Source organism: Phyllobates terribilis, unplaced genomic scaffold (genome assembly GCF_046119375.1).
Source record: "Phyllobates terribilis strain yellow unplaced genomic scaffold, ASM4611937v1 Scaffold_2__4_contigs__length_985480577, whole genome shotgun sequence".
In the NCBI taxonomy this organism is placed as follows: domain Eukaryota; kingdom Metazoa; phylum Chordata; class Amphibia; order Anura; family Dendrobatidae; genus Phyllobates; species Phyllobates terribilis.
The window spans coordinates 950,725,531-950,789,921 of NW_027362762.1; the positions used below are offsets into that span (position 1 = coordinate 950,725,531).

A 64,391-nucleotide genomic window follows, 5' to 3' on the forward strand; every position below is an offset into this window, starting at 1 on the left:
TGCTGGCCAAAGTGACCGGAGCAACAACTGTGAGTAAAGCTTTTGAAACTGCACTACCAGACTCTGTGTTTCGTCGTCGCACCTGCACCACCAGTACTGGGACATCCGCACCATCACCCCCATCATCAAACTCTACAATAGCTGCCCTGAGGCAATACTCCTCCCGTGGGGAGTCATCCCATCTTCAGCTGCACAAACAACACCAGCCTCAGCGGTCTGCCCGGCAGCGGCGGTTTCATAACCGCAATCCACGGGTGGCGTAGTCGAACATTCTAACATCTACTGCTAAATACTGCCACTCAGTTTGACTCCCTGGGCACGGACCGGGTCACCGCCACGAGACTACTACCCCTATCTGATCCGGCTCCGGGTAAGCCCCCGTGCGCGCGATGCCGCACGACTCAGGCCCAGGGGCGCGTCAGAGGCGTCTCTGAAGAGTTAGTTGAAGATAAATGACAGTGGTTTGGTCTCAGATGAGACATTGTGGTCGGCTCACAAAGCCATTGTGTTATTACAGGTATATTTCTTAAAATGTGAACTTCTGCCAAGAGAAAGCGAGATGGAGAAATAAAGCAGACTCTTCTTCCGAATCTCCTCTCTTGAAAGCGTTCATAAAACCTCGCTTTCAGAAGAGCAATCCTCTAAATTACTTAATCTAAAAATTTTCTTTATTGTGTGGTCATTTTTTCGAGACCTGTAACATTTTCCTTTTTCGGTTGATAGAGCTGGGTAACGGCTAATTATCATTTTTATTTATACCATTTTGGGACATATATAACATTTTGATCTCCTCTTATAGCATTTTTTTTGTAGTGTTGCAGTGACCAAAAAAATAAAAAAAAGGCACCTTTGGCATTTTTTATTTTTTCTCTTTACGGTGTTTAACAATCGGGTTTACTATTTTTTAGATTTTGAGAGATTGGACTTTTCTGGATGCGGCAATACCAGATATGTGAATTTTTAATTATCTATATTTTTAATGGGGGAAAAGAGGTGATTCAATCATTTTGATGGAGGGGTGGGGGCGTATTTTTAAAAGCTTTTTTTTTTTAACTGTATTCATTAGTCCCCTTAGGGGACTTGAATCTATGATTGTTTTATAGCTTGTGATACACACAGGTGCCGGAATGCAACGCACAGAGACACAAGGCGAGAACAGTAAGAGTTGAATATAAACAGTTTATATATATATATTTAACAGGTATTCTGAACAAGGGATTGCAACAAGGGTAATAAACAGTAATTTGAAGTATTATCAAAATGCGAAGTCTCTTAAGGTAATGTGGTGCCCTAGATCATGGGAGACACCATGTGGGTTTCTTAACTGTGCATATGGCTCTAGCGGGGGTCACCGGTTATTCCCGCTAGGCCGTGAGTCTTTTTCTGGATAAATTCAATTAGGTCACGTTGAGCTTCTTTAGCCCCAACCGTTCCCCTCCCAACCTGAGTACCTAAACCCAATTGTCCCCGGTACCGTGAGTGAACAGTAGAAGTGACGGCCCTGTTCACGTATGCAGCTCCTCTGCTTCCGCTGGCGTGACTTTCCTGGAGCAGCCGTCTCTCAAGTCCTCTCTGCTTGGCCGTTGGAGGCAGTCTCTCAAGCCTTGGGTAGGGGGGTCCAGACCTCGTCTGTCGGCGGGCAGCGTAGGGTTCCGCGAACTCACTCAGCACCGCAAGCAGGTTCCGAGTCTCCTCAGCAGGCACAGCTCTCGGGTCACATCTGTCAGGGATCCGGAGCTCATCCACCAGCGCCCGGCTGTGGCACCTCACAGGCCTCTGGCTTAGGCCTGTCACGCAGGGAACACGTCTGCTCCTTTCTGCTGCTTGGCGCCAAAGACCGCTCAGGTTTGGCGCGCTGGCCTCTTATCTCCCGGAACTCCTTCCTGGAAGTCACCTGATCGGGTCCAGCCTCTAAATTTGCTGTCCCTTCAACTTCCCTTGCATATCTCAGTTCCGCTTGACTGTGTCTGGCCAGCAGATGGCAGCCTCTCTCCATCTTTGAAACATCATGTAGGAATTCCTTTACAAGCTCTCTCGCCTTTGGTACACTGCAATACCACAATATCGCTGCATACAGTAAAAATCATGGTCTCCTATGAAACCCAGCCGCAGGTCCCCGACACTCATAGCAACACATTGGTGCTCCATGATTGCGTCATGGGGACACCAATGGGTACATACAATGACGCGCCCCCATGCCATCGTGCTATTAATGCTAATGACAAGCCCAGGGGATGGGGGATGACTCGGTTACCCGGGCCTTTAGCCTTAAGGAAGTCGCGGTGGTCGGCTCCCGGGCCCGTACTCTGGGGTCTCTCTTTAAAAGGGCGTTAATCGATGTTAAGTTTATAAAAGAAAGAGTTCGTGATGCCACCTGTGGTTTCTGGTGAGGATCACCAGCGCTGCGCAGTCCACTGAGGCTGATGATAGGGCAGCTTGATGGTATTGCTCTCCACAGGTAGAGCTGGGCCTCAGGGCAGTATAGGAACGGGGATGCAGGACAAAGAGACTACGCCGGGCCAGAGCAAAAACAGGGACGGACACAAAAGTCACTTCAGTACCTTTTACTGATGGAAATTCAGGCACTCCCCGGAGCACTGTAGGGTGAAGGGTGTATGTCCGGATCCTCCCCAATGAGCAGGTTTTGGGCCTCCTGTTTCTTGCTGCTGCGTAAGTTTCTGACCTGCCTGGAGCTAGGCCTAACTTTGTCTCTGTCCTGCGCTGGCTGACCTTGTGGTAGGGCCTTCTCTTGGAGTGCACGCTCCCGACCTACGGGGCCTATGTGTCTCCTGGCTCTGGTACGTATCAGCACTTTAGCGATCCTGGGACTTGTAGTTCTCCAGGGATTCCGGTTTATCTTACTGGGTCGTGGAGATCCCGGAAAGCTTCGGACCTGGTGTCCGGTAACTACTTCTTCGGGGTGAGCTAATTAAGCTCCTCTGCCCCCTATGAGCTAACTCTCTACTCCTTCGCCTTCAGCCTACTCGGACCCTCAATAGGCTACTCACACTAACGGTAGCGGGCCGCGTTTCACCGATCTTATGGCGTCGCTACACCTAAAGCTCACCTCACTGAGCTGCACCGAGTCTCGATCTGGATAAGCTCCACTGCAGGATAGCAATTGCAGGAGCTGAACAGGCTTTTGTCCTCTGAGGTAACTCCTCTCAGGCTGTACTGGACTCACTGCTATACCAGAATAGACTAACTGCTCACACAGACTGTAGTCTCAAGACTGACTGCTGCCTGGCTCCACCTTCCCTTTTATATCTCCCTAAGGAGCTCCCTCTGGTGGTCTGAGGTGGAAGGTAGAGATGTGTGAATGGTTATGGGGGCCTCTTGTGGAGGAATCCATCAATACACCCTTCTAGGATCTGTGATACCAAGCACAGCTGGGCTTCACATTCCCCCCTAGTTAAACTCAGCACTCCCGGGCTGAAGTACATTTTATAAAAACAGTAACAATAGTAAACGTAAGCAATACAAGAACAATCTTCCCTTTATGGGAGGCACGAATCTTAAAACGTTGCATAACCATAACAATTACAAAGCGTCCTCAGAATCCAAGTCTCTTATGGTGAGGTTCCCAGCAAGGATGTCCATCTTACAAGGTAGAGTACTTTGTGGTTTTGAGGGACCTGTCCTAAACCCTCTACATAGGCCCTGGGGTGGCTGCAGGGCATGAAGATCCCGTGTTGGACCTCCACACGTGCCACTCCAGACAGGTTTTGCTTCTGAGGTCACCTATAAAGGGCACTCCAGGGAGCGCAATTATATACAATAAAAGTTTTTGGGCTGCACACAGTCCTCAGCCACGCAGTTCTTTGGTAAATAAAGAAGTAAATAGGCAAAGTGTCCATATCACTTAAACTGTTCAAAAATAAGCAAAAACACAAAATAATGTACATTTGCATGGAAAATACACAATTATGCAGTACATTACCATTTAATATACAATACCCCAGGGGTAACTATATATATTTTTCTGAAACTTTGACTATCTACTGCATGTACCTAGCAGGGGGTTTACCTCTCGTGCTACGTACTGATCTGCGTAGTGCTGTGGTTGGTGGAGTGTCAGTGTCTGTATCCTCAGTTACTCTATCAGTTCTACGTGTGACCATGTTGTAAAACTGCCTTAACCTCTCTCTTGGGCTGGCAAGTCTACCATTGGCTGGGCCCTCTTGCTCTGCTCCTGCCAGGGATCCTTCATCCGGGGATACTTCTTGAGCTGGCTCTTCTGCAGCACTTACAGGTACAACTTGCTGTGGAGGGTTGTCTGGTTGTTCATAGAATTGGAGTACTGGAATGATTACTGCACCTCCTATTTGAGGCCAATCAGCTGGGAAGTCTCCAAGGTCAGTGTGTATCACCGCTTCTTCAGGTTCTTCCTGGGTTGTGAGAGGCACTTTTTCTTGGGGTTTCAGTAATTCTGGACACAACTTTAAGTGGTCCCTTGACACTGTTGTAGATGTTTTTCCTCCATCTCGACTGATTATACAAGTCTTTTTGTTGTCAAATCTTGATGGTAACACAGTGTAGGGGTCTTTTTCCCACTGGTCGTCGAGTTTGTGGTTGCGTCTTTTCCTTTTTAGTACTGTTTCACCAGGTGTGAAAGGTTCTGCTGGTGTGTTTTTGTTGTATTGAATTTCCTGTTTTTCTCTCACCCGAGTAAGACTGTCCTTGACACAAGCTTGTACCCTTCTGTACTGCTCTTGTCTGGTGGTGTCCCAGTCCTCAGTGGTCATATCAGCTTCAGGTTCAACAACACCAAATCCATGGGCAGCTTTCCTGGCCTTGCCCGCATGAGATATGCTGGAGTGCAATTGGTGGAACTGACTGGTACATGATTGTACAGATCCACTAGGTCTGGTAGTAGGTCTGGCCACTGGTTTCTCTCCTCAAGCGGTATGGTCTTTAGCAGGTCGATGATGATGTTGTTCATCTTTTCGCAGAGACCGTTTGTTTGTGGGTGGTAAGGTGTAGTTCTTATCTTTTTACACCCGTAGAGATGGCAGAACTCCTTGAACAATTCAGCCTCAAAGGCCGGGCCTTGGTCCGTCAGCACCTGCTCAGGGTAGCCATGGGGTCTGCAGAAGTACGCTTGGAACGTCTTTGCTGCTGTCTCTGCTGTCAGGTCTTTGACAGGGGCGACCACCAGGAAACGTGAGTAATGATCCACCATAGTCAGAGCATAGGAGTACCCTGACCTGCTGGGGGACAGCTTGACATGGTCCAGGGCCACAATCTCCAGGGGTCGAGTCATCTTGATGGGTTGCAGGGGTGCCTTCTGGCTGCTGAAGTCTTTCCTTCTTAGGCCGCAGGGTCCACAGTCCCGGCACCACCTTTCAATGGAGCTGCGCATTCCTACCCAGTAGAATCGACACTTCAGCAGGGTCTCTAGCTTTTTCCAGCCAAAATGCCCCGCCTGATCGTGGTAAGCTTCTAATACCATCTGGATGTCTGTCTTCGGGACTACTATCTGCCATACCATCTCATGGGTTCTTGGATTAACGTACCTCCGGCACAGCTTCTCACGGTAGATAAACAGCCGGCTTTTCTCGTTCCACAGCTGCTTTGCTTGCAGAGACGCATCTTTCTCCAGGGAGGCACCCTCTTGGGTTATCAGCTGTTTGATGCGGCTGACAACCGGGTCGCTGTCCTGGGTCTCTTTCCAGCTATGGTGAGGAAGGGGGTTTAACGTCTTTTCACGCGGCTTCCTGGAGGCTCGTTGCTCATGGATCATCCCACTCCGGTGAAAGGCAGGTAGCTCTATCTCTTCCAGGACATCCACTTCTTCTTCTGTGTCTGACTGGTGAGGCATCCTAGACAGGGCATCGGCGTTGGCGTTCTTGCGGCCCGCCCGGTATTTAATTGTAAATTGGTAGTTTGACAGCCGAGCCATCCATCGTTGTTCCAGAGCCCCCAACTTAGCTGTTTCAAGATGGGTCAAGGGGTTGTTATCAGTAAAGGCAGGGAACTTGTTGGAAGCCAGATAGTGCTTGAATCTTTCAGTGATGGCCCAGACCAAGGCCAGGAACTCCAACTTGAAGCTGCTATAGTTCTCGGGGTTCCTCTCAGTCGGACGGAGCTTCCTGCTTGCATATGCGATGACTTTCTCTTGCCCATTTTGCTTCTGACTCAAGACAGCTCCCAGTCCTTCGTTGCTGGCATCTGTATACAGCAGGAACGGTTGACTGTAGTCAGGGTAGGCTAGGATTTCATCACCTGTCAGGATCTCCTTCATCTCCTGAAACGACTCTGCTTGCTCCCTACCCCAGTGGAATGGAGGGTTTTTGCCTTTGGGGGAGTGCCCTACCAGGAGGATTTGCAGAGGAGCTGCTTTCTTTGTGTAGTCCTTTACGAACCTCCGGTAGTATCCTACTAGTCCCAAGAACTGACGCACCTCCTTGAGGTTCTACGGCTCGGGCCACTTCTGGATGACTGTGACTTTCTCCGGGTCTGGTGCTACGCCTTCCGGACTGACAATGTGCCCCAGGTACTGTACCTTCCTCTTGAGCAGGTGGCACTTTGAGGGCTTCAACTTCATCCCGTACCGGGACAGTGACTCAAATACCTCTGCCAGGTGTTTCAGGTGGTCCTCGTATGTTCTGGAGTACACAATTACATCGTCCAGGTAAAGTAACACAGTCTCGAAGTTTCGGTGTCCCAGGCAGCACTCCATCAATCTCTGGAACGTTCCGGGGGCATTGCAGAGTCCAAACGGCATACTGTTGAACTCGCAGAGTCCCATCGGGGTGGTGAAGGCCGTCTTCTCTCGATCCTCCTCAGCCACAGCTACTTGCCAGTATCCACTAGTGAGGTCAAGGGTGGAAAAGTAATTTGCAGACTTTAAGGCAGCTAGGGACTTATCTATGCGTGGCAAAGGGTATGCATCTTTATGTGTAATGCGATTTACTTGACGGTAATCTACACACATTCTCATGCTCCCGTCCTTTTTCCTAACCAGCACTAGGGGAGCCGCCCAGGGACTACAACTATCCCTTATCACTCCCGCCTTCCTCATGTCATGCAGCATTTCTTTTGCCTTCTGGTAGTGAGCTGGGGGTATAGGCCTATAGCGTTCTTTGATTGGGGAATGGCTGCCTGTGGGGATATGATGTTGAACCCCCTTAATCCTCCCGAAGTCTAGTGGATGTTTTCTGAACACGTGCGAGTATTCTTGAACCACCCGGTGTACACCCTGTTTTTGATGGGCAGGAGTGGTGTCTGTCCCAACATGGAGCTGCTGACACCAATCCTCCACCTGGGTTGCAGGGTCTTTATCCTCCACCTCTTCTGGTGAAGTTAAGGACTCCGCCTCATGGATACAGTTGTTGTTGACAGCATGTAATTTAGCAACAGTGGCATAACGTGGCAGTTTGACCTCATCTTCCCCTAAGTTAAGAAGGCGGACAGGCACCCTCCCATTACGTACATCTACCACTCCCCTGGCGGTTAAGAGCGTGGGTCTATGCTCGGAGCAAAGGGGTTCTACTACCGCCTGATAGCTCTGTCCTCTAAGACCTATGGCAGCTCTACACCAGATGAGCATTTCACTCATTGGGGGGATGACAATGGGTATGGGGTCTGTTACCCTCACTTTACCGATTTCACCATCTGTCAACCTTACTTGCTGTTGATACATCAGGACGCGGATCTCCTTCTGTAGCGCCCTCCTTTGTCTCGGTCTGGCAGTGTCAGCGATCTGTTGGAGTAAGAACACAACCTCTCCCAAACAGTTACCAACAATGTTAGTGCCAAGTACCATATATGGGTTGCTGTCATCAGGGTTGGTCTCCACTACAATTAGTCCCTGGTCCTTCAGCTCCACTCTCCCCACCTTTACAGTCACATTCTTAACTCCGAGTAGGTTAAGGGGGAGTCCATTTGAAGCATAGACAGACAAATTTGGAGCTGGCGGACGTAGATCGTCCATGGACCAGAACCTCTTGTAGAGGACTTCAGGCATGATGGTTACCTGAGATCCTGTGTCCAGCAGGGCATGCGTCGGGATCCCGTCCAATACAATGGACAGGAAAGGTCTTCCTCCGACGAACCTGTTGTACCAGTCTGATGGGCCTGGTGAGTCTACTCCTGGGTGGCGGCCCTCGGACCCAGGGTTTTCTCGTTTAAAGGACAATTCTGAGCGATGTGTCCGGTCTTACGGCATCGGTAGCAGATTGGTTCCCTTGGTGGACGGCGTTGGTCACTGGTTCTCGGCGAGGGTGGTGTTGGCCTCCTCCTCCGCATCCAGGGGACATCCTCAGGGCTATCGGCTAGCAGGATCTTCCCTCCTTCCTCGGGCTCCGTCCGCATCTGCAGAGCACTCAGCACAGTGGTCAGGGTTTTGCTCAACTGACGCACCTCAGAGCGCAGACTGTCCAGTTCTTTAGGGGACGTTGCTGGAACTTTAGCTTCAGCTGCCACTGGAGAAAAGGTGGGTGTTGCAGGCTCTGGGGTAGCCCCACCCTGGTAACGCTGGATGGCATTTGCTTCCAGGGGCTGCAATCCTTTTATAGCCATGTCCTTAAGGTTGTCAAAGGTGGCATCTGGATGATCCAGGGACTACCAACGCATAGTCCTGCTCTCCTCTGGAGACCTCAGTCCCCGGACAAACTGTTCCTTCAGCATTCGGTTCTCATTCTCAAAGCTGGTCGGACTAACCTGGTTCAGAGCCCACAGGGCCCCTTGGAGACGCCAGGCGTAGTCCCGAACATTGTCCTCTGGTTGTTGGGAGCAGCTGTAGAACCTCATCCGGAGGTCCGCCTCAGTAAGGTCCTCAAATACAGTCTGTAATTTTTGGAATATTGCGGACACTGACTCCTGGTCTGCGGCTGACCATGTTTCCACTTCCCGTTCCGCAGCACCGGTCAGTTGTCCTAATACAACGGCAGCTCTTTGTTTGCCGGTCATAGAGTACATGTCTAAGATACCACATATCTTCCGCTTAAATCCAGACAGGGTATCTGGTTTGCCGTTGTACTGGGGGAGCCACTTTGCTCCAGGAATGTACGGTAAAGTCATAGGAATTACAGGTGTTACAGGCGCTGCTGGTGGAGCGGCGGCTTCGGCCTGCTCATTATCAGGAGCGGGCTGGGCTTCAGGGACGTTGACCGGTAGGTCGGCGCTCTGCTGTTCGACGGACATCTTAGCGCCCCCCTAGTTAACCGTGGCCTACCTTCTGGTTTTTCTTCCGGTAGGCCGCATCTCCGCAGGTGACGGTTGTCTTCAGGACCTTGCGTCGCTTGCGTCCTACGTCAGAGCGTTCAGCGATGCTCCGTACAGGACCTGGCGCTTCCTGATTTGACGTCGAGGCGTGGGGCGTGTCCGGGACTTCGCGCTCTTTTGCAGGTACGCCCCTTATTTTCCCGCGGTTACGCCCTTCTTCTCGCTCAACGGCCCAACAATGGCGGCTATCTTCACCACAACTTTACGTACACAGTTCAAAATAAAGGCACACAGTACCCGGTGGCAACGGGCAAAACACTTCGTCGTTGCAGCGGGCACGCAATCCTGTTCGTGACGCCAGAAAGAGAATGACAAGCCCAGGGGATGGGGGATGACTCGGTTACCCGGGCCTTTAGCCTTAAGGAGGTCGCGGTGGTCGGCTCCCGGGCAAGTACTCTGGGGTCTCTCTTTAAAAGGGCGTTAATCGATGTTAAGTTTATAAAAGAAAGAGTTTGTGACGCCACCTGTGGTTTCTGGTGAGGATCACCAGCGCTGCGCAGTCCACTGAGGCTGATGATAGGGCAGCTTGATGGTATTGCTCTCCACAGGTAGAGCTGGGCCTCAGGGCAGTATAGGAACGGGGATGCAGGACAAAGAGACTACGCCGGGCCAGAGCAAGAACAGGGATGGACACAAAAGTCACTTCAGTACCTTTTACTGATGGAAATTCAGGCACTCCCAGGAGCACTGTAGGGTGAAGGGTGTATGTCCGGATCCTCCCCAATGAGCAGGTTTTGGGCCTCCTGGTTCTTGCTGCTGCGTAAGTTTCTGACCTGCCTGGCGCTAGGCCTAACTTTGTCTCTGTCCTGCGCTGGCTGACCTTGTGGTAGGGCCTTCTCTTGGAGTGCACGCTCCCGACCTACGGGGCCTATGTGTCTCCTGGCTCTGGTACGTATCAGCACTTTAGCGATCCTGGGACTTGTAGTTCTCCAGGGATTCCGGTTTATCTTACTTGGTCGTGGAGATCCCGGCAAGCTTCGGACCTGGTGTCCGGTAACTACTTCTTCGGGGTGAGCTAATTAAGCTCCTCTGCCCCCTATGAGCTAACTCTCTACTCCTTCGCCTTCGGCCTACTCGGACCCTCAATAGGCTACTCACACTAACGGCAGCGGGCCGCGTTTCACCGATCTTATGGCGTCGGTACACCTAAAGCTCACCTCACTGAGCTGCACCGAGTCTCGATCTGGATAAGCTCCACTGCAGGATAGCAATTGCAGGAGCTGAACAGGCTTTTGTCCTCTGAGGTAACTCCTCTCAGGCTGTACTGGACTCACTGCTATACCAGAATAGACTAGACTCACACAGACTGTAGTCTCAAGACTGACTGCTGCCTGGCTCCACCTTCCCTTTTATATCTCCCTAAGGAGCTCCCTCTGGTGGTCTGAGGTGGAAGGTAGAGATGTGTGAATGGTTATGGGGGCCTCTTGTGGAGGAATCCATCAATACACCCTTCTAAGATCTGTGATACCAAGCACAGCTGGGCTTCACACTAATGTCAGAAATTGACAATGACAATTAACAGGCTAACAGTCATGTGCGGCTCCTAGAGGCTGGATTGGGCTGTGTGTTTTACATACGTTTTCTGTCAGGAATGAGACGAGTCCATGAACCTACCCCATACACCCACTCCTGAAGAAATTATGCAAGCTGTGATGGCCTTATAGACCAATCTGAGTGCTAGAATTTTGGCATCTGGTTTTATGTCTTCAATTTTTCTAACTAGCTATTGAACCCGTTCTACGCCCGGGTGGCGAGCATTTTTATTAGTATGTGGTCTCCCATGCTGCTATGTGCTGCCCCCATCCTGGAATTTGTGCTCCCCAGTCCTGTTCCCCCATCCTGTTATGTGCTGCCCCCATCCTATCCTGGTATGCATGGCACCCCTCATCCCTATCCTGGTATGCATGGCACCCCTCATCCCCAATCCTGGTATGTATGGCACCCCTCATTCCAAATCTGGTATACATTGCACCCCTCATCCCAATCCTGGTAGGCATGGCACCCCTCATCCCAATTCTGGTATGTATGGCACCCCTCATCCCCCAATCCTGGTATTCATGGCCTCCTCATCCCCTAATCCTGGTATGCATGGCCCCCCATCCTGGTACGTATGGTACCCCTCATCCCTATCCTGGTATGTATGGTACACCTCATCCTGGTATGCATGGTACCCCACATCTCTATTCTGGTATGTATGGTACCACTCATCCTGGTATACATGGCACCCCTCATCCCAATTCTGGTATGTATGGCACCCCTCATCCCCCAATCCTGGTATGCATGGCACCCCATCCCTCATCCCTATTCTGGTATGTATGGTACCCCCTCATCATTGTATGCGTGGCACCCCATCCCTCATCCCAATTCTGGTATGTATGCCCTCATCCCCCAATCCTGGTATGTATGCCCTCCTCATCCCCTTATCCTGGTATGCATGGCACCACTCATCCATATTCTGGTATGCATGGTACCCCTCATCCCTAATCCTGGTATGCATGGTACGCCTCATCCCTAATCCTAGTATGCATGGCACCCCTCACCCCCAAATCCTGGTATGCATGGTACCCCCTCATCCCTATCCTGGTATGCATGGTCCCCTCACCAGCCCCCCAATCCTGATATGTGCGGGACTCCTCATCCTGGTATGCATGGCACCCCATTCCTCATTCTGGTAGGCATGGTCCCCTCACCCCCCAATCCTGGTAGGCATGGTAACCCTCACCACCCAATCCTGGTAGGCATGGTCCCCTCATCCCCCAATCCTGGTATGCATGGCACCCCTCATTCCCCAATCCTGGTATGTTTAGCCCCTCACCCCCAATCCTGGTATGTGTGGCCCCCTCATCCCTTTCACGCTGCACACATACAAAAAAATAAACACTTATACTCCCCTTTCTTCCCCGTGCTCCAGTGCTGTTGCGTCCCGTTCTGCGGGAGGCCGGGGGAGGAGTGTGGCGCCAGAGTACGCGCGTGCCCATACTGCGCTGTCCGGTACCATTTTGCTGAAGATATGCTGCAAATGTGTCTTCGGTAAAATGGCGCCGGATAGCGCTAAAGGCTTCGGCCAGATGTACGCATCTCCGGTTATATTATAGATGGCACTCGTCAGTGGTGCCCTTTATTCCCTGTGCTTTTTGCACTGGTGATGGAACCTCTAGTGGGGTCTATATGCTCTAATAAGGATATAAAAGGTATTCAAGTGGGAAAGTCACTCCACTCCAGTGGTTTATATGCGGATGATGCAATTATATCAGGTACTGATTGTGGGTGGAGATGAGCAAACCCGAACTGTAAAGTTCAGGGTTCGTACTGGCCACCTAGATCAAGTGTTCGGTGATGAACATCGAACACTTACTTTTTCTGGAAGTCCGTTTTACAATTCGGGAGTCCAGAAGGGGAGGAGGAGAAGAAGAAGAAGACAAAAAGAAAGACTTTCCAGATCCAAAGTTCGGGTCCCCATTGAATTCTATGGGGTTCGGGTTCAGGTTCAAGTCATGGTACCCGAACCGAACTTTGGACTAAAGTTCAGTCGAACACTGCAAAACCGAACTTTCACAGGTTTGCTCATCCCTAATCACGAGGGATCCTTTCCTGCTCTTATGTCAGTCCCATCTACCATCTCTAGGGTGTCTTATTAGAAAGGAAATGCCTCCAAACCCATTGTGCTGCCATTAGGCATCCCTAGTTCTTTGTGTAGTTTAAACTCCTTTCATATGGTCCGATACGGGTATGAAATATCTAGACATTTCCCCTTTTAATGTGTTCGTTAAAGGAAAATATTAATGAACTTATTTCACTACTATGTTTTTTAAGAAAAAGAAGGAATAAACTTTGGTGGACAAATCATCAACAATCTTAAATACGCAGACAATACAACATTGATCGCAACAAGCAAAGATGAAATGAGGGACTTATTACAGAGGGTCAAGATGGAAAGCTCGAACATGGGACTCCAACTCAATACAAGGAAGATAAAGATATTGATTACTGCCAGGTACAACTGGGACCCATTTGAGATGTATAGCGATGAACTAGAATTTGTAAAGGACTTCAACCTACTCGGATCAAGGATCCGACACCGACGCGACGACACCAGAAGTCAATATGAGAATAGCTATGGGCAAATCAACAATGAAGTCACTGGACAAGGTCTTCAAATCGAGAAACAGTTCACGGACGATGAAGATACGGCTCGGACATAGTCTGGTCTTCTAGTCTTCTGTGGTAACAGACAGATGCGAAACAAGACAGAAGCAGAATTGACGCCTTTCGAAATGTGGTGCTGGAGAAGGATGTTATCAATACCACGGATGGCAAGAAGAACAAACAAATCAATTCTGGAACAAATGAAGCCAGACATGTCATCTGAAGCAAGGATCGCCAAGCTATGACTTGCCTACTTTGGACACATCGTACGAAGAGAGTAATCACTGGAGAAGGACATCATGGTCAGAAGAATAGAAGGAACAAGGTGAAGAGGAAGACCAGCAACCCGATGGCTTCATACAATCAAGATAAAAATAGAGAAGACCCTGGTGGACCGATCTAGCCTCGCACAAGATTGATCTTCCTACAGTAAGTTCATCCATTAAGTTGCAAGAGCTCGAGATCGAGCCAAAGGCCTTTAAAAGGAAAAAAAAAAAAAAAAAGTTTCCGGTGTTATGAAAAGTGCCTATACAAGTCTACGGGTCCGTGAAAAACAAGTACAGCACATGGAAGGCGCCAGTGTACAGTTCATATACAACATTGTAAAAGTATAGAAGAGGCTTTATAATTTGATTTATCTATCCATCCATGATCCAAAACACTGATGACACCAGTACCATTTTTATATTTTTTTGCACTTGTGAATGAGGCCTTAGATGGTACTCCAAGGAGGTTATCTCCTATCATTTCCGGTTACTCCCGTCAATTCTGATAGGGATGTGGTGTGATACGCTCTGTGATCAAGTTGTAAAATAAACACTTTTTGTCACTTTTTTTGTGTGTATTACGCACCTGTCTCGGATCCGTGCCTTACTTCCCTCTCCACGGTCTGCTGGACTCTGCTGTGCTCCACGTCGGGCTTTGCAGATGACCCAGTGTGATCTCATGTGAGCATCAGCCTGGACCTATATAAGGCTCACTGATGCAATACCAAGACACAAGGCTGTGTGTATTAAGACTTCTGTGTTGCTGGAGCTTTGCTTGCCATTCAGCTTCTCCTGCACTCCACCTGTCTGGTTTCTTGACATCCTCCGCCAGCCTGCGGTTTCCTGCACTCCATCTGCTTGTGGTTTCCTGATGTCCTCCGCCTGCCTGCAGTCTCCTGTACCTTGGCTGTCCAAGTCCCATTTGCTTCTCCTATCTGCTGTGCCGATGCCCGTGGACCACCCAGACCTCGGGCTTGGAGGATCCAGCTCACCAGATGAGTCTAACATTTTGTCTTGTAATCAACCCTTGTTGAGTTTAGTCTTCTAGCTAACCCAGCTGTAACAGACTTACTGTATTCTTCCAGATGGACCACTTCATGTGTTTTAACCGCGGATAGACAGCAAAACTTAAGACGACTGTTACATTTTTTTAATTTATTACATAAATCAATAGTGCACATGAAAATAAGCAACTTTGTAATCTATCTATATCTGCTCATCGCCTGTATGCAGTAGAAGCAATCAGACAAGTGCTGCTTCTAGTTTCCTATGGAGACTATTGAAGCAAGCAGTAAGTGGGGGGGGGGGGGGAAGATTTTAAAAATATAAAAAAATATAAAAGTTTAAATCACCCCCCCTTTTGTCACATTCAAAATAAAATAAAAATAAAAAAACACATACGTATTGGATATCGCTGCGTTCAGAATCGCCCGATCAATATAAAAAAAGAATTAATCCGATCGGTAAACGGCGTAACGAGAAAAAAATTCTAAACGGCAGAATTATGTTTTTTTGGGTCGCCGCAACATTGCAATAACAGGCGATCAAAACATCGGATCTACCCCAAAATAGTATCAATAAAAACATCAGCCCGGCACGCAAAAAATAAGCCCTCACCCGGCCCCAGATTCCAAAAAATGGAAACGCTACAGGTCTCGGAAAATGGCGCTATTTTTTTTTTTTTAACCAAACTTTGGATTTTTTTTTCACCTCTTAAATAAAAAAGAACCTATACATGTTTGGTGTCTACGAACTCGTAATGACCCGGAGAATAATATTGGCAGGTCAGTTTTAGCATTCAGTGAATGTGGTAAAAAAAAGGACCCAAAAAACAACTGTGGAATTGCATTTTTTTTTTTTTTTTGCAATTTCACCGCACTTGGATTTTTTTTTCCCATTTTCCAGTACACAATACGGTAAAACCAGTGAGGTCGTTCAAAAGTACAACTCGTCCTGCAAAAAAATAAGCCCTCACACGGCCATATTGACCAAAAAATAAAAAACACTATGGCTCTGGGAAGAAGGGGAGCAAAAAAATAAAAAAGCAAAAAAAAAAAACAGAAAAACTCAAGGTCGTTAAGGGGTTAATAAAAGGTATTACTGGTTAAAACCAAAACAGAGAGGCTCTAAGTAAAATAAAGAGGCAGGTCATGAAGGAGCCGAGTAATCCCGAGACTGCGGGAGTCAGTAAGACAAGCAGCATTTTTTGGAGAAACCACTTCTTACATTCGTTGTTGCAATAAACTATTGAAACAGGAACAAAACAGCAGAAAGTTAAAGTTAGCAAACAAACCAAACTTGTAATGGGGGAGGGGTGAATAATTTTAATTGCAGTTGTATAAAATTTTGTGGCACCACATATTATGCACTCAGCTCCGCTACATGTAGTACTAAAAAAAGAGGGAAACCAGGAGCAGCAATAACTGTATAAAGGCTTTAATTTACACTACGTTATCTTCACACAGGCCTCAGTATCACAGGAGGTAAGAAACCTTTCAGTAAAAGGCAAAAATCGCTCAATATCTACATTTATCATCATTAGGTCCTAAAAATATCAAATAATAAAAATTCACCCCCGACAACCCAGAGCTGCATTTACAATTCAGTCGAGTTTCCTACAACCTCTGAGAATGACCGGCTGCAAGACATTACAGATGACTGGGGATTTCTGCTCTGCTGCATGGCATCACGGGCGATGTAGTATACTGAACAAGCACGAACGGACGGATGTTTTATAGGGGAGAACTGCATCAGAATAGTGAGTGAAGCTCTGGATATCATAGGAACATGTGGTATCTGTCAGAATAGTGAGTGCAGCTCTGAAGTATAATACAGGATGTAACTCAGGATCAGTACAAGATCAGTAATGTAATGTATGTACACAGTGACTGCACCAGCAGAATAGTGAGTGCAGCTCTGGAGTAGAATACAGGATGTAACTCAGGATCAGTAATGTAATGTATGTACACAGTGACTGCACCAGCAGAATAGTGAGTGCAGCTCTGGAGTATAATACAGGATGTAACTCAGGATCAGTAATGTAATGTATGTACACAGTGACTGCACAAGCAGAATAGTGAGTGCAGCTCTGGAGTATAATACAGGATGTAACTGTATACATACATTACACTTCTTGCCTAGCACTCATCCCGAGTTCGGGCCTGAATTATTCTGCACCTCATTTGTACAGTGCGGGTAACAGCTGGCATCTACATTGGTATATAAGGCTTAGACCCCAAGTGCAGCCCCCAGTCATCACCCAAGCAATCGATTTTTATAATTGGGATGGGGGGGGGGGGTGACCACATAAAGGCTCAGAAAAAACACAGCACAACAGCACCCATTCAAGTGAATGAACTAGTATGTATTATATTATGGCTCATGAATCCTCCACAGCAGCGCTCCACTTAACAAAAAAGGCAGAGGACCCTCCTCCATATGGTCTATCGGCGTCTATGGGAGAAGGGTCAGACAAGGCACAGTGTAAAATGACTATCAGGTCTCATGTTCCCTAAATTGCAAACTAGCGACCAAACCAGGAGACGTATAGTCTGTGTCCCCTGAAAAATGTGACATCCAGCATCGGCCATATCTAACAAGCCGCCATGTTGTCTTGGTCCTCACAAAAGCAGGTGACAAATACCCATAGCTGTATATACTCTGGCGCCGGCAGGAGGAACGTCTCTGTCAAGAGAAGGAACCCTAGAAAGAAATGTCCGGTCCCGATCACTGCTGGGCAGATGCGGCACCGCAAATCAGCAATGTCCTTTGTAATGACAGGTCCGGTGTCCAGGCTGCGGGCCGCCATGGATGTGATGAGGACGATGCTGCCTCCATCTACGCAGTGACCCCTCTGTTAAATGACCATGCTCCTTCCACTCCTGGAGCTGCGATCCTAAAATACAAAGAGAGTTATGAACATTGATTGAAGTACAAAACTCGTCTTAAAAGGGCGCCAATAACTACACAAATTAATTACATATCGCTCCTTAGGCAGCAGTAGCCGTATTACATGCAGTGTCAGAGTAAGATGTGGGCGTGTGATCTGCAGAATTGGGGCCTTTTCCTTTGCTCTGGTGGCATCAGTAAGGGGCCATCTTCCCCTTCATGTTTAGTGAGTGGGCGGGATTTACCTGTGATGTCACAGCTGAGCTTTATGCTCTGAGCCAATCAGATGTCTCCTGCTGATCACACTTCATGCTGTCTGACCTAGCTCCCAGAGGAAGAAGCCTGCAGCTGCATCTCCCTCCTTTCCCCATTAAATGCACTACTCCAATTTTTTGAAGGCAGGATCAAATATGTTACTTGTACATTATTTTGACAGTGTAATCATACTGTAAATACTCTGTGCTGCTGAGGTCCAAGCACTTCCCATTATATACCTTTGCTAGTCTCCATCTCTCTCCTCACATTATGGCGCTGCCCTACCTTTACTACAGAGCTCCAAAAGAACAGCTCCCTTATCTTCTGAAATACTCTGCGCTGCTGGGGCTTCAGCTTCTCCTGTTAATGAATCGCTCAGTCAGTGATCTCATATTATCTCTATCCTTTCCTCACATTGAATCACTGCCCCTTTCACACAGTCTGTCCTCATTAGATCTTAAAGATCAGCTCCTTTATTTCCTGAAATACTCTGCGCTGCTCTTCCCAATCTTTAATGCTCATTCTGTACGCGGTCACTCGCCTCAATCCCCTTCATCTCATCAGGACACTGTCAGTCCTGTCCTCGATAAGGACATCTGGTGAATGGAAAGGTTACTGCCCACCACAAGATCAACACACTCCTATTCTGCTGCTGCCATCTGGTGTCAAACGCTTTCTTGGAATGAAGGGGGGGTCTCAAAGGGATTTTTCTATCAGCGCCATAGTTTCTCATCAGTGTTTGTTGACTAGAGTTGGGGGTTAGGATTTATCTCTGAATGTCTTACCGACTGTCTGGCCGCGGCAACTCTCTGGTTCTTGCTCTTCCCCGTGGTGATGTCCAGTGATTTGTAGCTGGGCGGTTTGTCCTCGGGCCACTCGTAGGACCGGGTCCGTCTCTCCCTTCTGTCTCTGTAGTGACTCTCGTCATCAGAACTCCACGAGTTGCGATCACTTGGTGGAGAATGACTCCTCCGTCTACGGGTGTAACGTTCGGGGCTTCCTCTCCTCCTTGATCTCGGCTCCCTCTCCGGTGACCTCTGCCTGTCGGAGCTGTAGTTGGAGCGACCGCGGCGGTCTTCATAGCCGCAGTCAACGCTGGGGCTGGTTCGGTCACGTCTACGAGGAGGCGAGAGATCTCTCCTTGGACGCCCTTCAATCGGGGGATCCCGCCTGTACCCCTGAGACCGGTCGCTTCTCTGCCGCTCTCGCCAGTCGTTGTCGGCAGAGTTCGAGTCGTCCTGTGACCGGTTCCTCCTCCGATCGGCCTCTAGTAGGTCCCATGAATGGTGCCGCCGATGCTGGGAGGAGTTGCTGCTCCTGTGGGAGTTAACGACATGCTCCACGATGGGAGGGAGCTGAATAATTCTACGTTCTACGTCTCGTACCCCAACCCCCATCTCGCTGAGGGAAGACAACATGCTGGGGTGATGGCTGGCCCCACTGTGATGGACGCCCGCCGCTAGAGGTTGGGCTGTGTTTAAGTTTTTAATTTCATGCTCTAGAAAATCCAGTACTTGAATGTTGTGGGTGGGGTGGCTTGGCTGCCTGGCCAAGGGAAGACTGTTCTGCTGGGAGAAGTCTGCAAAATATAATGGAAAGAGACAAAGTAAATACATAAAAGGGCCCAACAGACATAGGAGAGTGCAGGCTCTGTCCGGAGTGTTCCTTTAAATGCTCAAGTCTGTACCCACCTCTCTGGAGCAAAGGGTTGAGCTGATAGGACGAATGCTGAGAGTTGCGGTCGGCTCCGGCGTAGAAAGGTTTCTCCATCATCCACGGGACGAGGGCCTGAGCTTGCTTCATATATCGGTGGCGAGCAATAGCTGAGAGACAAAGCACAAAGTGATGACACAAGAAGAGGAGCAGGGAGCGTAGCAAAAAATAAGGCAAGAGTAGAACTTCTTAAAAGGAGACGTCAGGCTTTATACTGGATAAGAGTTCTCACATGGCTTCATCAAAATCAATAAAAGTGGTTAAAAAAAAAAAAAAGAGCATCGATCAAACTGGAAGGGGTTTGGCCCTGTGTGCAGATAACAAACTCTTTGGCCATGTGTAAGGAGAGATTCAAGCTGCTCTAGAATGTTGGCTTAATTCTGCACTGCCTTTATTCCCCAAGCCTGCTTGTTTGTGAAGCTACAGATTTAGAGTTTAGTGGGTGTTCCCCGCTTCTAGACTTGCATGTCCAGACCTCAGTGGATGCTGCCGGCTTCAAAAGCTGAAAACTCAATGGTTATTCCAAACTTGTCAAGCTACAAGTTAATTGTTAAATGGCTGTTCCCTGCTTGTGGAGGTGCAGGTTTATTGCTCAAGTGATGTTCCCCCGCTTGGGGAGCTGCACATTTAGAGCTAAGTGGATGTTGCCCCCGCTTCTGTAGGTGCAAGTTTAGAGCTCAGTGGATGTTTCTCCTGATTGTGGAGCTGCAGGTTTAAAGCCCAGGGGATGTTCCCTGCTTGTGGCGCTCGGGGTTTAGAGTCTAGTGGATGTTCCCCGATTGTGAAGCTGCAGGATTAGAGCCCAGGGGATGTTCCCTCCTTGTGGAGCTACAGGTTTAGAGTCTAGTGGATGTTCCCTGCTTGTGAAGCTGCAGGATTAGAGCCCAGGGGATGTTCCCTGCTTTTGGAGCTGCAGGTTTAGAGTCTAGTGGATGTTCCCTGCTTCTGAAGCTGCAGGATTAGAGCCCAGGGGATGTTCCCTGCTTTTGGAGCTGCAGGTTTAGAGTCTAGTGGATGTTCCCTGCTTGTGAAGCTGCAGGATTAGAGCCCAGGGGATGTTCCCTCCTTGTGGAGCTACAGGTTTAGAGCTCAGTGGATGTTCCCTGAGAAAATGGTCCCTCCTTTCTCTTAATTTTCTATCTTGTGAATTATCCCCCAACTTCTTAATCAGATCTCCCCAAACACTGAATTAGGTGTAAATGCAGCTCTGAAGTCTCATCAACCACTTGCAAACTACATTGTGGCAGCATACTGGTGTGCATTGTAGAGGGGTCTACAAGGCTGATGCGGACATTACAATAGAGAGGAGTAACTTGTGACTGTCTACATGGGCACAGAGTCATGCGCTTTGGGAGAAGTAACGTTAATAAAGACAATGGCAGCAGCATGGTACGATACCTTCTTCGGGACAGCAGCATTTAGTTGGACAACATGGGCAGCGGACATAGCAGCAGCAACAGTGAGGACAACACTGGCACCAGCATATAGCTAAGAGGAGGATTAGTAACAATCCCCCCAGGACGATGAACAGCACAGTCAGCCAATCTGAGGAAAAAAAACGGACATCATGGAAATCCTAAAGGTGTTCACATATGTACACAGGGAATATCAAGTAATCACTACAACCCCCATCATATCTTATACTGCACAGCCGTATTTAGAATTCTGAATACATAGATGACGATTCAAGCCGCCCTGACGGTTCAGCGCCTGCACATTGTTGCTCCTCCATTACAGGTGCGATTTGTGAAGTATCATTACGAAGAAAACTGAGTGCAGCTCTGGAGGCAACTAAAATAATTAAAATCAGTGCAGGAAAAGCAAAAGGCTGTTCCCATCCAAAGAATAGGTGATCTCCAGGGGTCTAACTGCTGAGACCCCCACAGATTCTGAGAATGATGCTCCGAAATGAGCCATTAACATGGAGGAGGATGGCCACCCATCATCTATGGAACTGCCGGAGATAGAGAAATACAGCACTCGGCCGTCTCCGACAGCTTCATAGAATAGAAGGTTTCACTATTCACCAAGTGTAAAACTCACGCAAGACGATCAGCTTCACTTCCTTATCTGGATCTCCGGAAGAGTCTCCTGTAGCCTCCACAGTGCAGTAATAGACGCCATGATCCCACCACATGATTTCATTCATGATCAGGTCGGCTTCTAAAAAGAGAACAGAGAATCAGGGTAGTATTACAGTTACTGGTGACCAAAAGCAAGCAGAATTAGGAGTGCAGCTCTGGAGTATAATACAGGTTACTTATGTGTGTTCTTCCCATGAAGGGGCCTAGTTTTGCTGTGGTAGGATTCCTGTAAGGTGTGCAAATATCTGCGCTGTATCAGTGAGAAAATGATGACGTTTCTTCACCCCAAAAGCTAAAAGTATAAACCTAGAGGGACGATCAGCTGCTAGATTCTCGTTCCTTTCTGTATATATATTGCAAGTTAGTGCTCTAGGGTGAAGAAAACCCTGAACAACAACCTTCTGCAAATTCACAAGATGCCTTGTAAAATACACGTGAAGCAACTGAAAATTGCACATAAGCGGAATATAACAGACTGTAGATGGATATGCAAAAAAAAAAAGTTAACTAACTTTTGTACGTCTTTTTTTGCAATGACTAATTTCACGCTTGTCCACCAGGTGGAGCCAGAGAGCTGTCATTAACCCGACACATTCATCTGCTTGCGAGGCATAAAGCGCCATCTGACTGTTAGCAGCGCCGCTTCCTGCCGCCGAGGAGATGTCATTAAAGCTGGTAATTTAATTACTAAATCAGTCCTGTTGCCATGGCTCCAGAAGCGGGAAAGATTTATAGATTTTAATTTATTAATTGCTTATTGACCCAGATTATCCCGAAGGTATTAAACAAGTGTAATTGAGCAGCCATCCCCAGACAGGGTTAAATAACTGCTGGGCTAATGGAATCGGCTCAGCGGCTAATGAACCAAAAACCAGACATCGTTAGGAAGGATATAAATGAGGTGTTAACGAAAAAGGGGAGAATGAACAATCCTGAGTGTCGGCTGTTATTAAAGCGTCAGTGGATGGAATGAAAGTGAAGATTAAATAAGAAAACGTATCGCACGCATAAGAAGTCGTAACAGGCGATGTACCGCTATTAAAACTTTTTGCACGATTTCCAACCCCCCAAAAAATATTTGATTGACACCCCCACACAAGCCCAGGTTTCGGACAACTTCTCCCCAAATTCCTTTGATGCACTTTATATGTTCTTTCACACCCTCCTGCTAAAACATTGAAAGAACATTTCTCTCTGCCCGGTGGAAAATTCTTGCCGCCAAGGATTGCAACCATTTTCGCTATTGGGACATCTACTTTAGGGATTTCCTCCCAAAGTTTGATGTCCTCCGGATTGAAAGGAAGACGGGATTTAAAGTCTCTTGGCACAATGAGTCTTTTCTCCACTTCTTCCCATTCCTCTATAATCATTGATTTTAAATGCTCATTTACAGGGAACACTATTTCTCTGAGTTCTGAGACCTGCGAACATTTCATCTTGTCTGGAATGGGAGACCTGAGTGTCCTCCAAGTTCATAGTACGCCTAACGGACTTCAATAGTTCATCCGTATGTTCTGTAGAGAAGACATATTTCTCTCTCTCTTGTGAGGGTAACAGGGAGAAGCAATCCTCATCCTCTTCTAGACTGTGCTCTGATGCGGAGTCTAAATATTCTCCTTCCTCAGACACCTCTTCCATCTCCCACCTGGGTCTTTTCTGGCGAGGAGAGGGTTGAACTATTTGGGGTGACGGCTGAGTACGGGAAGGCATGAGGCTTGAGACTGTACTCTGGACCTCCTCAAGGATCATAGATCTTAGAGCCGTCAAAAAGGAAGCTTTTTCTTCCTTTAAGACCTCGGCTATACATTTTTTACACAGCCGCTTTTTATACGAGTCCTGAAGCTTCGTGTTACAGTCTACACATCGTCTTGATTTTTTGGAAGAAGATCCAGACCTCTGGGTTCCCCTCTCCTAATCCATAAATAAATAAAGGACACAGGAGATTTACTATAAAAGACCTGTCATAGATTATTCTAATTTTACCAAGTCAAAGGCCTAAGGCTGTACTCACACTGCCCAGGGACTCTGAAGGGGCTTCTGACCGTGTAGGATTGGATTCCATGGAGTCAGACTGTGTGTGGCCGAGTTGTACCCTTTTATAGGGTCTTACCTGATCCAGGTTGGTAGCCACGCCCGCAACGATAACCGCCATTCTTAATGTGACCTGGAGGCTCACCACCGCCTCAGGGCACCTGTGCATTCTGGGAGCCGAAAGCCCAGCCTCCCGGCGCCGGAAGGAGAAGCCCATGTGGCGTGCGCTCCACCCTGGAACGCACGCCGGCCAAAGCGGATGTCCCCTTTCCTGACTCCGCCTCCCGGCCGGAAGTCTCGCACAGCGCTCGGCGTGCGCTCCACCCTGGAACGCACGCCGGCCCAAAGGGGATGTCCACATTCCTGACTCCGCCTCCCCGCCGGAAGTCTCGCACAGCGCTCGGCGTGCGCTCCACCCTGGAACGCACGCCGGCCCAAAGGGGATGTCCACATTCCTGACTCCGCCTCCCCGCCGGAAGTCTCGCACAGCGCTCGGCGTGCGCTCCACCCTGGAACGCACGCCGGCCCAAAGGGGATGTCCACATTCCTGACTCCGCCTCCCGGCCGGAAGTCTCGGCTCCCATACACAGCGCTCCTCCGTGGAGCGCACGCCGGCCCTTCAGAACAACGCCGGCGGGTCAGTGCAAAGCGCAGTGCCCCCTGTCCGGGGGATACAGCGGCAAGCGGCGGTTTTCTGGCTGAGGGACCCCCGCAGTGGGGTATCAGCATGCAGCTTCTGGACCGAAGGAAGGGGAGAGTTCTCAGACCCCCTCCGATCCCCCTGGCTCTCAGGTAACTTCTGTCTTCAGAGAACCTCTCCATAGCGTCCTGTCCTGCTAGGAAAAACACTGAGGGTGTGATGGGGGTGGGGGGGGGGCTTTTAACCTCATGTGTTTCCTGTCCCTAGAGGGACAGAGGACTTAACTCCTGTCGTGCCGTTATGATGGACGTACTGGTAAAATATAAACTCCAGCAAGCTCCCAGTCAGTGCCCTTCGCCTCAGGCAGTTTTAAATGTAACTTCCTCAGTTTTCTTCCCCTTCTGGCAGCTGTAAATACAGTACCCAGTAACTTTTCCAGTCTCATTTCCCATCTGGTAGTGGAAACTATAGCCCCTAGTATAGTTCCTGGTCTCCTTCCCCCTCTGGCAGCTGTGAGCATGAACCTCAAGAAGTTTTATAGTCTGTCTCCTTCCCCCTTAAAATATGTTCACATTACTTTTTTTTTTTTTTTCTCTCTCCAGATGTTTTCCACTAGGAAGATACTCAATGGGAGAGCTAAAAACGCATGGAAGAAACCCGAGTGGGTTGTTTTTAGCATCTTGTCTTAAAAAAAAATTAGCGATATATTAATTCTTTCAGGCTATGTGCACACGGTGTGTTTTCACTGCGCTTTTTCTGTAAGGAAATGGGCCAGACGCTAGGTAATCCGTGTGCCAGCTAATGCAATGCCAATCCTGAAGTGCTGCGCACATGATCGGGGATTTTCCTGACAGGATTGTTATTGCGTTTAAATCTGCAGCGTGTCAATTCTTTGTGCTTTTCTGCAGCGTTTTTCACCCATTGACTTCAATTGAGTCAGTCAAATCCGCAGCAAAAGCGCAGGTATAAATATATTTGTGGATTTTTGCTGCGTATTTGACTCAATTCAAGTCTAGGAGTCAAAAACACGGCAAAAAAAGCACAAAGAATTGCCCATGGGAGACTACTCCTCCCATCAGCCTACGGCCGCTCCCGCAGTTGATAGCGAGAGCAGGCGAGGTTGAGGGGAGAAGTGGTGTCCTCATCTGGTGTCTGTGCTCAGTGTAAAAAAAAAAAAAAAGTTAAAATAAATTGCTATTAAAGTAAAAAAACAGTTAATACGCACCTACCACCATCATCACGAGTGTCCCACGGCAATCCGATCACCCGGCAGCACTGTATACACTGACAGGAGTGTGACCGCTCCTGGCAGTGTACAGCGCTGAGCTGCCGGGACAGAGGTCACTGGAGTTCAATCAGCTGAGAGCTCCGGTGACCTCACTTATGGCACCGGTGTTGCATGAGAATTTAATTTCCCAGCCACCTTCCCCGGGTGGCAGCTGTAAGTATAGACCTCAGTCGACACCCGAGGTAGCAGTGCACAGCTTTCAATAAGCTCTCTTAACACTCCTGTCGTTCCCCACCCCCCTCCACTCCCCTCTGGTAGATATAAATGTAGTCTTTAGAGAGTTCCCCAGTCAGTCTCCTTCCTCCATTTGAGGCTCAAAATATTAAGCAAAATTAGAACCCAGTCAGTGTTCTTCCACCTCTGGCAGCTGTAAGCATAATCCACAAGAAATTCAAAAAACACTTCTCCCTCTGGTCACTGTTCATATAGTCCTTAGCAATGTTGCTACCAGTCTCCTTCCCCCTCTGGCAGCTGTAAGCATAAGCCTCATGATGTTTCCCATTCACTCGCCTTCCTCCGGAGGTAGCTCTGAACACAAATTGCTAGTAAGCAAACTAGTCAGTCCTCTTCCCCCATCTGGCAGCCATAAACATCGCCCCAAGCAGACAGATATTTGCACCATGGAGCCTGGAGCAGTGAAAAAAAAAGTAATGGTTTGCCAAAGTGAGTCTTCTCTGCTTTGCTGTGTGACTGAGCACGTACGTCCACCAGCATCTGGCTTTATAGGGCGATGCATTCATTGCTACACACAATCACCAGGTGGCGCCATACTGTGTAGATCAACGTTAGAACTCTTAAAAATTGCATTTGGCTTTATTATGAAGATCAATGTATAACAATATACAATGAGCTCCCCCTAGTGGAGGAAGTAGTACAATGTATACAAGATCGTGCTGAATCTAGAAGAGCAAAAGACCCCTGAATGGCCACTGTATAATACTATTATGATGTCTGTAAATTGTCTGAATTGTAAAGCGCTGCAGAATATGTTGGCACTATATAAATAAAGATTATTATTATTATTGTTACATTTTTGGATAAAAGTAATTCGATCATTGTATGCTGTCAAAATCTCTGCTACTGTAATAGGCAGCGGACGGAAAATCCAGCGCTTATAATACACCTTGTGACGTGGGGAAAACCGACCAATTTCAATAAAAGACAGATGATGATGATGATACATGTGCTGCAATTCTGTCTCTGACCACCGGGTGGCAGTGTTGTCCAATCTACATCCACAAATACTATTAGTTTTGTTTTGTTTTGTTTTTTTGCTCCTTTGTCTCCATCTTCCAGTTTTCATTGCAAAAAACTTGTGTGGAAGGAATTGGCACCAAAATGTACAATATAATGTACTGGTGAAACAAGCAAAGAAAAGAAAAAAAAATTATAAATTTTTTTTGTAAAAAAAAAAAATAAATAAATAAAATAGAATGCAAAATTAAAGAAGAAAAAAAAAGTAGCAATTCTGCAATTGTTGTTCAGGTTCCGTTTTTTACGGAGTTCACGGTGCGGTACTGATTACCCGGTAACTTTACTACTGGGTCAGCAGGATTACTAATAAGCGCTCCATGATGGAAAGATATGCGGATCAGCCATGCGGGTGCTGCCATTGTGTCTGAACAATTGGCACAGAAATACACAGCCAGGCGCCTGCGCCATCATCGAGAACACAGATCCCTGCAACTCCACCCCTTAGAAGCCGCGGTCATTCTTAATAGCAGCATCTAAGTGGTTAACAGAAGGAGGCAGCTCCAAAAAAAAAAAAAAATTTTTTTTACACCATTTGCCTCTGGGTTGCACTGTAGCTTGCTGACTGAAGAACGAGTTTACTGAGAATCCGTCAGTGAGCAAGATCAGGGTGTTTGAAACTGTCTGCAGTTTGTGGTCAAAAATCAGCACAGAGGAGTTCAGAAAAAAAGACATAACAGTTAAAAACTCCAATTCAGAACCAGAGCTCACTGAAGGTTTCTCAGTTAATTCATTCTGCGGCCAGTAATGTGTAGGGGAGCAAGTCTAAAATTCCAAAAGGGTGTAACTTTAGATTTGTTTGTTTGTTTGTTTGTTTTTAATGACACCCAAATTACCTAAATTATTTTTTTAGCCCAAAATTATATGCCATTAAATAAAAAAAATGTAAAAAAAAAAAAAAATCTACCCCCGAAGGTGGCCATAACTTTTAAAGTCCCCTAATGGGACTAATAGAAAAAGTTAAAAAATTAAATGTAAAAATAAATACAACATAAAAATAAAAATTGCTAATTACCACTTAAACAAAAAAAATATAAAATATATTATTTTATTCATTTAAAAAAAAAAAATAATAATTATATATATATATATATTTATTATAAAGTAGTGAAGGGGTGTAAGGGAATTTTTTCTAAATTTTCTATGGAGCAACTTGCAGTAACTGTCAGGCTTCGAGACGCTAGAATAATCGACAGCTTCAGAAGCCAAGAGGTTGTGCAGCAGCAGATGGAAAGAGCGTTGTACAATCACTTTCTAAAAGGTCAGGAAGATTTTTAAAAACCGAGGAGGCTCCGGAAAAGGTCACAATTAATTCTTCATAAGAAAATGTCAGATCCGGTGGGAGAGGACGGCGGCCGCCACATCCATCACAGCACAGCACGAGCCGCCGTCGCTAATTACACATTACTGTATTATTTATTAATGAGCATGCTGCACTCGTGAATCTATTATCAGCTTATAATATCACCGCCATATTGAGCTGTAAGGATCTCAGCACTGCAGATCATGGAGGCTGCTGGACATAGTGTCGGACGTCACAACAAATCTGCTTCTAAAATGGCTGATAACTGGGAACAGTAGCTCACATTCGAGGTCTGTAAATGCGGCACTTGGCTACACAATAAATATTCAGAGTTTCTACGTCCTGGTGGGGTCATTTACAGTCCCCGATGAAGAGTGTTTCTCTCTCTGGAGGACCCGTCCTGTACTGTATTATATGGACCTTATGTAATACTGTATTTGCCCTGTGGTGGAGCTATAGGGAAATCTCAGGTTCTCCATAGACCTCCAGCGATCAGTTTATGGTCAGAAGATTCCTTTAAAAAAAATAATAAATAGGGATTGTAAAAGTAAAGAAACCCTGGAAGTTGGAGGTCTGCTGAAATCCAATGTATTAAATAAAATAGTGAACTCAATATGGCGGCGGGGAGGAGGGAGAGCCTAAAATAAGATTCAGGGATAACCCTCATCCTGAATATATCAGAAAACTGCACACTCCCAGGAATAAGAAGGGTTAAGAAGCAGCCGGAGAAGCAAGCGCTAATTCTCCACCATATGACAAGTGCAAACTCATCAACTCTCTGAGGTGCGGACACAGAGTCCCGAAACTCAGCAGCCAAAGAAATCCGGGGAAATTGCTTCCGATTTTTAATATCTCAAAGTATCACATGAATTGTGCTGAGCGACAGCGAATCCCGAGCCCGTCTCCTCAATATCCACCGAGAATAACAAGGTGCAAAGCACAAAACAGTGCAAGAAAGCTATACAACTGGGGCTACATCAACTGCACCCTCATAATACTGCCCCCTATGTACAGGAATACAACTACTATAATACTGTCCCCCATGTACAAGAATATAACTGCTATAATACTGCCCCTATGTACAAGAATATAACTGCTATAATACTGCACCCTATCTACAAGAATATAACTGCTATAATACTGCCCCTATGTACAAGAATATAACTACTATAATACTGCACCCTATCTACAAGAATATAACTACTATAATACTGCTCCTATGTACAGGAATATAACAACTATAATACTGCTCTTATGTACAAGAATATAACTACTATAATACTGCACCCTATCTACAAGAATATAACTGCTATAATACTGCTCCTATGTACAAGAATATAACTACTATAATACTGCCCCCTATGTACAAGAATATAACTACTATAATACTGCTCCCTATGTACAAGAATATAACTACTATAATACTGCTCCTATGTAAAAGAATATAACTACTATAATACTGCCCCCTATGTACAAGAATATAACTACTATAATACTGCTCCTATGTACAAGAATATAACTACTATAATACTGCCCCCATGTACAAGAATATAACTACTATAATACTGTCCCTATGTACAAGAATATAACTACTATAATACTGTCCCTATGTACAAGAATATAACTACTATAATACTGCCCCTATGTAAAAGAATAACTACTATAATACTGCCCCTATGTACAAGAATATAACTACTATAATACTGCCCCTATGTACAAGAATATAACTACTATAATACTGCCCCTATGTACAAGAATATAACTACTATAATACTGCCCCCTATGTACAAGAATATAGCTACTATAATACTGCCCCTATGTACAAGAATATAGCTACTATAATACTGCCCCCTATGTACAAGAATATAACTACTATAATACTGCCCCTATGTACAAGAATATAACTACTATAATACTGCCCCCTATGTACAAGAATATAGCTACTATAATACTGCCCCTATGTACAAGAATATAGCTACTATAATACTGCCCCCTATGTACAAGAATATAACTACTATAATACTGCCCCTATGTACAAGAATATAGCTACTATAATACTGCCCTCTATGTACAAGAATACAACTACTATAATACTGCTCCTATGTACAAGAATATAGCTACTATAATACTGCTAATATGTACAAGAATATAACTACTATAATACTGCCCCCTATGTACAAGAATATAACTACTATAATACTGCCCTCTATGTACAAGAATACAACTACTATAATACTGCTCCTATGTACAAGAATATAGCTACTATAATACTGCCCCCTATGTACAAGAATATAGCTACTATAATACTGCTCCTATGTACAAGAATATAGCTACTATAATACTGCTCCTATGTACAAGAATATAGCTACTATAATACTGCCCCTATGTACAAGAATACAAATACAATAATACTGCCCCCTATGTACAAGAATATAACTACTATAATACTGCTCCTATGTACAAGAATATAACTACTATAATACTGCTCCTATGTATAAGAATATAACTGCTATAATACTGCCCCTATATACAAGAATATAACTGCTATAATACTGCCCCTATGTACAAGAATATAACTACTATAATACTGCCCCCTATGTACAAGAATATAACTACTATAATACTGCCCCCTATGTACAAGAATATAACTACTATAATACTGCTCCTATGTATAAGAATATAACTACTATAATACTGCTCCCTATGTACAAGAATATAACTACTATAATACTGCTCCCTATGTACAAGAATATAACTGCTATAATACTGCTCCTATGTACAAGAATATAACTACTATAATACTGCCCCCTATGTACAAGAATATAACTACTATAATACTGCCCCTATGTACAAGAATACAACTACTATAATACTGCTCCTATGTACAAGAATATAACTACTATAATACTGCTACTATGTATAAGAATATAACTACTATAATACTGCCCCCTATGTACAAGAATATAACTACTATAATACTTCTCCTATGTACAAGAATATAACTACTATAATACTGTCCCTATGTACAAGAATATAACTACTATAATACTGTCCCTATGTACAAGAATATAACTACTATAATACTGTCCCTATGTAAAAGAATAACTACTATAATACTGCCCCTATGTACAAGAATATAACTACTATAATACTGCCCCTATGTACAAGAATATAACTACTATAATACTGCCCCCTATGTACAAGAATATAGCTACTATAATACTGCCCCTATGTACAAGAATATAGCTACTATAATACTGCCCCCTATGTACAAGAATATAACTACTATAATACTGCTCCTATGTACAAGAATATAGCTACTATAATACTGCCCCCTATGTACAAGAATATAACTACTATAATACTGCCCCTATGTACAAGAATATAGCTACTATAATACTGCCCTCTATGTACAAGAATACAACTACTATAATACTGCTCCTATGTACAAGAATATAGCTACTATAATACTGCTAATATGTACAAGAATATAACTACTATAATACTGCCCCCTATGTACAAGAATATAACTACTATAATACTGCTCCTATGTATAAGAATATAACTGCTATAATACTGCTCCTATGTACAAGAATATAACTACTATAATACTGCCCCCTATGTACAAGAATATAACTACTATAATACTGCCCCTATGTACAAGAATACAACTACTATAATACTGCTCCTATGTACAAGAATATAACTACTATAATACTGCTCCTATGTACAGGAATATAACTACTATAATACTGCTCCTATGTACAAGAATATAACTACTATAATACTGCCTCCTATGTACAAGAATATAACTACTATAATACTGCTACTATGTATAAGAATACAACTGCTATACTCACTGTTCTGTATAGTGATCTTCCTCTGCTTGTAGTCGGTGCCCAGTACGGGTTCATTTTGCCCCCGTCTCTGGATGACGATTCGCACTTCCCGCTGGTTGTCATTACAGTCATTGGACGGATCCTGCTTCAGGCTCAGGGCCGCCTGATACGCTGGTGGAGACAAAGACGATCAGAACTTTCCGGTGGACTTGCCATCTGGGAATCTATGACAGCTGCTGAGTATAGAGAAACTTACATGCGGAGTAGTACTCGAAGATGGGGTCTTTACAGAATGACTTGTATCGCCAGGTGACGCTCACGTCCTGGATCTGCGCGGACGTGCTGTAATCACACTTCAGGATGATGGAGGAGAATAACATTGTGTATCGCTCCGTGTCCTGGACGGTGACCTGCAGAGCCAGGCATCCTGAAGACAAAGACGGAATCAGAGCCAGGAATCTAAGGGGTTAACTCCCCCCACATATCATATCATAAAGGGATGCTGATTGGCTTATGACATTCGAGGTCATATAAAACAAAAACAAACAAAAAAAAGTCTTAAAGGGCAAGTCTATTTCCCATGAAAGTCTTTTGGCCAACTTGACCAGGAGTCTCTATTAAAAATGGTCTACCTTTTTGTGTATACAGTTCCTATGCAGACCTTAATGTACACTGCCTCGAAAAAAAAAAAAGTTTTCATACCCTGTCAACTTTTACACATTTTTTCATGTTACACCCACAAACTTAAATGTATTTTATTGGGATTTTCTGTGATACCAAGACAAAGTAGTGAGCATTTGTGAAGCGTGAACAAAATGATAGAGGGTTTTCTAATTATTTTAAAAATATAAATCTGAACATTGTGATCTGCATTTGTCTTCAGTCCCCCGGTCAGTACTCTGTAGGACCACCTTTCTCTGCAGTCACTGCTGCAGTCTTTTGGGATTTTTCTCTCCAGCTTTGCACATCTAGAGGTGACATTTTTGCCCCTTCTTTGCACTCTCGCTCAGTGAGATTGGATGGAGACGTCTGTGAGCAGCAATTTTCACGTCTTGTAACAGATTCTATGGGATTTGGGTCAGGACTGACTGACATGATGTTTAGGGTCTTTGTCCTGCTAGAAGGTGAACCTACGTCCCAGTCTCAAGTCTTCTGCAGCCTCTAATAGGTTTTCCTCCAGAATCGCCCTGTATTTAGCTCCGTCATCTTCCTATCAAATCTAACCAGCTTCCCTGCCCCTGCTGAAGAAAAGCCTCCCCACAGCAGGATGCTGCCACCACCATGTGTGACGGTGGGGATGGTGTTTTCAAGGTAATGTGCAGTGTTAGTTTTCCACCACATATAGCATTTACTTAGCCCAAAAAGTTCTCCTTTTGGTCTCATCTGACCAGAATACCTTCTTCCACATGCTCACTGTGTCCCCTACTTGTCATTTAGCAAGCTGCAAACAGGACTTCTTATGGCTTGCTTTCAAAAATGGCTTCTTCTGGCCTTTATGGCAGAGTGGCAAGATTTGAGGAGTATACGATTAAGGGCACAGACGGCCGTATTTCTCGTGCGAAGATCATATCGTAGTGCATGGACTGGCCCAGCCCCTCTCCTGACCTGAGCATCACAGAATGAGGTATTTCTATGCAACTGTCACGCTCAGGTCAGTCCGAGGATTGCAAAGCGATCCTTGCACGAGAAATATGGCCGTCTGTCTGCCCCCTACTAGTTGTCCTGTGGACAGATTCTCCCCCCTGAGCTGTGGATCTCTGCAGCTCCTCAAGAGTGACCATGGGCCCTTTGGCTGCATCTCTCATTAGTGCCCTCCTTGCATGGGATGTTAAGTTAGGTGGACGGCTATGTCTTGGTAGGTTTGCAGTTGTGCCATACTCCTTCCATTTTTGGATGATGGATTTAACAGTGCTGCGTGAGATGTTCACAGCCTGGGCTATTTATTATAACCTAACCCTGCTTTACTCTTCTCCACAACTTTATCCTTGACCTGTCTGGTGGGCACCTTGATTTTCATGAGCTGTTTGATCCCTATTGTTCTCACACCTCTGAGGCCTTCACAGAACAGCTGTAGTTATACTGAGAAGAAATTACATCCAAGTGGACTCAAAGTACTAATTCTGTGAATTCTGTAGGCGATTGGTCACCCATGATTGTATTTAGAGGGATCAGACTACAGGGGGCCGAACACAAATACACCTCACAATTTTCAGATTTATGTTTTTCAAATAATTAGAAAACCTCGTATCATTTCCTTTACACGTCACAAATACCTGTTAGTTTGTGTTGGTATTACATGAAATCACAATACATTTAAGTCTGTGGGTGTAACTTGAGAAAAAAAAATGTTGAAAAGTTCACAGGGTATGAATACTTTTTCAAGGCACTGTAATACACAAACCATGTTTAGCTCGATCCTGTAGTCTCAAGTAAAGGCCTAGCTGATATTCCAAATAAACAGCACCCCTGGAGGTTGAACCCTGGAAGTGCAGACATATCTGACCCTGCAGGGAACATGAAGCTCCTTACACTTTACTCGTATCGGTCTTATGCAGTTGTGCGAGTTTTACGCCTGATGCTGACACTTAATTTTTTCATGTTGAACACCTTCAATTAGATGACATCATGGTGCGGAGAGGCGAGGTGACTCACTGCCGGCGGGATGTGAACGTGGGAGGATTCGCTCTGGGTATTTCTTAATGAATCCTGCAATGTTTACACTGAAAGGGATTTAAAGGGGAAGATCATTTTATCTGAAAAGGATTAAGACGCTGATGGCCTGCTGTGCTGCAACACTGGAATAGAAGGACTACACAAGAAAAGTGCATGGCTTAAAGGGGAAGAGTATGTTTCATCTGATGTATCTGCATGTCTATACAGAAACTGCAGGATAAGTAATTATGTACACAGTGACTGCACCAGCAGAATAGTGAGTGCAGCTCTGGAGTATAATACAGGATGTAACTCAGGATCAGTAATGTAATGTATGTACACAGTGACTGCACCAGCAGAATAGTGAGTGCAGCTCTGCAGTATAATACAGGAGGTAACTTAGGATCAGTAATGTAATGTATGTACACAGTGACTGAACTAGCAGAATAGGGAGTGCAGCTCTGGAGTATAATACACAATGTAACTCAGGATCAGTAATGTATGTACATAGTGACTGCACCAGCAGAATAGGGAGTGCAGCTCTGGAGGATAATACAGGATGTAACTCAGGATCAGTAATGTATGTACATAGTGACTGCACCAGCAGAATAGGGAGTGCAGCTCTGGAGTATAATGCAGGATGTAACTCAGGATCAGTAATGTAATGTATGTACACAGTGACTGCACCAGCAGAATAGGGAGTGCAGCTCTGGAGGATAATACAGGATGTAACTCAGGATCAGTAATGTATGTACATAGTGACTGCACCAGCAGAATAGGGAGTGCAGCTCTGGAGTATAATGCAGGATGTAACTCAGGATCAGTAATGTAATGTATGTACACAGTGACTGCACCAGCAGAATAGTGAGTGCAGCTCTGGAGTATAATACAGGAGGTAACTTAGGATCAGTAATGTAATGTATGTACACAGTGACTGAACTAGCAGAATAGGGAGTGCAGCTCTGGAGTATAATACACAATGTAACTCAGGATCAGTAATGTATGTACATAGTGACTGCACCAGCAGAATAGGGAGTGCAGCTCTGGAGGATAATACAGGATGTAACTCAGGATCAGTAATGTATGTACATAGTGACTGCACCAGCAGAATAGGGAGTGCAGCTCTGGGGTATAATACAGAATGTAACTCAGGCTCAGTAATGTATGTACACAGTGACTGCACCAGCAGAATAGTGAGTGAAGCTCTGGAGTATAATACAGGATGTAACTCAGGATCACTAATGTAATGTATGTACACAGTGACTGCACCAGCAGAATAGTGAGTGCAGCTCTGGAGTATAATACAGCATGTAACTCAGGATCAGTACAGGATCAGTAATGTAATGTATGTACACAGTGACTGCACCAGCAGAATAGTGAGTGCAGCTCTGGAGTATAATACAGGATGTAACCCAGGATCAGTAATGTAATGTATGTACACAGTGACTGTACCAGAAGAATAGTGAGTGCAGCTCTGGGGTATAATATAATGGGTATAATACATTGGTATTGGTAATAAGAAGAAGAGCAGCGGATGCTAGAAGGTAGGAGAGCTCTCATCTGACGGCCACAGATTGCTGACATGGTCCCTGGACCGAGTCATGCGAATCAATTAGCAAACATCAATGAGCAATTTAATCCCTCACTTGAACTGGTCTGAGGTCCAGACCTGTTGCCAGTGTCCACTTCTGTACCCAGCATCCTAGACACCTCCAAGGTTTACTAAGCCTATTGTTAGAACCCTCCTGTTTGTTTTTTTCCATCTTGTGTTTTGCGGTCACGTGACCATCTGCCTTTATATTCCAGCTCTGCCCTTTTGGCTGTCCTGGACTTCAGCGTTTGACCGTTTCTCTTGCCAGGTGCTTCTGTGCCTTTCTCTGTCAGTTCGCTTGGTCCTTCTGGGACCTCTAGTACTTTTTTTGTCTGTGTCTTTTTTGTGTTCTGCAACAACTTCTCTGTTCAGGAGGTGTCCCATTTTTGTCCCAGTCCTTAGTTCTTTTAGGGACCCCTCCCCTTATGCTATAGGTCTTCGTTCAGACTAGCCGAGGACTAAGGCGGGTCTGTTCGCTAGAACAGGCAGCCCGCTACATCGTAGGGAATCAGCTTAGTCTTACTGTAGGGACAGCTTTCCCCTATCTTTCCTTAGTACATGTTGCAGATCATGACACCTATGATGTGGGGGTGCCATGCCAGAGCAGCAAGACAGCAAAATGCTCATCTCTACTGGTTATGGGTTACAGCACTAGAAAGCAAGACTGCAAGTCCAAAAGCATCAATATCTTAAAGGGGTTGTACTGAGATTGCTACTTATCACCTAAGTTGCGAAATTGCAATCTTGGTTCAACTTCTTTTAAGGCATGCGCTCCATGGTTATTACATATTGTGATCATAGTAGGATCTGACACACTATTGTTGCTAATTTTTACCAACAGGGGGCAGGTAATTTCTTATTTACTTGGCAATTATAAAGCATCTGACTTTGTGATGACACCGAGCATGGGAGATACAGCTCTGCAGCCTGGCGCAAAATTATCGCAAGGTACAATGCTTACCCCATTATACTATACCCATTATATACAATGGGTATATCTGTATATCCAATACAGAGTTCAATATAAACTTATCACTCTTACCCACAAAGCTCTCCACGATTCAGCACCATTCTACATCGCCTCCCTCATCTCAGTCTACCACCCTACCCGTGCCCTTCATTCTGCTAATGACTTAAAACTAAAATCCTCCATAATCCGAACCTCCCACTCCCGTCTCCAAGATTTCTTACGTGCTGCGCCAATTCTTTGGAATGCACTACCCAGGACAGTTCGATTAATTCCCAATACCTACAGCTTTAAGTGTGCCCTAAAAACTCATTTCTTTAGACTGGCCCATTACCTCAACACACTGGTCTAACTGTCCCAGTTTCTGAGTTACACTTATTTGGTAATGTCTTTGTCTGTTCAAGCCCCCCCCCCCCTAAAATTGTAAAGTGCGCTATAAAAATAAAAAAATATTATATTATTATTATAATACAGAAGATAAGAGACGTACAATGAGATTGCTCTGAGATTCCAATAGCTTTCTATTTTAGGTGGACATTTCTGGCCTAAATATCCAACACAGACCCTGTTGTATCTATTCATATTACACCAAAGGATTTAATGACCGGTTCAGCTCTGCTATATCTAACATACACATGTCAGTCATCAGGCCCGGAGTTTATACAATCTCCAGCGCTCTCTCATTGTGATGGAAGGACAAATAATCCCTTAGCCGCTTATCCCGGGCCGATAGCGCTAAGTAACTTTGCTTTACCCGATAACGATATGGCTTCCTGATAATAACACAAATCCGTCGCCAATATCCACACTGCTGGATTATACTATATACCGCCATACAGGCCCTGACATCAACGCTCAAGCCGTCCAATACGGCATCTCTTAAAGGGACCCCTTTTCCTCCCACTTGAAGTTCTAGTCGGACAGAAGATGTCAAATCCAATAGATTTTATTTTTTTTGCCGTTAACTGCTGCTACCTGGAAACCATCAACAAGCTGACATTGATGGATCTGTTCTTTCTACACTGCTCAAAAAAAATAAAGGGAACACTCAAATAACACATCCTAGATCTGAATGAATGAAATATGCTCATTGAATACTTTGTTCTGTATAAAGTTGAATGTGCTGACAACAAAATCACACAAAAATCATCAATGGAAATCACATTTATTAACCAATGGAGGCCTGGATATGGAGTCACCCCCAAAATTAAAGTGGAAAAACACTACAGGCTGATCCAACTTTGATGTAATGTCCTTAAAACAAGTCAAAATGAGGCTCAGTATTGTGTGCGGCCTCCACGTGCCTGTATGACCTCCCTACAACGCCTGGGCATGCTCCTGATGAGGCTGAGTATTGTGTGTGGCCTCCACGTGCCTGTATGACCTCCCTACAACGCCTGGGCATGCTCCTGATGAGGCTCAGTATTGTGTGTGGCCTCCACGTGCCTGTATGACCTCCCTACAACGCCTGGGCATGCTCCTGATGAGGCTCAGTATTGTGTGTGGCCTCCACATGCCAGTATGACCTCCCTACAACGCCTGGGAATTCTCCTGATGAGGCTCAGTATTGTGTGTGGCCTCCACGTGCCTGTATGACCTCCCTACAACGCCTGGGCATGCTCCTGATGAGGTTGCGGATGGTCTCCTGTGGGATCTCCTCCCAGACCTGGACTAAAGCATCCGCCAACTCCTGGACAGTCTGTGGTGCAACATGACGTTGGTGGATGGAGCTAGACATGATGTCCCAGATGTGCTCAATCGGATTCAGGTCTGGGGAACGGGCGGGCCAGTCCATAGCTTCAATGCCTTCATCTTGCAGGAACTGCTGACACACTCCAGCCACATGAGGTCTGGCATTGTCCTGCATTAGGAGGAACCCAGGGCCCACCGCACCAGCATATGGCCTCACAAGGGGTCTGAGGATCTCATCTCGGTACCTAATGGCAGTCAGGCTACCTCTGGCGAGCACATGGAGGGCTGTGCAGCCCTCCAAAGAAATGCCACCCCACACCATTACTGACCCACTGCCAAACCGGTCATGCTGAAGGATGTTGCAGGCAGCAGATCGCTCTCCACGGCGTCTCCAGACTGTCACGTCTGTCACATGTGCTCAGTGTGAACCTGCTTTCATCTGTGAAGAGCACAGGGCGCCAGTGGCGACTTTGCCAATCCTGGTGTTCTGTGGCAAATGCCAAGCGCCCTGCACGGTGTTGGGCTGTGAGCACAACCCCCATCTGTGGACGTTGGGCCCTCATACCACCCTCATGGAGTCGGTTTCTAACAGTTTGTTCAGACACATACATTTGTGGCCTGCTGGAGGTCATTTTGCAGGGCTCTGGCAGTGCTCCTCCTGTTCCTCCTTGCAGGTAGAGGTCCTGCTGCTGGGTTGTTTCCCTCCTACGACCCCGTCCACGTCTCCTGGTGTACTTGCCTGTCTCCTGGTAGCGCCTCCAGCCTCTGGACACTACGCTGACAGACACAGCAAACTTTCTTGCCACAGCTTGCATTGATGTGCCATCCTGGATGAGCTGCACTACCTGAGCAACTTCTGTGGGTTGTAGAGCCCATCTCATGCTACCACGAGTGTGAAAGCACAACCAATATTCAAAAGTGACCAAAAAAATCAGCCAGAAAGCATTGGTACTGAGATGTGGTCTGTGGTCCCCACCTGCAGAACCACTCCTTTATTGAGGGTGTCTTGATAATTGCCAATAATTTCCATCTAGTGTCTATTCCATTTGCACAACAGCATGTGAAATTGATTGTCAATCAGTGTCGCTTCCTAAGTGGACAGTTTGATTTCACAGAAGTTTGATTCACTTGGAGTTATATTCTGTTGTTTAAGTGTTCCCTTTATTTTTTAGAGCAGTGTATTTAATACACTGAACCGAATCTCCCCTCCCCTTTTAGGCTCTTAAAATTTCTAGGCCCTTTAGGTCAGGAAATCCAATATTTTTTTATTACTATTTGTTGCATTTGTTACTCTGCTACCTGGAAACCATCAACAAGCTGATGCTGATGGATCTGGTTCTTCTATTATGTGTCTATCTAGTAGTTTCATTTAAAGGGGTTGTTCAGTATTTGGATACTGATGACCTACTTTTATAAGACTCGCTACTCATTTCTATGGTAATACGACCTTGGTTATGTTGACAATGTTTTGCAGTGGATTTTGTAACCTTTTTTGCACATTTTATGGGTTAAAAAAAAAAAAAGCAAAAAAAAAAATTGCAATTTAAAAAAAAAAAGCTAATTCAGTCAAGAAAATAAAACCGTGCACGAGATTTCTGCAATCTCATCACTTTTTCTGGTACTATAAAATGTGGCTTATTTGCATAAAAAAAAACCGCTGTGTGTGAACATAGTCTGAGTAAAGGGAACGTTTACATTGTTTTTTTTACCTGGATTTTTAAGCAGATTCCCTTCAAAAAAAATCCACTGAAAATAACTCAGTGTGCATGTTCACATGAAGCTTTATTTATTTTTTTATTAAAATATGGTGGCTGAGAAATCCACACAAAAAAAAAAAAATACATTTGGCTCATTTTTATGTGGTTTTTTTTTTTTTAGTAGTCAAAATGGACTTAATTCTTCACACACCAAACGCCTCAAGAATTGAAAAGTTGCTTCTTTTTCTATGTGGAAAAACTGAAAGAAATAAGAAGTTTACTCAGCGTATTTAAAGGATTTTTCTTCATGTAGGTTTTAGAGAAAAATCTGCCACAAAATCCACATGTAACAAAAAAAAAAAACCTCTGAGCCAACACACCCCTAGTGGTGCGGAGGAAGGCGACACGTTTGATGCTTTTTTTTTTGGGAGCTTTTTTCTCTTTGACCTGAATCTTAAGCAATATTTGAAGCAGGAAAACCTTAAGATTTAATTTGCATTTTTCCCACATTGAGATCAATGAGGGCGAACAAAAAGAGCGTATAGATTTAAAACGCAGAATTGTAGCGTTCCCCTGCAAAAATAATACAAACAAGTAGTAAAAACACTGCGAGTGAATATTCCCAAATAATTAGGATTCCTAACAATGCTGTCAAGTATTTTTTTTCATTAAATACTTTTTTTTTTTTAGTCCCACAAGGGGACTATAATGGAGGGGTAGTAGAAGTACCAAAGGCCTCTTCCCATATTAACTAAGGAGATATGCATTGTGCCGTGTTTTAAAGAATATTCCCGCCACGTGTGGGTGGTATATACGGTGGTATCCATTGCACATAAGAACGGTATGGCTGCCATAGCAACTAGCTAAAGATCGGCTGCCATTTTGTGAAGTTAAGTTGGTTGCCACGGGTAACCCACTGGCTGGCCTAGTTTCAAACATGGCTGCCGGTGTGATTCTCTCTCACGTGTTATAGAGTCTAATCATGTGATTAACCTGCATATTTTCTCCATCATTAAATAGAACTTCCTGTCTGATAAGGCGCCATTTGTTATCACCACGGACTTAAAGTCCACACATCGCCATCACAATCATTTAATCCCTCAGGGCACGGCCATGATTCAGCCTCCTCACAGCTGATCCCGTCATTAGGTTAACAGGTCATTAAAGAAGTATGTCACCGGGATTCCTCCAGGCGGTATAATAAAGACACGAGTAGGACATGAACGCCAGTAACAACAAATGAGCTCGTCATATCGCCTACTCACGGCGTTTACCCATCACTGACCAAATATGTGCAAAATGTTTCCTAGAAACAAGCGCTACGCTATGTGGGTGACTACTCCGGACCCCCATGTCACTACAGAGAAGGCTGCGGTCACTCGCTATTCTGTGGAGAGGAGGTGAACATTCACGGCACCTCACTACCGCCATAGAAACAAAGATGGCCGCCAGAATTTCAAAGCTGATATTGTTGCATCGTCTTGGCCACAGCAGAAAACAGATTATTTTCACTCTTCATTCCCTTCCACTTGTTTTAAGCTTTTTTTTTTTTTTCCTCTCCTTCTGGCTTTTAGAAAACCACCATAATTTTAATGCATTTTTTTTTCTGTTTATTTTTATAGCATTTTTATGCAATTATTTCCCTCAATATGAAAAGTCTAAGGCTGCGTGCCCACGTTGCGTATTACAAGCGTATATGCTGTGGAATTTCCGCAGCGTAAACACTTGTAAAACGCATGTATATCCGCACCCCATGGTCCCCAATGGCATTCCGCAATGTCAATGCCCATGCTGCGGTCAAAAATCCGCAGCATGTTCATTAATTTTGCGGAAGCGCAGCGGAATCAATGTGCGGATGGTACCCAAGTCTGGATGAGAGGAGATTCTCATCCAGACCTGGGTACCAAAGAACCAGTAAAAAAAAAGAAAAAATAAAGTTTATACTTATCTTCTGATGTCTTACCGGTGTTTTCCCGCCATCGCGCTGTTGTGTGAAGGACCTGCCACGTCATTGAGTCATATGAGCCATCACATGACTCAATGACGTCACCGCAGGTCCTGCACACAACAGCGTGAGCCGCTCAAGACTCCGGACGGGGCAGAGAATGCATCGGAAGGTGAGTATAAACTTTATTTTTTTATTTTATAACATTCTGATTCTTTTTTTTTAACTATTACTTGGTCACACTATATAAATCCATGCCGGTTGCCGGTTGCATGGATTTATATAGTGTGAACAAGTTGTCAAGCACTTTCCAAGTGATGCTTAAATCACTTGGAGAAGTGCTTGATAACCCGCATGCGGAAATATATGAATATATCTTTATTTTTTATTTTATTCTTTTTTTTACAGGTTCTATGGTACCCGGGTCCGGAGGAGAGTCTCATCTTCTCCACACCCGGGTACCATCCGCACATTAGAACGCGCCAATAATGCAAGTACAAATGCAGTCTTGTGGAATTGGCGCGTTCTAATGCAAGTCAATGGCGGCGAAAACGCCGCGTTTCCGCAAAATTAATGGACATGCTGCGGATTTTTGAGCGCAGCATAAACGCTGCGGAAAAATCCACAGCATGGGCACAGCACATGCGGATTATCATTGGGGACCATTGTTGCCCTTCTACCATGCGTTTTTAATGCGTTTCCGCAGCTGCTGAAACACATAAAAAACGCATTGTGTGCACTCAGCCTAAAGGTCATAGCTGCAAAGTTTTTTTTTAAAAGGATTTTTCTTGCTAAAAAAAAAAATTATATATATATATATATATATATATATATATATATATATATATATATATATATATATATATATATATATATATATATATATATATATTTAAAAAAAAAAAAAAAGTTATGGGCATTTTTTTTTCTACTTTTTGTGATGCAGGTCATGTTTAATGCCTTTTTTTATGCTTTAGTTGATTCAGAAGACACATTATAACATGTTTTTCAAGCACAATGTCAGAGAAAAATTAAAATCCATAAAGACATTTCCAGAGAGTGGACATAACACCCTCACATTGAACATGTGGTATTAATTATAACCAGGGAAGTGAGAAAGAGCTGTCGCTTCAACCTCCATTGAAGTATGAACCTCCTGCAGTGAACATGTAATTACAGAAAAGATCTGCTCTGAGAACCAGCCCCTAGTGATGATCAAGCATGTACTGTTAACCCTTTCGGCGAGCACGCTCGGGTGCTCGCCAAGTATTTTCGGCGTGCTCAGCATCTATGTTAGTGTCGCCGCGGCTGCATGTGTCACGGCTGTTAACGACAGCTGTGATACATGCAGGGATTGCATGTTTGTTAGGCAATCCCTGCATGTGTCACGGCTGTTAACGACAGCTGTGATACATGCAGGGATTGCATGTTTGTTAGGCAATCCCTGCATGTGTCACGGCTGTCTAACAGCCGTGACAAATGCAGCCGCGGCAACAGTAAGATGTTGAGCGCGCCAAAAATACTCGGCGAGCATCAGAGCGTGCGCAGCGAAAGGATTAACAGTACATGCTCGATCACTACCAGCCACCAAAAAGCAGATTCATTCACTCAGAGGCAGAGAAGAACACTTCCAAGGCAAGAGCTTCCTCTGTTCAAAGCTCTGATCGCAGACGTTTTAGAGCCAGTGGTCAGTGATGAATATTGGGGTTTGCATCGATCCAATAATTATTGCAGATCTATTTTCAGGGTCATAACGAATTAACGCATCACCGTAGTAAGACCATTCTAACCCCTCCAATATAAAATTGGTACAATGGATAATGCTATCCATGCCATGTTTAATCCCTATATAAAAGGTTAAATCGCAATAGGATAACATGGCAACAATATCTACCACCTGGGACCTTCACATGTGAAGAAATCCTGAAAGTTATGGATCTCATAAATTTCCAACAGACCCAGCATATCCCACAACCAGCCCCTATATGAGCTCAACCAGAGGAGGTATGTGAGCGTAACCTTGATCTAATTAAAAAAAAAAAATCAGAATTTGGGTTTTTGTATTTTGTTAGTCCTGGAAGGTACAGTTTGCTGTGGTTCTGTCCATTTTCTTAAGGAGTCCCTCCCTCCGCTAAGCTCTGAGCCATTTCCGTGACACAGGTTTAGTACTTTTTCTTTTTTTATCCCGTTTACGATTTTTTTTTTTTTTAATTATGTTTTGTCTGCTGCATTTTAAAGTAACCGCAAAAAAAAATTCAATGTTTAAAATCTTATTCACATGGTGCTTTATTAACCTGTGGTGCGATATTTTTTTTCTTAAACAAAAAAGCAGCATGACCATTGAGATCAAAGAGCAAACATACATCAACAATGCGCTGAATTTCAGCTGCGGACTTCTAGTCTTAGTCTATGTTTTCCATGCAGAAAAAAAGTATCAAAAATGATGCATGTGAACATGTGCGTGTGAGACTCTAATGTGGTCACCAAGCTATCCCCAAGTCCTGAACGTCCACCTCCCAAAGCCATCCACGCCTGTAAAGTTGTACAACTTTCCATACAACTTTTTCTTAGTTCTGTTTCTTGGAAAGCCACGTAAAAGTATGGCGGCGGTTCCAGCTGTCACAGCTTCCACAGACCCCGTAATGGGTGTACATGTCGATTTCCTCTCCTCGCTTGTAACGTCGTCCGTTCCGTGATGTAACGCAGTGAATGAAAGCTTCTTTCATGGGGAAATCAAGAGGAAAAACAACTTGTTCCTGTCTGAAAGTGAGCTGTGTGCACCACCCATGGGACAGAGTGCATCCGTCTCTTTATACACCCCCCCCCCCCCCACACACACACACACACACACACACACACACGAGGGGTGCAGGGGCACTACAAAGTCCAGCATGCCCCCTGATGAAACTCATACAGCTTTCTTTATGTACCAATTTCCCACTGTCAATGAATGGAAACAAGAAAAAAACCTGTACAAACCCAGAATATCTCACAGCTGCAGGTTTATTACAGTTGCAGCCAGTCTATAGAAACCTGTGACCTAAATACATGTCATTAGTCTGAATGATGTCTGTGACCCCGGCCGATCACTAGAACCAGGAGAATTTGTCCCTAAGGCAGAAACGTTGAAGGAGTTTTCTATTCAGCTTTACGGACGCAGCGAAAAACTGCAATAATAAAAAATCTGTGACACGCGGATACAGCAAGTCCGGCATTTCAGAGGATTTTCATGGCGGATTTCACTCCTGGGCAAAATCCACAACAAAACATGCGGGATTTGTTTCAGAAATTAATGCAAAATCTGCTACAAGCTGTGTGTGGACGTAACCTCTATGATCATGTGTTTTTTTGGCGTGGATTTTGGAGCAGATTCTGCTGTGAAAAAAAAACACATTAAAATTATTTTTTTTTAAAAAAATTAAGCTTACATCTTTTTGGGCAAAATCAAACGTGATCTTTATATTTGACTGTAACCATCAGGGCAAAAGTCTCATGTTTTTCTCATAATGTTGCAAGATTTGTTAAAAAAAAAAATTGAGACATAAATAAAAATCAGTCCAAAGGTTTTTTTTTTTGGGGGGGGGGGGGCAGAGGATATTTGTGCAAAAATCAGTGAGTCAGTTGAAAATATCTTGGGGGAAGAAAAACATAAAAATAAAAAATCACCCACAATGGTGAAGGTAAGAAAAAGCAAATAAAAAAACAGGTTAAAAAAAATGCAGTTGAGTTTTTGAAGTTTTTTTTAAAAAAATATGGATTTTTTAGTCTAAAAAAATATTGGTAAAAAAAACCTCCTTCCATAGCAAAATCTGCTTGTGTTAAAGGGGTTGTCCATTTCGGAGGGTGATTGGTGCTGAAAAATCGATCGGGGGCGTCCCAGAAGAATGTACACCCGACATCATCATCATCAGCGCCGCTCACCGCCCAGTACGGAAGTGCACGGCGTCGGACGACTCCTTTAAATTTGGATTTTTTTAACATAATTTAACCGCTTATGTGCTGAAATCCACAGGGAAACGATCCGCCACGCACAGACTGTGTCTTCAGTACCACGGATATGTGTCCTGTAGTCTGAGGCGCCAAATCCTCCACATGGAGTCTGACGGGACCGACCAGATTTTACAAAGCTGACGCACTTTACAACTTTTTTTTTTTCTTAAAAAAAGTCACACTTATTTTACATAACTCTGCCACGGATTGGCGCCGACAAGGCGCGGCATCACTCGGCCACTGAATACGACGACCGACCGTAAGGAAAAACTGTGGTTCTCAAGGTCACATGGTGGAATTTTTCAAGGTTTTAATACCTTTTTTTTTTTTTCAGCGTTGTTTTAATCAACCTGTAAGGCAAAGACATCAAATCCCCCTCTCTCCTCTGTATAATGGTAGCGCCCTGCTGGTTGCACCTGAGCTCCACAGGTGTCTCCGGGGGGAGCACCTGTCACCTGTCCCAGATGCATCCGAGCATGCGCAGAGCGCGCAGAAGGTGGGGGAGCGCACCTTCACCCCCGACACTCACCTGTGCACAGGCAGTACCACAGCAGCAGCGACACCATGGCTTCCTGAGTCTTGTAGTCCTCCCTCCTTGGCTTCTCACTCCACACAGGCCGGAGCGGAGCCGCCCGCCGCCTCCATCACCCGAGAGTGAAACTTCCAGTACCAGCCAGAAACCTGCTCCCCTCCCCCCGCTACTGCGGAGACACCGCCCCGGCCCCGCCTCACCGCCACCTTCTCCAACCTGCACCGCCGTGTGCAGAGCATCGCAGCTGAAACTTTATGGCTCTAGAAGTTCTGCAGAGCATTGCACACCTCATGACTGTGCAGAACATTGCGCAGGTGACAGTTCTGAATTGACACAATGCACTCTGCAGAACATCGCAGCTGAAAGTACATGACACCCTCTCTTACACTGCCCCCTCTGCAGAGCATTACAGCTGATAATTCACGACTCCCTGATTAGCCACTGCTTCCTCTGCAGAGTATTGCAGCTGAAAGGTTATATGACCTGTGTATTTTGCAGAACATTGCACCTAATGATTACCTATACAGACAGCGCTCTCTGCAGAGCATTGCAGCTTACAGTTCATGACTTCCCGGTCAAGACGCTGCACCCACTGCAGAGCATTGCAGCTGAAGGTACCTGACTCCTTGTAGAACATCGCAGCCGACACCCAAAGCTGCACTCTCTGCAGATCATCGCATCTGAACCTTATGGCTCCTTGTCCTGACATTAAATACCCTGCAGAGCATCAAGGCTGACACTCAAAAGCTGCACTCTCTGCAGATCATCGCATCTAAACACTATGGCTCCTTGTTCAGAAATTAAATACCCTGCAGAGCATCGCAGCTGACACCCGAAAGCTGCACTCTCTGCAGATAATCGCATCTCAACCCTATGGCACCTTGTCCAGACATTAAATACCCTGCAGAGCATCAAGGCTAACACCCAAAACCTGCACTCTCTGCAGATCATTGCATCTGAACCCTTAGGCTCCTTGTTCATACATTAAATACCCTGCAGAGCATCGCAGCTGACATACTATGACTCCCATTTATAGCACCCCTGTCCTCACACATCACAGCCCAGACGTGGATGCATACAGTATATAGTGCTGCCATAGTTACTCTGCAGATTATCGCATATGAACCCTATAGTGACTCTCTGCAGAGTATTGCAGCAGCTACATGTAGAGGGATTTAGGGCTTTGATGGGGCAAGAGGTGAGGGGCACAATGGACACCGTCTACCCCAGCCAGAAACTCACTGAACCCCCTAGACCGGCCCGGAAGTTATTTTTATATGTCAGTCCGGTCATCTCTCACGTCTCCGTCACTAATCCAGAAGTGACTCTGGATTAGGATCAGGATACGAGGTGGAAGACGTTTTCTGACTCCATTGACGCCTATTAGGGCCGTGCACAGAGCAGACACTCGCCCATCCCCCCGTGTCCCATACAAGACAAAAGACTGATCCAATGAATGCAGTAATGTCCTCCCCTGGCCCGGACCCCCGTACATGGCAGTCACAGGCGGAGGACAAAAGGCGTCCTCCATACCGGGGCCTCCATTGCAGCTTTCTGCTCCGCTGTAGTATTTGCAGATCTGAAGCCAATTAATTATTGGGGTCCGTGTCTTAGTGCATCAGCTTGTAAGAGGGTGAGACCCTTTACCTCCCTCCAGGCTCATCCATTTTTTTCCTCCTCCTTCTTCTTCCCAGAGCCATAACTTTTTACTTTCCCAGCCACACAGTAGCCGTACGAGGGCTCGTATTCTGTGCAGGATGAGTTGTATTTTTGAATGACGCCATTCATTTCGCCATATAATGTGCTGAAAATGGGCTAAAAAAAATTCCACCTGCAGTGAAATGGTAAAAAAAAACACGTCACTCCGACATTGTTTTTTCGGCTTTGTTTTTACAGTGTTCATCCTGTAGTAACAATGACCTGGCGAAACTATTCTCCAGATCAGCGCGATTACGGCCATGCCAAGCTTGTATAGGGATATATATACTGTATACATATATATATTATTCACACACGGACAAAATTGTTGGTTCCCTTCTGTTAAAGTAAGAAAACCCCACAATTGTCACAGAAATAACTTGAAACTGACAAAAATTATTTTCAATGTGAAATTACTGAATATCAATAATGAGAATCAGACTTTGCTTTCGAATTGTCGTTCAACAGAAAAAAAAAATAACAACGATGGCCTTGACAAAAATGATGGTTCCCCTAGAATAGATTGAATAATTTGACCATAGGGACATCTGACACCGAGGCGCGTCCTGTAATTAGGTAATTAGCATCACGGGTGTCTACAGACATCATCAGTCAGTTGCCTATTTACAGGGTGAAAAGTAGTCACTGTGCTGTTTGGTATCATGGTGTGGACCACTGAAAAAGAAGCAAAGAAAGCTGTGGAGAGAGTTGTTTCAGGAGATTAGAAAGAACATTATAGACAGACATGTTAGAGGTAAAGGCTATAAGACGTCTCCAGACAGCCGGATGTTCCTGTTTCTACAGATGCGCATGTGATCCAGAAGTGTAAGGTCTATGGGGCTGTAGCCGACCTCCCTGGACGCGGCCACAAGAGGAAAACTGATGACAAATTGAAGAGATGGATAATAAGAATGGGAACCACAGAGCCCAGAACAACTTCCAGAAAGAGAAGAGGTGAACTCCAAGGTCAGGGTCCATCAGTGTCAGATCGCACCATCCGGCGTTGTCTTGGCCAAAGTGGACTTCATGGAAGACGACCAAGGAGGAAACCACTGCTGAAAGCAAATCATAAAAAAGCCAGACTGGAATTTTGCCAAAATGTATATTGACAAGTCACAAAGAGTCTGGGGGAACGTCCTGTGGACGAAAGAGACAAAACTGGAGCATTTTGGCGTCACATCAGCTCTATGTTCACAGAACATTGTACCTGCTGTGACATATGGAGGAGCTCGGGGATGTTCTGGGGCGGCTCTGCACATCTGGTACAGGAGGTCATGAATCTGTGCAGGGTACAATGAAATCTCAAGACTATCAAGGGATTCTGCAGGGAAATGTGCTGTAGAGTGTCAGAAAGCTCGGACTGAGCCACAGGTCATTGCTCCTCCAACTGGATAATGACCCAAAACACAGAACATCCAAGAATGGCTGAGAGCAAAACACCGTACTCTTCTATAGAGGCTTCTATGACCTTGATGTAAATCCTACAGAACATCTGTGGACGGAGCTGAGACCTGCAGTCTGGAGAAGACACCACCACACCTGAGACACAAGGAGCCGTCTGCTCACGAGGACCTGTGGACGGGAGTCTTCCTGCCACAAAATTTTAAGTTAAAGAACCAATATTTGTGTCCAGACCGGGCATTCATTTGTTTTTATTATTTTTCTGTTGAACCAAAATTGACAAGCAAAAAAGCAAACTCTGATTGTCATTGTTGATATTCAGGAAATTTACATTGAAAATGACTTTTGTCAGTTTCAAGTTATTTCAGTGACAATTGTCTGGTTTTCTTACTTTACCAGATGCCAACAATTGTGTGTGTGTGTGTGTGTGTGTGTGTGTGTGTGTGTGTGTATGTATGTATGTGTATATATAGATATATCTATATAAATAAAAATGTAAATAATGTTCGTTTGTTCAAAATCTTAAATCTCCGAAAGTTCTTCACCGATTGCTTTGAAATTTTGACACAACGTTGCATTCAATTACACGCATGTTTTTATATACCTACTATGTTTTTATATACCATCTGTTGGACATAAAAGCAACAGCGAGAGAGCGGTGTTACGATCTCAGTCCCAGGTTGACTATCCCCGGCCGCCCGGCATTCTCCCCCCCCCGTAGTGACATCTCATTCATAAATCCTCCCTCTCCTTCATTCGCCCCAGTCGCTGCCTGTGCTCTGCTCCTTTCGTGTCCCCCCGTTGGGGTTGGAGGGAAGGCGAAAGACGCTGCTGCTCATCACCACCACCACCTGAGAGGCGGCCGTCTCTGCTCTCCGGCACCGCTGCTGCGGCTTCTTCTCCAGCAGGTGAGGCTTATTTCCGACTGCACAACAACAAGCGGGGGAGGAAGGGAAGCAAAGAGGGAGGCTGCACGGAGCGGAGCAGGCCACAGCCTCCACTCTGGGCGCTGAACGGGACCCGAGCCTCGCAGCCGTGGGCGGATAGCGAGCGAGTGCAAATCCCACTGCGCCACAGGCGGGAGCGGCGCTGTGATCTGGCCGGCACCTTTTAAAGGTGAAGATGTCCTCATTCCTATGATTCCAACGGATATTTCAATTTAAGAGATTGCAATTCCCAATTTGATTGGCGTTTGCAGTCACCATCAACAAAGCTCAGGGTCAATCTTTAGAATTGTGTGATTTAAATCTAGACACGGATTGTTTCTCACATGAACAATTATATGTTGCGTGTTCTAGAGTCGGCAAACCAGACAATCTCTATATCTACACAGACAATGGAACAAGAATAAATATTGTATAACCACAAGCATTGTGAAATTAAATATTTTAGAAACGTGCACTTTCTCTTTTCTTTCTTTTCCATTTAACCAGACGGAGCCACAGCAAAGCGTGGCCGGGTACAGCTAGTATAGGAGAGAGAGAGATTAAATATGGGACTTTTATTGATGCAAAGATACCAAATATAGATTTTTTTATTATTTATTTATATTTACACTGATAAAATGGGTGACTAGAACTTTTTAAAAATATTTTTTTTAATTACGGTATTTTATTCATTTTTACTATATTTTTTTTTTTAATTTCCCTTGGGGACTTGAAACTGGAATTGGACTTTTTTGTACCATGTCCTGCAGAACCACAGTATTGTAGTCTATAGTAAAATTATAGATCCCCATGAAGTCCATAGGAGGGGGACAACCAGCACTTAAATAAAACACTGGGTTTTTTTCCACCATTTCATCCCTCTTGAAACTTTTTTTATCCTGTTTTCCAGTACATTATGTGGTCAAGTGAATGACGTCATTCAAAGCTACAACTTGGTCCGGGAAAAAAGTCGTCTTATGGGGTTATGTGGATGGAAAAATAAAAAGTTATGGCTCATGAAATGAAATGAAAGAAAGCTGAAAAACTATAAATGTCCTGGTCATAAATGGGTTGTAAAAAAAAGTAAGTGCACCCTTAACCTGATCGGTGTTTGTACCACTTTTAGCAGTATGTTTTCCATTATATTCTGTCGTCTTGGGCTGTCCAGCTGTTTCAGACAGAGCTGCAGGCTATCAGGGCATGATGGGAGTTGTAGTTCCACCCTAGCTGGCGATATACAGGTTGGAAGCTACAGATAGAGTGAGAGAGAGTGAAGTAGTCACCACAAAGCCTCTGCCAGCACTAACAGGACAGACCAGTCCTACCAGTCCTCCTCCAGTATAATAGCTGAGAAAACAAATCTCAGACATAGAAGATGCCACTTGCAGATTCGACAACTCGTGCGTCCCATTAACTGCTCAAACGTCTTAAGAGGGAGTGGCTGAAGGGTCCCGGGGGGGAAATAGAATTAAGATGGGCAAAAAGTAAAATATGAGCACAGTACAGCAACAAGAAAGTGGAATCGTGGGCAAAAAACTGCCACAGAGTGCACAAATAATACCACCATACATTGCCCCAAGTATTTGGGGAAATCCGTTTTTTGACAAACTCCTTTTGCCATACACCGACCAAAGGATGCCACCATGAAAGAGCTCTGGAGCATCAAAGAGCAAAAAGATGCTGCCAAATGGTGCAGATGTAGCCCAATATAGCAGGAGAAGCACAAGGAGCCCCTGCTGCTGACAGGTCTTGTAAGGACGCTGTTTACCAGTAGTGACCCCCTAAGGGGCCGACTGTCCAGCTGCACAGGGACTCTGCTCTGTCCACACCTCTCTCTGAGCAAAGAAGGGGCCCGTTTATTTTGTTTTACAATGTCCCCTCTGTGCGCCCCTGCTAACGGTGAGTTTTTGGAAGTCTTGGTGCTGGAGGGTCCCAAAGACCCCTGTTCTATATGAGTGATTGATACAACTCTTATCACATTGTATAGAAGCTGTATAAACTCAGATGAGTTCAGCTCCCCCTGGTGGAGGCGACAGGCAGCTACAATTGTATCATTTCACTCAGCAGGGTGACCTTGGTGCTCCGTACTCCAGGAGGCTGTAGGTTCAGGGCTGCCACATAAAATCCATTATTCCTAGTTGTGCTAATATAAAGCTCTTCCTGAGAAAGAGTCCCTCACAATACAGTACAGAGGTACCAAATACTGTTTATCACTATATGGGCACAATACAGCACCATGGGTACTATATGGGTAAAGTACAGCACCATGGGTACTATATGGGCACAATACAGCACCATGGGTACTATATGGGTAAAGTACAGCACCATGGGTACTATATGGGCACAATACAGCACCATGGGTACTATATGGGCACAATACAGCACCATGGGTACTATATGGGTAAAGTACAGCACCATGGGTACTATATGGGCACAATACAGCACCATGGGTACTATATTGGCACAATACAGCATCATGGGTACTATATGGGTAAAGTACAGCACCATGGGTACTATATGGGCACAATACAGCACCATGGGTACTATATGGGCACAATACAGCACCATGGGTACTATATGGGCACAATACAGCACCATGGGTACTATATGGGTAAAGTACAGCACCATGGGTACTATATGGGCACAATACAGCACCATGGGTACTATATGGGCACAATACAGCACCATGGGTACTATATGGGCACAATACAGCACCATGGGTGCTATATTGGCATAATACAGCACCATGGGTACTATATGGGCACAATACAGCACCATGGATTCTATATGGGCACAATACAGCAGCCAATCCCACCTGTCTCTTATGACTGCTCATAATAACCGGCCCTGATACGCCCTATTAACCCTCTCAGCACTATGTGTGTTGGAGCATGCTTTCCCAGTTTTACATCACTGAAGCTACCAACCTCAGCGATACATATCTCCCCTCAAGGACATGTCCGGCGGCCATTTTACATACCCCCCCGCCCAATACCTGGGGGCTTGGCACCTTCCGCTAACATACAGTGGACCCTCGACAATGCGTCAGCATTGCCATGTAGTTTCCCAGGCTCCTGAAGAGCTAGGAACCACCTGGACACTCGAGTATTGTTCCCCTTCTCCTCGCTCATCCACCTTACTGGGGCATGGTCTGACACCAGCCTGCACTTCCTGCCTAAGAGGTAGTATCTTAGGGTGTCTAGCGCCCACTTGATGGCCAAACATTCCTTCTCCACTATGGAGTAATTTCTCTCACAAGACGTCCGCTTCCAGCTTAGATACATTATGGGGTGCGCTTCATCTCTTATGATAGGACAGCACCCAGCCTGACATCTGACGCGTCCATCTGGACCACAAACTCCTTTGAGAAATCCGGTGCCACCAACACCGGCTGTTTACACAGGGCTTGCTTGAGTTCCTGGAAGGCCGTCTCAGTTTCTGGAGACCACTTAGCCATAGCCGATTTTGTCCCCTTAAGGAGGTCTGTCAAAGGGGCGGCTGTCATGACAAAGTTAGGGATGAACAGGCGGTAGTAGTCCACGATGCCCAGGAATGCTCTGACCTGCTTTTTTGTGGCCAACCCCGGATTGCATCAGTTTTATTTATTTGGGGCTTTATCATGCCTCTACCTATCCCAAATATCTGGCCCCCTCCATGCCCATGGCACACTTCTCTGGGTTGATAGAAAACCCCGCCTTCCGTAGAGCATTGACTATTGCCTGGACTTTGCTCAGATGGCTTCCCCAATCCTGGCTGTAGATCACGATATCATCCAGGTAGGCTTCTGCATATTTCTTGTGGGGAGCTAGGATCCGGTCTATGGCTCTCTGGAAGGTAGCTGGAGCTCCTTGCAACTCAAACGGCATTCTGGGTGTATTGGAAAAACCCATCTGGCGTTGAAAAGGCTGTCTTCTGCTTGGCTTTTTGGGACATAGGGATCTGCCAATACCCCTTTGCGAGGTCAAAGGTGGTAATGTACCTGGCCAGCCCTAGTCTCTCAATTAGTTCATCTACCCTGGTCATTGTGTACGAATCAAACTTAGAGACCTCATTCAGTTTCCTATACTCATTGCAGAACCGCCATTCTCCATCTGGTTTTGGCACTAAGACTATGGTACTGGACCAGCCACTCTTGGACTCTTCAATGACCCCCAGATTCAGCATGCGCTTCACCTCCTTCGAGATCACCTCTCGGCGGGCTTCAGGAATCCGATATGGCTTCATTTTCACTCGGACATGAGGCTCCGTAAGTACCTTATGCTCTATGACCTGAGTACAGTCCGGTAGATCTGAGAACAGGTCCCTGTTCCGCTGCAGCAACTCTCGGCATTGTTGCTTCTGGGCACGTGACAGCGACTCTGCCACCTTGATTTCCTCCATGTCGGTTTCACTTTTCGCCATCAAACATGGAGCTTCCACAGGCTCCATGTCTTGCCACGACTTAATGAGGTTAACGTGGTACACCTGGTAGGGCTTCCTGCTCCCAGGTTGGTGGACCCTATAGTTGACATCGCCAAGCTTTTCAACCACTTCATAGGGGCCCTGCCAATTGTCTAGTAACTTGCTCTCCACCGTAGGTACCAGCACTAGTACCCGATCCCCAGGGTTGAAGTGCCTCTTGTGTTTTGAGGAGGTGCTCTTTCACAATGGGCATCACCTCTGCAATCCTCTCTTGCATCTTTGCCACATGTTCGATTACACTCCTGTGGGGTGTAGACTCCGCCTCCCAGGTCTCCTTTGCCTCATCCAGGAGTCTGCGGGGTGTCGGCCATATAACAGTTCAAACAGGGAGAACCCAGTAGAGGCCTGTGGGACTTCTCTAATGGAGAACAGAAGATACGGCAGTAGACAGTCCCAGTCCCGGCCGTCTTTCTCCACGACCTTCTTTAACATGGCCTTCAAGGTTTTATTAAACCTCTCCACTAAGCCATCTGTCTGGGGGTGGTAGACTGAGGTCCTGAATTGTGTGATTTGCAGGGTTTTGCACAACTCCCTCATCACCCGTGACATAAATGGGTCCCTTGGTCCGTTAGGATCTCCTTAGGTAACACCGTTCTAGAGAAGATATGGACCAACTCCCGGGCTATACATTTGGCAGAGGAGTTGCATAGTGGCACGGCCTCCGGATAATGCGTAGCATAGTCCAGTACCACCAGGATATACTGATGTCCTCTGGTGGACTTGATCAGGGGTCCCACTAGATCCATGGCTATGCGATCAAATGGCACTTCAATGATTGGCAATGGCACTAAGGGGCTACAGAAGTGGGCCACCGGAGAGGTCAGCTGGCAGGTGGGACATGACCTACAAAAATTTACAATTTCTCGGTGACAACCGGGCAAATAGAACCTCTAGAGCAGGGGTCTCAAACACGCGGCCCGCGGGCCGCATGCGGCCCCTGAGGCTGCTTTATGCGGCCCGCAGGCACAGACCCCTTGATGATCCCGACCAGGATTTCCAATGCCAGCCGCCGGCCAATCAGAGGCCAGCAGCTGATATCTGCGTGTCGGCGCAGCGAGTATGACGTCATTGCCATATGCAGATGTCAGCTGCTGGCCTCTGATTGGCCGACGGCTGACATTGAAAATGCTGTGCTGGGAGACAGTCTCTGTGCGGCAATGCAGCGCTGCTGTCGGCGGCTCCTCCTGGACCAGGTCGGGATCGTCAAGGGGTCGGACTCTGTGGTGCCTGCGGGACACATCTGTAGGAAGGACGCCGAGGGAACGGAGGACAGGTGAGAATCATCTTTTTTTTTTTTTATGTGTGTGAAGAACAGCACAGGGGGCACATAGCCACAACATGGGCACCTGGATGGGGCACATAGCCACAAGAGGGGACCTGGATGGGGCACATAGCCACAGGATGGGGACCTGGATGGGGCACATAGCCACAGGATGGGGACCTGGATGGGGCACATAGCCACAAGAGGGGACCTGGATGGGGCACATAGCCCCAAGAGGGGACCTGGATGGGGCACATAGCCACAGGATGGGGACCTGGATGGGGCACATAGCCACAGGATGGGGACCTGGATGGGGAACATTACTACAAGATGTTTGCCATTATTACTATATGATGCTAATTGTAAGACAATATTACTGAATGTGAATATGAATAGCGGTACCAGAGCGCCAATAACAGGGCAAAAATATTAAAAGGACTGATTTATTAATACACACACAACGCGTTTCGGTGGACACAGCCACCTTCATCAGGTGTGACAAGCAGCAAACAATTGATACTTAAAAGGGGCGGGGCCAGATACAGAGTAATACCTCTATATTACCCCTTGAGTTCATATATGCTCAATAGAGTAAAAAGGATTGTTATAAAATAATGCCTAATGAAGCATATAGGGTTCTTATAAAAAGGATTCGCTGTAAAAAAAAAAAAAACTTGTGAATCCTATAATCTTAATACTTCATAGGATATATTGTCATCTACCACCCTATATTTTAGATTATATAAAAAAATAATAATAATAATTTTTACATACAACATAAAACAATGCATAAATATAAAGTATAAAATTACAATCAGTTTCTATCATTGTAATTAGGAAAAGTAGACGAAGAAAGGAAAGAGAAAAAAAAGAGAAAAAAAAAAAAAAAAATTCCAAAAAAAAAACCCCCCAAAAAATCCCCCCCAAAAAAAAAATATATTGATCAATATATTGATCTTTTTTTACAGAAGTACGTTTTATCCCTAGATTCTCATTTAAAGGATTCTACACATTTAATTACAATATTGAGAGAATTACCCCCTCTTCCAGGCTGTCTTCTTATTACACTCGATATAAGCTCTCTTTATTCCAATATCACACATGTATTGGGTTTACAGGCAATTAAAATATTCCTAGATGAGGACCCTAACTTACAAGATCCTCAAAAAAATTTTTTATTGAGGGGTATAACTTTCATTCTTGAGAACAATGTATTTTCTTTTGAGGGGGTGATGTATCGGCAGCTGAGGGGCTGCGCGATGGGGACGAGGTTTGCCCCCAGTTATGCAAATCTATATATGGGGGCATTCGAGTCTATCCACATCGCGCAATCCCTCGGCGCCGATAAACCCATCGTTATGTACCGCCGCTTTATAGATGATCTGTTTATCATATGGAGGGGAAATACTGTGGAGGCTGCCAAATTTATTGATGAATTAAACTCTAACGACTGGGGTCTTTCCTTTACCTCTACCATATCTGAGAGTAATATTCAATATCTTGACCTTCAGATAAATATAGACAATTCGGGTAAAATATCCACATCTACCCACTTTAAGGAAGTGGATGTAAATAGCTATCTTGAATTTGACAGTGGCCATCTACCCAGCTGGATTAGAAATATTCCATATGGTCAATATTGGCGTGTCAGAAAAAATTGTACACATGATTCGGATTTTTTTCTGGAATCTAAGGTTTTACAAAAACGTTTTAGAGCTAAGGGATACCCCCGGAAATTATTAGAGGATGCTTTCTCCAAAACTAGATCCCTATCACAGAACCTGTGTATCAACAAATCCAAGAATACCAGCCAAGAGCCAAACAACGATTTCAGTTTAAATCTGATTACTACTTATGGTAAACCTACGCAAGTGTTATCCAGTTTATTAAAAAAATACTGGTTCATTTTAAGTAATGATCCAATATTAACTGGTCATTTACCGGAATTTCCTCATGTCATATATCGGAGGAGTAAAAATCTAGGAAACTATATAGCCCCTAGCAATACAACAATTGGTAGAAGACCGAACCATTCAGCTCCTATTAGCAATAATGGATGTTATAAATGTAATGTCCCTAAATGCTTATGCTGTCAATCCATTGATAACGGAGCCAAAACATTCGTCTCTGCGGTCACTGGAGAGATATATCCCATTCGCTTTAGACTTACATGTCAGTCCTCATATGTGATATATCTGCTCCAGTGCACCTGCGGCCTGCAATACATTGGCCGCACTATCCAGGAAATGCACTCCAGATTAAATAAACATCGCCAAAATATTAGAAACGGCTTTCCCCTACATAGTGTTTCTAATCATTTCTTAAAAGAACATCAAAAAAATCCTAATAACCTAAAACTAACTATCATTGATCATATAGTTGATACACACCCTGATAGACTAAATCGTCTCATTACACGTGAAAATTATTGGATTTTCAAAATGGGAACCTCGTCTCCTGAAGGTTTGAACCTTAATATAGAGAAGACAACTTTTTAAATAATTGTTTTCATATTTTAGCAAATTTATTATATATATCTTTTATATGGAGGAGGAGGGGGGAGGAGAGAGAGAAGGAGGGAAGAGGGGAAAGGAGAGAGGGAGGGGAGGAGGGAGGAGAGAGAGAAAGGAGAAAAAATTTAAAGAAAAATTTTTTATTTTTTTTTATTTTTATTTTTTTTGGGGATTTTTTTTTGGAATTTTTTTTTTTTTTTGGGGGGGGGGATTTTTTTTGGGGTTTTTTTTGAATTTTTTTTTTTTTTTTCTCTTTTTTTTCTCTTTCCTTTCTTCGTCTACTTTTCCTAATTACAATGATAGAAACTGATTGTAATTTTATACTTTATATTTATGCATTGTTTTATGTTGTATGTAGAAATTATTATTATTATTTTTTTATATAATCTAAAATATAGGGTGGTAGATGACAATATGTCCTATGAAGTATTAAGATTATAGGATTCACAAGTTTTTTTTTTTTTACAGCGAATCCTTTTTATAAGAACCCTATATGCTTCATTAGGCATTATTTTATAACAATCCTTTTTACTCTATTGAGCATATATGAACTCAAGGGGTTAATATAGAGGTATTACTCTGTATCTGGCCCCGCCCCTTTTAAGTAATTGTATACCTAGTCAGATGTATATAAGGATCAATTGTTTGCTGCTTGTCACACCTGATGAAGGTGGCTGTGTCCACCGAAACGCGTTGTGTGTGTATTAATAAATCAGTCCTTTTAATATTTTTGCCCTGTTATTGGCGCTCTGGTACCGCTATTCATATTCACTGATTGTCCTTTTCCCCCTGTTGGGGTGCGGTAGAGCTGCCTTTAATCTATTGTTTTTTCACCTGTGGGAGCAATTTAATTAAAATTACTACCCTGGTTTTCCAAGCTGTGCTGCCTTAACCCCTCCGGAACGCTGCCGGGGGTGTTGGTGAAGCTGGGCGTCTATCTCGGCATTACATGCTACTAACCTGACCATGTGATCCACCACCAAGAGATCAGGATCTGTGAACACCGCTGGAAATAGATGACAGCCACCAACAGAGCGGAGCTTGTGGAGCTTTACACTGGGGTTGTGCAGAGGTGCACAACTTCATAAGGTTAGTAGCCATCCCCACACCCCTCTACAAATTGCAATACTGAGTCACCCATTGCGCCTTGTTCTCTCCTCTCTTTAAATATTACTGAATGTGGCCAATTGGGGGAAACAAAATTGTAAAAATCAAAAAAATAAAAATAAAGCATGAAAAAATATTGTGCACTAAAAATGCTGTTTTATATGTAAACTAAAGTAAACACAAAAAAGTGCACATTTATTATTGCCACATCCATAACGACCCAAGCCATAAAAAAATAAACACGGAAAAAATGTTCAAAAGGTGTATACAAAAAAAAATGGTATCACTAAAAATGTCACATTGAACAAAGAATGCGGCCCCCCAAATTCAAATTTTTTCCATGTGCGGCCCATATACCCAGCCGAGTTTGAGACCCCTGCTCTAGAGCATCCTTTCCTGGGTTTTCTCTACCCCTAGATGACCACCCAACACATGTGTATGGGCCATATCTAACACCCTGCGTCTGTACGGCCCTGGCACCAGTAACTGCTCAATTACCTCCCCTCTGAGCTTGGTCACCCGATATAGTAACTCCCCATTTACAGCAAAGTACGGATATCAGGTGTCAGCCCCCGGCTCTTGAGCAACACCATTCAAGACAGTGACATTATCAAACGCCCTTTTTAGAGTCAAGTCTCTGAGCTAAGCGGTTCCAAAGTTTCCCCCGGACACCTCCAGCTCAAGGATGTTGGCCTCTGGGGATGCTGCTTCATCCTCAACCCCAACAAGCACAAAAAAAGGAAACTCGGCGGCGGCGGCCTGTGATGAGGTTTCTTCAGGAGCGACCTGGTTGTTGTCCAGGCAACCTGGCTTCCTCCCTTTCTCCCACAAGTCCCAAAACAAGGCAAAGTCCCGCCCTATTATAACAGGGTGCAACAGGTCCTTGACTATGCCCACCTCACGGGACTCGGCGCCACAGTTTGTGTTTATGACCACTCGGGCCACAGGGTAGTTCTTAGCGTCCCCATGGACACAACGTACACCGACCCTTTTTCCCGGAACCAGCTGATGAGGAACTGTGGCCCTCACTATGGTTACAAAACTCCCCAAGTCTAACAGAGCAGTCACTTGCACTCCATTTACTGATACGAGGCACGCCTGCGGTCCCTCGCCTGGTTGAGGAACAGCACTGCAGGCTGGATATGCAATGTATGAACAGCGCCCTCCTGCGCTGCAGTCCATTGGTTCGTTCGTCATGGGGCAACGGGCAGCTATGTTACCTGGGGTATGACATCTCCAACATACTATGCTATGGGACGGGACCTTTGGAAGCAACTCAGACCCCTCCTGAGCTCTAGGACACCCCCCAGGTGTGGTTCTAGCTCCCCTCTTTTGGGAACCCCAGTATGGAGAGACTGCGACACCTTGTTTCCCCAAGGAACTCTCAACCGCCTGGTACCTTTCCACCAACCCTACCAAGTCATCGGCATTATGGGGATCTCCCTGGGCAACACCGGATTGCATCAACCTCGAAAGGGAGTGTATGAACCTGTCTATGACGAACCTCTCCACCATCTTTGCTGGGGAGGAAGATTCAGGTTGCAACCACTTTTGGACCAGGTGTAGGAGATCGAACATTTGGGACCGGGGAGGTTTGTCACTGCAATAGGCCCAGTGGTGTTCCCGCTGCGCCCTGACAGTCAAAGTCACTCCCAAGAGCGCCAAAATCTCTGCTTTTAATTTGACGTACTCTTTTGCGTCCTGCAATCCAAGTCATAATAGGCTTTCTGCAGCTCGCCTGTTAAATATGGCGCCAAAACCTCCGCCCACTGCTCCAAAGGCAATCTCTCCCGCTCTGCCACCCTCTCAAAGACCATCAGGAACGCCTCAGTGTCATCACCCGGGGTCACCTTTTTGTAATGCTCTTCTTACTGTCTTCCTCATGTGAGAGTCATCACCTGGAGTTGGGGGTGGGGCGGATGTCCTGCCATGGATCTACTCTGCTAGGAGTTCCACCTGTCTTTGCTGATGTTGGATCTGCTGCATCAGGAGTTTATTTGTCTCCTGCTGCTGCTCCCAATGCTGCTGCTGCATTCTCTGCAGGTGCTGCTGCTGGTACTGCGCAAGCTGCGCCTGCTGTTGCTGTAGCATCTGCTTGTGTTATGCTTGCAGCTGTTGGTGCTGCGTTTGCTGCGCCTGCTGTGCCTGCAACAGATGCTTAAGCAGGTCCTTCATTTTGACCGGCGTCCATGGCTGGCTGGCAGCCTTCACCCAGAACATAAACGGTTTCGTGTAGCAGTCACACTGCCCCTTGGGATTCGTGCCTGTGCTTCTAGCACCAATTGTAGGGCATCTGAAACAACCGATACTGGAAGCCTGTCTTCTGCAGTTTTGCTATCAGTGTGTCAAGAGTGGGAGAAGAGGGTTGCATTGACAATCCAACACAATAGGCAGCACTTTGAACACATTTTATAAGTGGTCATAAACTTGCAAAAAACTCATGAAAGAATAAAGTTACATTAAAACCAAGCACACCATTATTTTTCTTATGAAATACTCAATAAGTTTGATGTGTCACAAGACCCTCTTCCCATTGAAAAAAATAAAGATGGATCCAAAATGCCCGACTTCAAAATGGCCACCATGGTCACCACCCATCTGGAAAAGTTTTCCCCCTCCCATATACTAATGTGCCACAAGCAGGAAGTTGATATCACCAACCATTCCCATTTAATTTAGGTGTATCCATATAAATGGCCCACCATATACATATATATATATATATATATATATATATATATATATATATATATATATATATATATATATATATATATATATACACGGTACAGACCAAAAGTTTGGACACACCTTCTCATTTAAAGATTTTTCTGTATTTTCATGACTATGAAAACTGTACATTCACACTGAAGGCATCAAAACTATGAATTAACACATGTGGAATTATATACTTAACAAAAAAGTGTGAAACAACTGAAAATATGTCTTATATTCTAGGTTCTTCAAAGTAACCACCTTTTGATTTGATGACTGCTTTGCACACTCTTGGCATTCTCTTGATGAGCTTCAAGAGGTAGTCACCGGAAATGGTCTTCCAACAATCTTGAAGGAGTTCCCAGAGATGCTTAGCACTTGTTGGCCCTTTTGCCTTCACTCTGCGGTCCAGCTCACCCCAAACCATCTCTATTGGGTTCAGGTCTGGTGACTGTGGAGGCCAGGTCATCTGGCGTAGCACCCCATCACTCTCCTTCTTGGTCAAATAGCCCTTACACAGCCTGGAGGTGTGTTTGGGGTCATTGTCCTGTTGAAAAATAAATGATGGTCCAAATAAATGCAAACCGGATGGAATAGCATGCTGCTGCAAGATGCTGTGGTAGCCATGCTGGTTCAGTATGCCTTCAATTTTGAATAAATCCCCAACAGTGTCACCAGCAAAGCACCCCCACACCATCACACCTCCTCCTCCATGCTTCACGGTGGGAACCAGGCATGTAGAGTCCATCCGTTCACCTTTTCTGCGTCGCACAAAGACACGGTGGTTGGAACCAAAGATCTCAAATTTGGACTCATCAGACCAAAGCACAGATTTCCACTGGTCTAATGTCCATTCCTTGTGTTCTTTAGCCCAAACAAGTCTCTTCTGCTTCTTGCCTGTCCTTAGCAGTGGTTTCCTAGCAGCTATTTTACCATGAAGGCCTGCTGCACAAAGTCTCCTCTTAACAGTTGTTGAAGAGATGTGTCTACTGCTAGAACTCTGTGTGGCATTGACCTGGTCTCTAATCTGAGCTGCTGTTAACCTGCGATTTCTGAGGCTGGTGACTCATATAAACTTATCCTCAGAAGCAGAGGTGACTCTTGGTTCAATACGCGGAGTATGCAGATGTTTTCTCCAAAAAAGCTGCAGAGACTCTACCACCTCACCGGGCGTATGATTGCGCCATAAATTTACTACCGGGTTCTGAACCCCCACGAGGCAGGGTATATCCTTTTGTCGGTCCCTGAGACGAAAGCAATGTCAAAATACATTGCAGATAATCTGGTAAGGGGGTTTATCCGTAAATCTAA

General features: G+C 45.2%; 1 protein-coding gene across 1 annotated transcript; it reads right to left on the bottom strand.

The window, feature by feature from the left end:
- Positions 1 to 15,944: 15,944 nt before the first annotated feature.
- Positions 15,945 to 47,179, bottom strand: ILDR1 (immunoglobulin like domain containing receptor 1). The gene is made up of 8 exons (XM_073668550.1): positions 46,996 to 47,179; positions 32,189 to 32,359; positions 31,954 to 32,103; positions 21,540 to 21,659; positions 20,895 to 21,041; positions 19,475 to 19,606; positions 18,569 to 19,362; positions 15,945 to 17,535 (listed from the first exon to the last, which is right to left on the bottom strand). The coding sequence occupies exons 1-8, from the start codon at positions 47,030 to 47,032 to the stop codon at positions 17,497 to 17,499; spliced, it is 1,590 nt and encodes a 529-aa protein (XP_073524651.1). The 5' UTR covers positions 47,033 to 47,179; the 3' UTR covers positions 15,945 to 17,496.
- Between the last annotated feature and the right edge of the window lie 17,212 nt (positions 47,180 to 64,391).

Excerpts from the sequence above, each read along its gene's own strand:
- ILDR1 (XM_073668550.1), bottom strand. The coding sequence starts at position 47,032 with ATGGTGTCGCTGCTGCTGTGGTACTGCCTGTGCACAG. Across the intron at positions 32,360-46,995 it reads GTGGTACTGCCTGTGCACAG|GATGCCTGGCTCTGCAGGTC; the intron begins GTGAGTGTCGGG and ends CTTTGTCTTCAG. Across the intron at positions 19,607-20,894 it reads ATGCTGCTGTCCCGAAGAAG|CTATTGCTCGCCACCGATAT; the intron begins GTATCGTACCAT and ends TTTGTCTCTCAG.